This window comes from Coenobita brevimanus, chromosome 75 (genome assembly GCF_032717465.1).
Source record: "Coenobita brevimanus isolate Jiangsu-jjx chromosome 75, ASM3271746v2, whole genome shotgun sequence".
In the NCBI taxonomy this organism is placed as follows: Eukaryota; Metazoa; Arthropoda; class Malacostraca; order Decapoda; family Coenobitidae; genus Coenobita; species Coenobita brevimanus.
Window position 1 is genome coordinate 20854629 of NC_137028.1, and position 72089 is coordinate 20926717.

The following is a 72089-nucleotide window of genomic DNA, read 5'->3' on the forward strand; positions in this document are numbered from 1 at the left end:
GCGCTGTAGTCCACCAGAGATCGGATGGCGTGAATATAAAAAGTCCGGAGGACAGAAAATGATGCCCCCAGACTCCGCCTGGAGAGATATCTTAGAGCAGCCATGCTGGTGGAAGCACGTTCCCTCAGATACCGAAGGTGACACGCAAAAGTGAGACCCCCATCTAGCCAGACCCCCAGGTACTGGTGGACGGTGACCAGGGAGAGCTGATGACCTCCAAGCAGCAGTGGAAAGTCGGGGGGGCGGAGGCCAAAAGGCAGACACTTCGTCTTGGCGAAATTGATCTTTAGGCCTAGCTCGGTGCACTTAGCATGCAGCCAAGAAAGGGCCAAGTCCACCTGTGTGAAACAGTCTCTCCTCGTAAAGACGAGTGCCAGATCGTCAGCATAGCAGAGAAGAGTTATGCCAGGCCCATATTCCACAGCTAGGAGCTCCTCCATCAGGATGTTAAAGAGGAGAGGGCTCAAAACGCTTCCCTGGGGGGTGCCATTAGGATGAGGATGAAAAGGGGAGAGGTGCCCCTGAAAGCGGACCCCCGCAGTGCGGTCACTAAAAAAGTCCCGGACCCAGGATATGAGCCTGCCCCCTACTCCCCTGGCCGCAAGGGCCGCCAAGATAACAGTGGGGTTTGCCAGTTCGAAGGCCTTCTCGAGGTCGAGGAAGATGGCCATCCCCCGTCCGCCCCTCAGCTCCCCAAGGAATGATGCAAGGCAGTGGGTGGCACTCCTGCCTGGATGATAAGCATAAATCCTTGGGTGCAGCGGTCCCAGCCGCCAAGCAAGGTGAGCCCGCACAACCCTCTCAGCCGTCTTGGCAACACAGCTGAGGAGGGAGACGGGGCGCATGGCGGCGGGATCACGAGGTTTCGGAATCGGTTGGATAACGGCCGCCTTCCACGACCTCGGAAGACGCCCCTCAGACCACGATAGGTTGAGCAGGTCAAGTAGACGTGCTCTACCATAATCTCCGGCATTGGATAGGACAGAGTATGTGAGGTCGTCAAGCCCCGACGCAGTGTCCTCTCTGCGCTGCAGTGCTTTATGGAGCTCCCCACTGGTGATCAGACAGTCAGCAGGGTCAGGCCTATCACATGCTGCCTGAATTGCTGCAGTGCGAGAGGCGGACAGCTGTTCCTGTAGGGCTCTGACAGACTGCGGGAGATTAGACGTGGCAGAGCGGTCGGCAAAGTGCTGAGCAAGATGGCTGGCCTTAGCGGCAGGGTCAGGATGAGATGGAGGACGGGGGGGACGTGGATCGGAGATGGACTTGATTCTTCTCCACATCTCACGGAGAGTGGAGTGAGAATCCAACGTCCGACACCATCCGATCCACGTCTCCTCCTTAAGGCGGCGTTTCTCTGAAGCCACATGGCGTGTCACTGCAACCAAGTACCGACGGTGCGGAGATGTATGGCGCCGCCGGTACTGCCTGCGAGCCGCATTGAGTCTCCTGTTCAATTCCTCGACCCTGTCGCAGTAGATCCAGCCGTCTCCGTAGCACCTCGCCGAGCGTCGCTGCACGGGGATGGCAAGAGAGGCAGCTTGCGCAAAAATGCGTGCTACCTGATCTGCCTGGCTATCGAGATCCGAGGCATGAGGGGATGTCTCGAAGGCCGTTGTGAGAGCACGAGCGAAGGCAGTCCAGTTCGCCCTGCGTAGGTCCCACCGTGGTGGTGGAGGTTGGGGTGGCGGGAGGGGAGCGAGAGGCAGGTTAACCCTGAGAGCGAAGTGATCACTCGCAAGGTGGGGGTGGAGTGACCACGATGCCAGACCCGCAAGTGGTGTTGAGACAAGGGAGAGATCGAGGCGACCTCCCCCAATATGGGTGGGTTCTGTCACATCATTGAGTAGGGAGACACCACCCATCTCCTCCAGAACCAAAGAGATGTGCCGTCCTGCTTCATTGGACTGAAGAGGCGAAGATAGAAGGGCGTGGTGGGCATTGAAGTCGCCACCTATATACACGGCTCCCCTAGCAGCTTGGGAGAACAAATCTCCCCTCTGGCTCCGGTATATGTTATATACCGTCAGAGGCGACTCAGCCAGGTGGAGAACCACGCCCTGGACCTCCACATCAGGTCCACAGAAAGGAGGGGGCTCACAATCCGTGCACGCAATGCGGTCCTGAACCAGAATCAAGGGCAGGAGGCCCTTCAGTGAGCCACGAGGTGTCCCTACCTCTGCCACATCCAGGGCAAGAGGCCCTACAGTGTGCCACGAGGGAGCAATACCCTCTGCCACATCCAGGGCAGGAGGCCCTTTGGTGCACCACGAGGGGCCAGTACCATCTGCCACATCCCGGACACGAGGCCCTACAGTGTGCCATGAGGGCGCAATACCCTCTGCCACATCCCGGGCAGGAGGCCCTACAGTGTGCCACGAGGGGGCAGTACCCTCTGCCACATCCCCGGCAGGAGGCCCTACAGTGTGCCATGAGGGAGCAATACCCTCTGCCACATCCAGGGCAGGAGGACCTTTGGTGCACCACGAGGGAGCAATACCCTCTGCCACGTCCAGGGCAGGAGGTCCTACAGTGTGCCACGAGGGGCCAGTACCCTCTGCCACTCCAAGGGCAGGAGGCCCTAGTAGAAAGCGAAAAGTGGGTCCCAGGGTAAAGCAACCTGGAGCCACGGCTGTGACAGAGACAGGAGAGTCACCTCTGTGCTGCCCTCCCTGTATGTAGGAGAGGACACGGTCTCCGTGTGCACTCCACCTTCCGCGTTCCCCTGTGGGAATAGCTTGACACCACCCGGGAGAGTTGCACCGAAGGTGTCACCAGAGTGTAGGCAAAGTCCGAGACCGGACCTGCCTCTCCTGGGAGATTTTTGTCTTCCCCAGGCACCAGCAGGAGATGAGGCCGCAGCCCAACCCTGATGGCGCGTCCCCTGGCAGACCACCACAGCCCCAGGACCCCTAGGCGAGGCCAGCAAACTACAGGCGAGGGTAACACTGACTCCCCTCACCCCGCGGAGCCACCGACGCCAGATCCGCCTCCTCCAACTGTTTGGCCCCAGCCCCGAGGGCCACCTCTCAGGTCGAGGCCTCCAGACAGGAGGGCCTCGCTGCACCCCACCGACGAGACCCTGAGGTAAGGGTCTACCTTCAGGTCGAGGCCCCCAGACAGGAGGGCCTCACTGCAACTCACCGACGGACCGGACCCGGGCAGTGGCTCCCCTGTGGGTAGTGTGTTGCCCGCCACAGGCAGAGTCCCCCTGAGGTCCTCCCCCTCGAACAGAGTGACAGAGTGAATTAACCCAGGAAACACGGGCAAATCAGTGACGCCCCTTAGACCTAAGTAAACCCGAGAAAGAGGAACAGTGAACAGTGAGAGTGACAGAATGTGATCCATATGAAACCGGTGGCTAATGTTATTTAACCCAACAAACTCAAATGTCCCTTAAAGGAAAGTAATTCAGTAATAATAAGTAAAGTACTATCACCCTCCCAGAATAAATGAACTTCCCGCAAGTGTGAATGACAATCAGGGTGCGCGGGAGAACCAAAACCTGTGAACAGTGTCGCCGCGGCTAGTTAACTGAGTCGAGTGTCATGATCCGGATCCTGACTTCCTTATAGTAATATTCCTTCCCCAGACTCTTAATCTTGTGTATTCCCCTTGCTACTGTGATCATAGATATTTTGGGTTTAAATGAAAGACGGTCATCCACACTTATAGAACTAAAGCCATTGTTATATGTGATCATATCGTGTGTTGAGAACAGTTGTATCTCGTGTCATCCCAACTTAACTCTGTGTCCCTGTATCCTATATCCTAAATATCACTCTGTATCATATTGTAACGGATTTAGAATTAAGGCAATAGATGTGTTAAGGTATACTGCCTAGTTTTTATGTCCTGTTCCTTTGTTGGTGCTTTACTTACGGTCCGGAAAGAGGACCCTGCTCAGTCGCTAGAGTTTTTAGGACAAGGAGTCGACCTAAAAACACTCAGCATAACATTTTCAGTAAACACAGTTTTCATTATTCTTCCTCCCTCAGTGCCAGCCTCTTCCTCCTCCTCCTCGCACTCTCTTCCCTCAGTGTTATTATATATTTTCCATGTCCTCTTTTCTCTCAGTGCCAGGCTGCCAGCTCCTTTCTCCCCCCCCCCCAACACCACCACCACCCTCTGCCACAGAGCCTTCTCCTCCCCCCCCCACTCTCATTTGCAGCCTTCTCCTCCTCCTCCTCCTCCTATCCCAGAGCCCTTCTCTTACTCCTCCTTCCCTTGCTTTCTTATTTGTAGCCTCCTACTCCTCCTCCTTGTTTCTCGGTGCCTTCCCCTTTCTCTCTCTCTCTTTCTGCCAGCTCCTTATTCCTCCTTCTTTCCATCTCAGTTGTCAACCCCTTTCTTCTTCTCCTCTCCTCTCCATCTCAGTTTCAGCCTTTTTCTCCCCCATTCTGTGTGTGTGCCAGCTTCGTACTGCTTCTCCTTTCCTTCTGTCACATTGCCAGCCCCTTCCTCCTCCATTCTTCTGTCTCACTGCCAGCTCCCCCCCCCCTTTTCTCATAGTGCCAGCCTCTTCCATTCTCGTCATCTCTTCGCCTCCTCTTCATTCTCGTCATCTTCTCTCTCAGTTACAGCTTCTTCCTCCTCCCTTCACCCCCTCACTGCCAACACTTTCCTTTTTGAAGAAAGAGCAACTGGTCACTTGCCTCATAATCCAGCCTGGACTAAGTAGTGTAGACCCAGGCACCTGTGCTCCTGATGGGGCACTGAAGGTTTGTATAATGGATGGAAGAGCGATTTTTAACAATTTGAATATTCTTTTTTAACCAGTTTGTTCAAAAAGTTATCCAACCAGTCAAGAGTTATTCATTTGATCCCATTCACAACATAGGTGCTAGGACAAATGATCAGCTACTATTAATGGTGAGATAGACTGCCAGTCAGCACCTAGGTGTGCCTTCATAGTCACCATTCTTGATCTTCCTGCACCCATTGATACCCAAGATAATTAGTATATTGAGGTTCACAGTTGTTTTTCATTTTAAGTAAAGTACATTTAATGTCCACTTGATTAAAAATAATCTTATTCCGTCTTTATCATTTATCTTTTGTGAAAGTTGTAAAATTCACAGTAATGGTTGTTTTTATTATAATAAAAACAATACTTGTAATATAAGAGTCGAAGGTGGGGGAGCAATCATCCTCTCTCCTTTTTGTTTATCTCTTCCCCCACTCAGTGTAGTTCCCCCCACCCACCCCTACTCATAAGAATTATAATAATAGTGGAAGGAAGGGGAGCAGTCATCCTCTCTCCCTTTTGTCTCTTCCCTCACTCAGTATGGTCCTTTCCACTCACCCCCACCCATAATAATAATCCATCCATCATCCAATCCTACTTTGCTCCTTGAGGAGCTTAGGAGTCCGGGGCTAGGCATGTTGGTCCTGACATTTAAGATGAGGGTGTCAAGCCTCACTCATCCCTGAGTGGCATTACGTGAGCAATAAACCCCAACCATCCCTTGGATATAAACCTGCCCAGGCTTAGTCCGATTAGAGTGCCATAATTACCCACTAAACCACCAGGTACCACAATTTGGTTATATGGTTACCACCTAGCGTAGTACATTGTTTCCTGGTGTACGGGAAACCATTTGGCTTGTCACTCAGTGTAGTCACCCATAGGCAGAAGGAAGAGGAAAGAAAGACTAAAAGGGAGTGTAAAGTCACCCGTAGGCAGAAGGACGAGGAAAAAATGAAGGAAAGACGGAAGAGGAAGGAAAGAAAGGAGGAGGAAAGGAAAGGACAGACACCCGAGAGCAGCACTACATCGAGTGAGTGGATGGTAATAATAATAATAATAATAGTGAAAGGTGGGGTTTGTCATCCTCACTCCCTTCCCCCCTGTTCTCTATCCACTCCCTTCCCCCCCACACACTTGATAATGGCCCCCTCTCTTCCCCCACTCAGTGTCTCATCTCTGCCCTGTTTGATGTAGTCCCCCCTCCCCCCTTGATGTAGTCCCCAACCTCCGCCCCCCTCTCTCTACTTGATGTAGTCCCCATCCTTCCCCTCCCTCTCTCTCTGCTTGAAGTAGTCCCCCATCCCCCCCTCTCTATTTGATATAGTCTCCACCACCCCTCTCTACTTGCAGTCCCCATCCCCACCGCCCCTCTTTATTTGATGTAGTCCCCATCCCCCCTATCTCTGCTCTATGTCCCCATCCCCTACTGCCTCCTTGATGTAATCTCTCCGTCTCTCAGGTAGTCCTGAATGACAATATAGATGGTTTGCTATATGCCATGTTATTTGCTATGCCAGGTGGTGGTTTAGTGGGTTAAGGTGCTCCTGCTGGATGGAGACTGTAAGGGTTTCATCTGAGGGGTGGGCAAGTGCGACTGGTAACCGTTGCCTCGTTGGCACTGAGCAGCTCCAGCTGCCTATATAATAGGCCATGAAATTGCATAAATTGCCTCTGTATCAGCATAATTCCTACTTCTGTATTCTTATCAGTTAAGAAAGCTGCCAAGCATCTTCTCCTTAGCTAATTAGTTTTGGATAGGGCTGGTTAGTATCAATTTGTATGTCAATTATGCTGAGTACGGAGGTATTGTATTGATTTAAATGACACAAGAGGATAGTAAGGAGTAATAAGCAGAATAATCACTTAGGAATGATATTAGAGAATTTCTTTAACTGAGGAGAATATGGGCCTTAGTCACCCTCCCTCCCCCAATCGTACCGTTCACCCAAAGTCTTTCTTTCCTTAACTCTTTCCTCTTCCTTCTGCCTGTGGGTGAGTGACAAGCCAAATGGTTCCCTGTACACCAGGAAACCGTTTACTATGCTGGGTGGTAACCATAAAACCAAATTACGGCGCTTGGTGGTTTAGTGAGTAATTAAGGCGCTCCATTCAGATTCAGCCAGTGCAGGTTTATATCCAATGGGTGGTTGAGGTTTATTGCTCACGTAATGCCTCTCATAAATGAGTGAGTCCGGTCACTCTTATCTTAAATGTCAAGACCAACTTGCCTAGCCCTGGGCTTCTATGCTCCTCATGGAGCAACATAGGATTAGGTGATGTATTATTATTATTATTATTATTATTATTATTATTATTATTATTAATCATCCTTATTGTGGTAGGTGGGGGCGCTCACCATCCACTCACTTGATGTAGTGCTGGTCTCGGGTGTCTGCCCTTTCCTCTCCTCCATCCTTCTTTCCATCCATCCTCTTCTGTTTTTTTTTTTTCCTTCATTCTTTCCTCTTTCTTCTGCCTGCGGGTGACTTTACACCCTCTCTTGTGTCTTTCTTTCCTTCATTCTTTCCTCTTCCTTCTGCCTGTGGGTGACTCTACACTGAGTGACAAGCCAAATGGTTTCCTGTACACCAGGAAACCATTTACTACGCTGGGTGGTAACCATATAACCAAATTTTGGCTCCAGGTGGTTTAGTGGGTAATAAAGGTGCTCCAGTCGGATTGAGCCGGTGAAGGTTAATATCCAAGGGATGGTTGAAGTTTATTGCTCACGTAATGCCACTCAGGGATGAGTGAGGCTTGTCACTCTCATCTTAAATGCCAGGACCAACTTTCCTAGCCCCGGGCTCCTACGCTTCTCATGGGGCAACGTAGGATTAGATGATGGATGGATGGATGGATAATCATCCTTACTACCCTAACTTCACTACAAGATTGGGTAAGATAGGATACAGAAACAGAAAGAGAAAGCATATAAGTAGGATTTTGCTATTTTGTTGTATGGAGATGGTATAGACGGATGCCTTCATGGAGTGGCACTGATATAACCATGTATCCAGTCTTGTTATCCCCCGAAAGAAGGAGGATTGACTTGAAGATAAGAGTTTGTAGTTCACTGGTTCACCTTCAAAAGAGCCTGGGACTACGACAACATGAAAAACATCATACTTATACAGATGATGAGATGATGAATATCATGGTCATCATCATCTAACCCAGTGTCGCCCCATGAGGAACGTAGGAACCCGGGGCTACACAAGTTGGTCCTGACGTTTAAGATGAGAATGACCAGCCTCACTCATCCCTGAGTGGCATAACATGGGCAATAAGCCCCAACCATCCCTTGGATATAAACCTGCACAAGCCCAATCTGGCTGGAGTGCCTTAATTACTCACTAAACCACCAGGCGCCATAGCTTAATCTGGTTTTATGATTACCACCCGGCATAATAAAGAGTTTCCTGTACACCAGGAAATCATTTGGCTTGTCACTCAGTGCAGAGTCACTCATAGGCAGAAGGAAGAGGAAAGAATGAAGGAAAGAAAGACAGAAGAGGAAGGATGGAGAGAAGGAAGGAAGAGAGGAATGGGCAGTCACCTAGCTAAAGCAGCACCACATCGAGTGATTATGGCGTCTGGCTATGGATAGATAGATAGACAGTTTTCTTTTCATACTTTCCTCTTCGTAGCTCCGCCATTTTCTCTCTTTCCCTTTTTTCTTTTCCTCTTTGACCCTCTTCCTCTCCTATCATCCCTCGTACATCCTATGTCTGCTGGCCTGCCAAGTTTCGCTCAAATTTTCCCTCTTTCTTTCTTGATTCTTCCTTCAGTTTATCTCATTTCTATTCTCTCCCTTGCTTTATTTTTGCCCATCTCATTCTATTCTTGCTTGTCTCTCTTGCCTTCTCTGTCTACTCACTCCTGTCTAAATACCTACCTACCTACCCGTTCGCGTTCCTGTCACCCCACTGCCTAACTACTCCCTCTCTCCTTGCCTACTTACCTGAATACCTACCTACCTATCCACCTGCTTTCCTGCCTGCTTGCCTTTCCGTATACCTCTCTACCAATCTCTCTGTCTGCTACTCTGCCAGCCTGTCTCTGCATACCTGCCTACCAACGCATCTGCTTGCCTGTTTGTCCTCTTTAATGACACACCTACTCACCAACCTGCCTGCTTGAATACCTACTTACCCACCTGTCTGTCTCTTGCCTCAGTGCTTACCTACTTATTCACATACCAAGTTGTCTGCTTTCCTGTTTTGATACCTACTTACCCACGCAACCCCCTACCTGCCTGCCTACCTATCCACCTCCCTGCCTCTCTGCCTGCTAACCTGTCCAGCCAACCACCCCCTCTACCTGCCCGCCTGCCTGAAATACAACCTGCCTTCCTTCCTGTCTGCCTGCCTGCCTCTGAGCGCAGCAGTGTGTGGGTGAGGCACGACGTAGGAGGGGCGTGTTTGTGGCCAGAAAAATTTGATACCATTTGACAGGCCAGATTACCTCTCTACCTCAGCCCTCCATCTCTCTTTCTCTCTCTCTCTCTCTCTCTCTCACACACACACACACACACATAGAGCTGATCGTTGTTTAGTCTACAATCTGCCCCAGGGAATGTAAGTACTATATGCGCTTTTAGTACTGCAACATGACCACATACTTTAGTAAAGCAAATTTGGAAAAGAAAAGGGATAAAGGGAGAAAGCAGGACGATGATTTCTACCAAGAATTGGTTGAAATGGAGACTCACAATAAACTGGTGGAACGAGTACACAGATTAGAGACGGCTTTTCAAAATGAGTGATGAAATTAAGAAACAGATGCACTTGCAAAAGGAAGAAATAGAAACATTAGGATAGAAGTCACCAAGAAAGACACAACTATAGATGAGCTAACAGTTGAAGTGGGTACACTTAGGAGGAAAATGAGTGAAATGGCAAGTACAGTAGTCAACCACGAGAGTATTATGGAAGAGTTCCAAAATGATACAGAGACAATAAGGCAAGTAAGCAGTCTGATAGACCAGAGCAGTGATATTGAGAAGATAACACAGGTGACTGAATCTGTGCAAAGCTACAAAAATGATGTGGAAACCACTTATGCTGAAATGGTGAAAGTAAAGAAAGACTTGGAAACAAGGGTGGAAGAAAAAAGCATTAAAAAGGAAGTGAAAAGAATAATCCAAAACAATCCTAAGTTAGTTAGAGATTCAGTAGATATCAACAAATCTATAGTAATCACTGGTATAGAAGAGGAAAAAGTAAAAAAACAAGATTTCAAGAGACAAAAAGGAGATGGCAAATGTAATGGGCATATTGAAAGAAGTATCAGAGGAAATCTGTAGTAAAGACATAGAGGAACACAAAAGGTTAGGGAAATACGAGAAAACAAGTCAAGACCCCTAAAGGTAACCTTCCAGAGTGTAAACACCGTGGAGGAGATACCAAAAAAGAGGAGTTCAAAAATGTATGGATAAAAAGATGCCTAACACAAGAGGAACTGGAATTACTGAAAGAGAAGAGGAAGCAAAAAAAAAAAAAAAAAAAAAAAAAAAGATGGAAGATCAGAGGAGGAGAAGAATACATTTTTTTTTTTTTTACAAAGTAATTGGATTGCAGGTACGAAAGTGGTACATAAACAGGAGGGAATAAAAAGGAGGAAGGTAATAGCACCAAATCATGACAAGTATACAAACAAGATGATAAAGTTGATGTACTCAAATGTGGATGGAACGGTATCTAAATTATTAGAGATGAATGATTATAACAGAGAAAATGAACCACATATAATATGCCTAACTGAAACAAAATTAACACCAAGGATATCAAAAGACATCCTAAACTTAGAGGACTATAATATATGGAGAAGAGACTTAAAAAAAGGAGGAGGAATTATAATATTAACTAAGAAAAATCTAAAAGTCAAAGAAATAGAACTAGATATACCCTCACAAGTAGAACTGATTGCAGTAGAGATCAATACATCTGAAAGGAAAGTAATTGTAGCCAATTTGTATATGCCACCCAGATCAAACACATGGGAAAGAGACGAATATGAAGACCTGGCGGAGAGTACATTTCAGAGTTTAAGAGCATTACTACATAGAATGGAAGAGAAATCGGAAAGACTTATACAACTGGAGATTTTAATACAAATATAAATTGGAATACTCTAGATATAATAAGCCAAGAAAGCTGCTGGGACCAAAAGCTCCTGAATCTTGTGCAAGAGTTTTTCCTAACGGAACATGTAAGGGAAATCACCAGAAAAAGAGGACTCGATGTGCCCTCGGTGCTAGATCTCATATTTACTAGGCAAGAAAACGATATTGACAATTTAATATATCACCCTTCATTCGGCAAAAGCGACCATGCAGTACTAAATTGCAATTTCAGGATTGCATATGACATAGTTAACAACAATGAAAGTTACAAAAAGGGCCTAAACTATAAAAAGGGAAAGTATCATGACCTAAGGAAGTACTTCTTAGAAATTGCTTGGGAAAAGGAGCTTAGAGGACAAGATTTAAATACTATATATGAAAAATTCTGTGAACTTTATGAAATAGGAGTCCAGAAGTACATCCCACAGCACAAAGAAGCAGAAAAAAAAAAAAAAAGGTTCAATACAGAATGTAAAAAATCAAAAGAAAAAAGAGATTTGTTGCGGAATATATATAGAAGACACAATAGTGAAAGGGCATATAATAATTACAAACAGGCAAGAAACGATTAGACAAGAATAAGGAGGGAAGCCCAAAAACAGTTTGAGGAGGATATCATAAATAAAAGTAGTGATCAACCAAAGCTATTTTACAGCTACATCAGAAGCAAAACCAAAGTAAAAGATAAAATACAATCCATTACGGACGATGGAATTACCTTTACACAAGAGAAGGATATTTGTGAAGCACTAAACAAGATTTTCCAATCAGTTTTTACGGATGAAGAAAATTTTTGAGAGGGATTATGTGGAGCTTGCATGCCCACACATACTACCAGATATTCAAACATCAGAAAAAGAAATACAGGAGGAGCTAAGTAAATTAGACAAAGGAAAAGCAAATGGTCCTGATGAAATTCATGTTGGGTGCTACGTGAATGTGCAAAGGAGTTAAGTAAACCATTATTTTTAATTTTCAAGAAATCCTTGAGTCAGGGTAAACTACCTGATATTTGGAAGAAAGCAAACATTGTTCCCATATTCAAGAAAGGGAATAGATAAAATCCACTTAACTACCGACCAGTATCACTAACCAGTGTTGTAAGCCAGGTATGAGAAAAGCTTATAAGAAAAAGCTTGGGTAAATCACCTAGAAGAACACAGTATGATAACAGAAAGACAGTTTGGTTTCAAAAAAGGAAAATCATGTGTTACTAATCTGTTGAGCTACTATGACAGAGTAACAGACACATTACAGGAAAAAGAAGGATGGGTGGACAGTATCTATTTAGATTTCAAGAAAGAATTTGACAGCACCACACCAAAGACTTTTATGGAAACTATACCATCAAGGAGGAATTCGAGGCAATCTGTATTGTTGGATGCAAGATTTTCTCATGAAAAGAGAAATGAGAACAGTACTAAGGGGAAATTACTCATCATGGAAAGAAGTGATTAGTGGAGTACCACAGGGCTCAGTGCTGGCACCAATCATGTTTTTAGTGTATATAAATGATATGGACAGTAACACTGGAAATGAAAGCTACCTAAATATGTTTGCAGATGATGCAAAAATACAAAGAAGAATTACTAACACAGACTCTTGTAAAGAGCTACAAGAAGAATTAAATAAACTTCATGAATGGAGTAATACATGGCAAATGGAATTCAATGTAGACAAGTGTCAAGTAATCAAGTTTGGTAAAAGTGGAAAAAGACCTGATTGGGATTATACATTAGGAAATAAAACCCCACACACATGAGAAAGAGAGGACCTAGGTGTGATTATCAAGAACAGACCATCTCCGGCTGACCACATCAGTGAGAAGGTACGGAACATGTATACTGTACACTGCTGCTAATATGAGAATAGCGTTCACATACATAAATGAAGACATGCTAAGAAAGATAATAGCATCACTCATCAGACCAACCCTGGAGTATGCATTAGTAGTCTGGAGTCCTCATCTCAAAAAAGACATAGACAAGTTTGAAAAAGTTCAAAGGGCCGCTACAAGATGGATACCAAGCTTAAGGGACCTAAGCTATGAAGAAAGACTAAATAAACTGAATCTACCAACACTATAGGAGAGAGGGAAAAGTGGTGACATGATTATGCTATATAAATGCATATCAGGGAAGGAGAAAATAGACATAAATGTAAAATGCCCGCCGCCGGACCATCCACCCCGCCACCCCCCACCCCATCACTGGGCCATCACCACCCCAGGAAGAGACAGCGGGGGGGCTAATGACCCAGGGCAAGAGGGTCACCCACCCACCACTAACCTGTGCCCCTTTTCCCCGCAACTACCCCGACACCAGGTGAACCAGGATCGGAGACAACCTCACAGGCGGGCCAACCATCTACAGCAGTGGGGTGGGACTGAGCAAAAATCAGTCCCTAGTAACATTTTGGCGACGGCCATAGTTACACCCCTCAAGGGCAGGAGGCCCTTCAGTGAGCCACGAGTTGTCCCCACCTCTGCCACGTCCAGGGTAAGAGGCCCTAAAGTGAGCCACGAGGGAGTCATACCCTCTGCCACATACACAGTGAGCCAAGAGGGAGCAATACCCTCTGCACATACACAGTGAGCCACGAGGGAGCAATACCCTCTGCACATACACAGTGAGCCACGAGGGAGCAATACCCTCTGCCACATACAGGGCAGGAGGCCCTTTGGTGAGCCACGAGGGGCCAGTACCCTCTGCCACATACACAGTGAGCCACGAGGGAGCAATACCCTCTGCCACATACACAGTGAGACATGAGGGAGCAATACCCTCTGCCACATACAGGGCAGGAGGCCCTTTGGTGAGCCACGAGGGGCCAGTACCTGAGTACCCTCTGCCACATCTACAGTGAGCCACGAGGGAACAACACCCTCTGCCACGTCCACAGTGAGCCACGAGGGAGAAATACCCTCTGCCACACATAGGGCAGGAGGCCCTTTGGTGAGCCACGAGGGGCCAGTACCCTCTGCCACATCCACAGTGAGCCAAGAGGGAGAAATACCTTCTGCCACGTCCAGAGCAGGAGGCCCTATAGTATGCCACGAGGGGCCAGTACCCTCTGCCACTCCAAGGGCAAGAGGCCCTAGTAGAAAGCGAAAAGTGGGTCCCAGGGTAAAGCAACCTGGAGCCATGGCTGTGACAGAGACAGGAGAGAGAGTCACCTCTGTGCTGCCCTCTCTGTATGTAGGAGAGGACACGGTCTCCGTGTGCACTCCACCTTCCGCGTTCCCCTGTGGGAATAGCTTGACACCACCCGGGAGAGTTGCCCCGAAGGTGTCACCAGAGTGGAGGCAAAGTCCGAGCCCGGACCTGCCTCCCACTCCTGGGAGATTCTTGTCTTCTCCAGGCACCAGCAGGAGACGAGGCCGCACCACAGCCCCAGGACCCCCAGGCGAGCCCAGCAGCCTACAGGTGAGGGTAACACTGACCCCCTCACCCCGCAGAGCCACCGACGCCAGACCCACCTCCTCCAACTGTTTGGCCCCAGCCCCAAGGGCCACCTCCCAGGTCGAGGCCCCCAGACAGGCGGGCCTCCCTGCACCCCACCGACGAGACCCTGAGGTAAGGGTCTCCCTTCAGGTCGAGGCCCCCAGACAGGAGGGCCTCCCTGCAACTCACCAACGGACCGGACCCGGGCAGTGACTCCCCTGTGGGTAGTGTGTTGCCCGCCACAGGCAGAGTCCCCCTGAGGTCCTCCTCCTCGAACAGAGTGACAGAGTGAATTAACCCAGGAAACACGGGTAAATCAGTGACGCCCCTTAGACCTAAGTAAACCCGAGAAAGAGGAACAGTGAACAGTGACAGAGTGACATAGTGTGATCCATATGAAACCAGCAGCTAATGTTATTTAACCCAACAAACTCACATGTCCCTTGAAGGAAAGTAATTCAATAATAATAAGTAAAGTACTATTGCCCTCTCAGAAGAAGGGAATTTCCCGTAAGTGTGAATGACAGTCAGGTGTGCGGGAGAACCAAACCCTGAGAACAGTGTCGCCGCGGCTAGTTAACTGAGTTGAGTGTCATGATCCTCACCCTGTCTTTCTTATGGTAATATTCCTCCCCCAGACTCTTAATCTTGTGTATTCCTCTTGCTACTGTGAATATAGATATTTTGGGTTTTAATGAAAGACGATCATCCACACTTATCGAACCAAAAGCCATTGTTATATGTGATCATATTGTGTGTTGAGTACAGTTGTATCTCGTGTCATCCCAACCTAACTCTGTGTTCCTGTATCCTATATCCTAAATATCACTCTGTATCATATTGTAACGGTTTTAGAATTAAGGCAATAGATGTGTTAAGGTATACTGCCTAGTTTTTATGTCCTGTTCCTTTGTTGGTGCTTTACTTACGGTCCGGAAAGAGGACCCTGCTCAGTCGCTTGTGTTTTTAGGGCGAGGAGTCGACCTAAAAACGCTCAGCATAACAAAATGATTACTTAACCTATGGGGATGCATCAGCAAGAGGACACTGCAAAAAACTGGATAAGAAGAGAGGTGATAAAGACGTAAGGAAATTTAGTTTCCCAAATAGAGCAATTGATCAGTGGAATGCACTACCGAATGAAATAGTGTGTGCCAAAACAATTCACAAATTTAAGGATATGTACGATAAATATGGTTTAAGACACGGGACAGTACGAGCTTGACTCATTCCTGTAAAGATACAATTAGGTAAGAGCAATTAGGTAAGAACACACACATACACACACACACACACACACACACACACACAGAGGGAGTCATCAGAGGTAGACGTCCGACATCGGAGCTCCGTACCAAACACACATGGCCAGTGGAATTATGTAAATTAGTATCTTTGAATGAGTCAAGCTCTGTACCAGGTTAGACTAAATGATTTTTCATTATTAAAAGGGAAAAAAAATAAGTTTAAACAAGACTGGTTCAAATAGAACAAAGAACCACGAGGAAAAGAAAATGCGCTGAGTCACCTGGGTTTGTTTAGACTACAGCAACACGGGGAAAGTGTACATACTCTGTAAGTACATACTCTGTTCATTTAGTATTACAAAATGGATACATACTTTAGTAAAACCATCCATCCATCCATTGCCAGACGCCATGCATCCCAAATAGGGTGGCCAAGGGCTCAGAGTTAATTGTTTTACAGGGAGGGGCACTAATCCTCCACCAACCCCACTTGACACGTAGGGATGCCAACAGCATCTGGTGTTCCCAGGCGGTCACCCATCCAAGTACTAACCAGACCCAACGTTGCTTAACTTCGCTGATCGGATGGGAAGCGGTGTACTCAACGTGGCATGGCCGTTGGCTAGGAAAAGAAAAGGGATAAAAGTAAAAAGCAAAATGATGATTTCTACCAAGAACTGGTTGAAGTGGAGAGTCACAATAGACTGGTTGAACGTGTACACAAACGAGAAATGGCTTTCAAAAATGAAATTGATGAAATAAAGAAGCAAATGCACTTGCAAAAGGAAGAGATAGAAAAACTAGGAAGGGAGGCCAATAAGAAAGACACAACCATCAGTGAACTAACAATGGAATTGAGTACGCTTAGGAAGAAAGTGCGTGAAATGGCAAGAACAGTAGTCAATCACGAGAGTGTTATTGAAGAGTTCAAAAATGACACAGAGACAATAAGCCAAGCAAGCAGTCTTATGGACCAGAGCAGTGATATTGAGGAGAAGATAACACAGGTGAATGAAGCTGTGCAAAGCTACAAAAATGATGTAGAAACCACGTATGCTGAAATGGTGAAAGTAAAGAAAGACTTAGAAACAAGGGTGGAGGAAAAAAGCATTAAAAAGGAAGTGAAAAGAATAATCCAAAACAATCCAAAATTAGTCAGAGATTCAGTAGAGATAAACAAATCAATAGTAATCACTGGTATAGAAGAGGAGGAAGTTAAAAACAAGATCACAAGAGACAAAAAGGAGATGGCAAATGTAATGAGCTTACTGAAAGAAGTATCAGAGGAAATCTGTAGTAAAGACATAGAGGAACACAAAAGGTTAGGGAAATACGAGAAAAGCAAGACAAGACCTCTAAAGGTGACTTTCCAGAGTGTAAACACTGTGGAAGAGATATTAAAAAATGCAAAGAATCTTATGGAAAAAGAGGAGTTCAAAAGTGTATGGATAAAAAGATTCCTAACACAAGAGGAACTGGAATTACTGAAAGAGAAAAGGGAGGAAGCAAAACCAAAAAATGAGGGAAGATCAGAAGAGGAGAAGAAGAAATTTTTTTACAAAGTAATGGGATTGCAGGTACGAAAGTGGTACACAAACAGGATGGAAGAAAAAGGAGGAAGGTAGTAGAACCATGTCATGACAAGTACATAAACAAGATGATAAAGTTGATGTACTCAAATGTGGATGGAATGGTATCTAAATTACTTGAAATGAATGATTATGTCAGAGAAAATGAACCACAAATAATATGCCTAACTGAAACAAAATTAACACCAAGGATATCCAATGACATACTAGACTTAGAGGAATACAATATATGGAGAAGAGACAGAAATTTAAAAAAAGGAGGAGGAATTATAATATTAACTAAGAAAAATCTAAAAGTCAAGGAAATAAAACTAGATATACCATCACAAGTAGAACTGATTGCAGTAGAGATCGACACATCTGAAAGTAAAGTAATTGTAGCCAATTTGTACATGCCACCCAGATCAAACACATGGGAAAGAGACGAATATGAGGACCTGGCAGAGAGTACAATTCAGAATATAAGATCATTGCTACATAAAATGGAAGAGAAATCGGAGACAATTATACTAACTGGGGACTTCAATACAAATATAAATTGGAATACTTTAGATATAAATAGCCAAGAAAGCTGTTAGGACCAATAGCTCCTGGATCACGTACAAGAGTTTTTCTTAACGCAACATGTGAGGGAAACCACCAGAAAAAGAGGACTTGATGTACCTTCAGTGCTAGATCTAATATTTACTAGGCAAGAAAATGATATTGACAGTTTAATATGTCACCCTCCACTCGGCAAAAGCGATCATGCAGTACTAAATTATAACTTCAGGATAGCATATGACATAGTAAACAGCAATGATAGTTACAAAAAGAGCCTAAACTATAAAAAGGGAAATTATCAAGACCTAAAGAAGTATTTCTTAGAAGTTGATTGGGAAAATGAGCTTAGAGGACAAGATTTAAATGCTGTATATAAAAATTTTTGTGAATTTTATGAAATAGGAGTCCAGAAGTACATCCCACAGCACAAAGAAGCAGATAAGAAAATACAGAAATGGTTCAATACAGAATGTAAAAAATCAAAAGAAAGAAGAGATTTGTTGTGGAATAGATACAGAAGACACAATAGTGAAAGGGCGTATAATAATTACAAACAGGCAAGAAACGACTATACAAGAATAAGGAGGGAAGCCCAAAAACAGTTTGAGGAGGATATCATAAATAAAAGTAGTGATCAACCAAAGCTGTTTTACAGCTATATCAGAAGCAAAACCAAAGTAAAAGATATAATACAATCCATTACGGACGAGGGAATCACTTATACACAAGAGAAAGATATTTGTGAAGCACTAAATAAGAATTTCCAATTAGTTTTTACAGAAGAAAGAAATTTTGAGTGGGACTATGTGGAACACGCATGTCCACACATACTACCAGATATACAAATAGCAGAAAAAGTAATACAGGAGGAGTTAAGTAGATTAGACAGAGGAAAAGCAAGTGGTCCTGATGAAATTTCATGTTGGGTATTACGAGAATGTGCAAAGGAGTTAAGTAAACCATTACTTTTAATTATCAAGAAATCCTTGAGCCAAGGTAAACTACCTGATATTTGGAAAAAAGCAAATATTGTCCCCTTATTCAAGAAAGGAAATAGACAAAATCCACTCAACTACCGACCAGTATCACTGACCAGTGTTGTAAGCAAGGTATTAGAAAAACTTATAAGAAAAGCTTGTGTAAATCATCTAGAAGAACACAGTATGATAACAGAAAGACAGTTTGGTTTCAGAAGAGGAAAATCATGTGTTACTAATCTGTTGAGCTACTATGACAGAGTAACAAACACAATACAGGAAAGGGAAGGATGGGTGGACAGTATCTATTTAGATTTCAAGAAAGCTTTTGACACAGTACCACACCAAAGACTTTTATGGAAACTGTACCATCAAGGAGGAATTCGAGGCAAACTGTTTTGTTGGATGCAAGACTTTCTCATAAAAAGAGAAATGAGGACAGTACTAAGAGGAAACTACTCATCATGGAAAGAAGTGACTAGTGGAGTACCACAGGGTTCAGTGCTGGCACCAATCATGTTTTTAGTGTATATAAATGATATAAACAGTAACACTGGAAATGACAGCTATCTGAATATGTTTGTAGATGATGCAAAAATACGAAGGAGAATTACTAACACAGACTCATGTAAAGAGCTACAAGAAGAATGAAATAAACTTCATGAATGGAGTAGTACATGGCAAATGGAATTCAATGTGGACAAGTGTCATGTAATCAAGTTTGGTAAAAGTGGAAAAAGACCTGATTGGGATTATAAGTTAGGAAATAAAACCCTATACACATCAGAAAGAGAGAAAGACCTAGGTGTGATTATCAATAACAGACTATCTCCGGCTGACCACATCAGCGAGAAGGTACGGAACATGTATTCACTGCTTGCAAATATGAGAATAGCATTCAAACACATAAATGAAGACATGCTAAGAAGGATAACAACATCATTCATTAGACCAACCCTGGAATATGCATCAGTAGTCTGGAGTCCTCATCTCAAATAGCATATAGACAAGACTGAAAAAGTTCAAAGGGCCGCTACAAGATGGATACCAAGCTTAAGGGACCTAAGCTACGAAGAAAGACTAAATAAACTGAATCTACGAACACTACAGGAGAGAAGGAAAAGAGATTTGCATATCAGGAAAGGAGAAAATAGACATAAATGATTACTTAACATACGGAGAAGCATCAGCAAGAAGACTGCAAAAAACTGCATAAGAAGAGAGGTGATAAAGACGTAAGAAAATTTAGTTTCCCAAATAGAGCAATTGATCAGTGGAATGCACTACCGAATGAAATAGTGTGTGCCAAAACAATTCACAAATTTAAGGATATGTACGACAAATATGGTTTAAGACACGGGACAGTACGAGCTTGACTCATTCCTGTAAAGATACAATTAGGTAAGAGCAATTAGGTAAGAACACACACACACACACACACACACAGAGGGAGTCATCAGAGGTAGACGTCCGACATCGGAGCTCCGTACCAAAGCAACATGGCCAGTGGAATTATCTAAATTAGTATCTTTGAATGAGTCAAGCTCTGTACCAGGTTAGACTAAATGATTTTTCATTATTAAAAGGGGAAAAAAAAAAAAAGTTTAAACAAGACTGGTTCAAACAGAACAAAGAACCACGAGGAAAAAAAATGCGCTGAGTCACCTGGGTTTGTTTAGACTACAGCAACATGGGGAAAGTGTACATACTCTGTAAGTACATACTCTGTTCATTTAGTATTACAAAATGGATACATACTTCAGTAAAACAAATTAGGAAAAGAAAAGGGATAAAAGTAAAAAGCAAAATGATGATTTCTACCAAGAACTGGTTGAAGTGGAGACTCACAATAGACTGGTTGAACGTGTACACAAACTAGAAATGGCTTTCAAAAATGAAGTTGATGAAATAAAGAAGCAAATGCACTTGCAAAAGGAAGAGATAGAAAAACTAGGAAGGGAGGCCAATAAGAAAGACACAACCATCAGTGAACTAACAGTGGAATTGAGTACGCTTAGGAAGAAAGTGAGTGAAATGGCAAGAACAGTAGTCAATCACGAGAGTGTTATTGAAGAGTTCAAAAATGACACAGAGACAATTAGGCAAGCAAGCAGTCTTATGGACCAGAGCAGTGATATTGAGGAGAAGATAACACAGGTGAATGAAGCTGTGCAAAGCTACAAAAATGATGTAGAAACCACGTATGCTGAAATGGTGAAAGTAAAGAAAGACTTAGAAACAAGGGTGGAGGAAAAAAGCATTAAAAAGGAAGTGAAAAGAATAATCCAAAACAATCCAAAATTAGTCAGAGATTCAGTAGAGATAAACAAATCAATAGTAATCACTGGTATAGAAGAGGAGGAAGTTAAAAACAAGATCACAAGAGACAAAAAGGAGATGGCAAATGTAATGAGCTTACTGAAAGAAGTATCAGAGGAAATCTGTAGTAAAGACATAGAGGAACACAAAAGGTTAGGGAAATACGAGAAAAGCAAGACAAGACCTCTAAAGGTGACTTTCCAGAGTGTAAACACTGTGGAAAAGATATTAAAAAATGCAAAGAATCTTATGGAAAAAGAGGAGTTCAAAAATGTATGGATAAAAAGATTCCTAACACAAGAGGAACTGGAATTACTGAAAGAGAAAAGGGAGGAAGCAAAAACAAAAAATGAGGGAAGATCAGAGGAGGAGAAGAAGAAATTTTTTTACAAAGTAATAGGATTGCAGGTACGAAAGTGGTACACAAACAGGATGGAAGAAAAAGGAGGAAGGTAGTAGAACCATGTCATGACAAGTACATAAACAAGATGATAAAGTTGATGTACTCAAATGTGGATGGAATGGTATCTAAATTACTAGAGATGAATGATTATGTCAGAGAAAATGAACCACAAATAATATGCCTAACTGAAACAAAATTAACACCAAGGATATCCAATGACATACTAAACTTAGAGGAATACAATATATGGAGAAGAGACAGAAATTTAAAAAAAGGAGGAGGAATTATAATATTAACTAAGAAAAATCTAAATGTCAAGGAAATAAAACTAGATATACCATCACAAGTAGAACTGATTGCAGTAGAGATCGACACATCTGAAGGTAAAGTAATTGTAGCCAATTTGTACATGCCACCCAGATCAAACACATGGGAAAGAGACGAATATGAGGACCTGGCAGAGAGTACAATTCAGAGTATAAGATCATTGCTACATAAAATGGAAGAGAAATCGGAGAGAATTATACTAACTGGGGACTTCAATACAAATATAAATTGGAATACTTTAGATATAAATAGCCAAGAAAGCTGTTAGGACCAATAGCTCCTGGATCACGTACAAGAGTTTTTCTTAACGCAACATGTGAGGGAAACCACCAGAAAAAGAGGACTTGATGTACCTTCAGTGGTAGATCTAATATTTACTAGGCAAGAAAATGATATTGACAGTTTAATATATCACCCTCCACTCGGCAAAAGCGATCATGCAGTACTAAATTATAACTTCAGGATAGCATATGACATAGTAAACAGCAATGACAGTTACAAAAAGAGCCTAAACTATAAAAAGGAAATTATCAAGACCTAAAGAAGTATTTCTTAGAAGTTGATTGGGAAAATGAGCTTAGAGGACAAGATTTAAATGCTGTATATAAAAAATTTTGTGAATTTTATGAAATAGGAGTCCAGAAGTACATCCCACAGCACAAAGAAGCAGATAAGAAAATACAGAAATGGTTCAATACAGAATGTAAAAAATCAAAAGAAAGAAGAGATTTGTTGTGGAATAGATACAGAAGACACAATAGTGAAAGGGCGTATAATAATTACAAACAGGCAAGAAACGACTATACAAGAATAAGGAGCGAAGCCCAAAAACAGTTTGAGGAGGATATCATAAATAAAAGTAGTGATCAACCAAAGCTGTTTTACAGCTATATCAGAAGCAAAACCAAAGTAAAAGATATAATACAATCCATTACGGACGAGGGAATCACTTATACACAAGAGAAAGATATTTGTGAAGCACTAAATAAGAATTTCCAATTAGTTTTTACAGAAGAAAAAAATTTTGAGAGGGACTATGTGGAACACGCATGTCCACACATACTACCAGATATACAAATAGCAGAAAAAGTAATACAGGAGGAGTTAAGTAGATTAGACAGAGGAAAAGCAAGTGGTTCTGATGAAATTTCATGTTGGGTATTACGAGAATGTGCAAAGGAGTTAAGTAAACTATTATTTATAATTTTCAAGAAATCCTTGAGCCAAGGTAAACTACCTGATATTTGGAAAAAAGCAAATATTGTCCCCTTATTCAAGAAAGGCAATAGACAAAATCCACTCAACTACCGACCAGTATCACTGACCAGTGTTGTAAGCAAGGTATTAGAAAAACTTATAAGAAAAGCTTGTGTAAATCATCTAGAAGAACACAGTATGATAACAGAAAGCCAGTTTGGTTTTAGAAGAGGAAAATCATGTGTTACTAATCTGTTGAGCTACTATGACAGAGTAAGAAACACAATACAGGAAAGGGAAGGATGGGTGGACAGTATCTATTTAGATTTCAAGAAAGCTTTTGACACAGTACCACACCAAAGACTTTTATGGAAACTGTATCATCAAGGAGGAATTCGAGGCAAACTGTTTTGTTGGATGCAAGACTTTCTCATAAAAAGAGAAATGAGGACAGTACTAAGAGGAAACTACTCATCATGGAAAGAAGTGACTAGTGGAGTACCACAGGGTTCAGTGCTGGCACCAATCATGTTTTTAGTGTATATAAATGATATAAACAGTAACACTGGAAATGAGAGCTATCTGAATATGTTTGCAGATGATGCAAAAATACGAAGGAGAATTACTAACACAGACTCTTGTAAAGAGCTACAAGAAGAATTAAATAAACTTCATGAATGGAGTAGTACATGGCAAATGGAATTCAATGTGGACAAGTGTCATGTAATCAAGTTTGGTAAAAGTGGAAAAAGACCTGATTGGGATTATAAGTTAGGAAATAAAACCCTATACACATCAGAAAGAGAGAAAGACCTAGGTGTGATTATCAATAACAGACTATCTCCGGCTGACCACATCAACGAGAAGGTACGGAACATGTATTCACTGCTTGCAAATATGAGAATAGCATTCACACACATAAATGAAGACATGCTAAGAAGGATAACAACATCATTCATTAGACCAACCCTGGAATATGCATCAGTAGTCTGGAGTCCTCATCTCAACTAGCATATAGACAAGATTGAAAAAGTTCAAAGGGCCGCTACAAGATGGATACCAAGCTTAAGGGACCTAAGCTACGAAGAAAGACTAAATAAACTGAATCTACCAACACTACAGGAGAGAAGGAAAAGAGGTTTGCATATCAGGAAAGGAGAAAATAGACATAAATGATTACTTAACATATGGAGAAGCATCAGCAAGAAGACTGCAAAAAACTGCATAAGAAGAGAGGTGATAAAGACGTAAGAAAATTCAGTTTCCCAAACACAGCAATTGATCAATGGAATGCACTACCGAATGAAATAGTGTGTGCCAAAACAATTCACAAATTTAAGGATATGTACGATAAATATGGTTTAAGACATGGGACAGTACGAGCTTGACTCATTCCTGTAAAGATACAATTAGGTAAGAACAATTAGATAAGAACACACACATTTGAGACGCGGGGTTTCCTCCATTCACGCACATTCTTTTTTCGGCTTTTATTTTCTGTCTCTTCACTTCTCGACTGTATCGCCGGTTTAGGAGTCACTATTTTTGCTAACTCTTGTCTCTCTTTCAGCTCGTCTCCAGACACTCTTCTGATTATATTAGTCCCAACGCGGAACCTGGTCAGCTTAAAGAACACAATCGACAAGTACATTTTTGGCCCTTTTCAGGGCCCAAAAAATCTTAATTTTTTACCATTTTTTACCATTTTTTGCTTTAAAATTGCTCATTTACCATTTTTGTTTTTTGTATTTTTTTATTATTAAAACATTTAATAAGTTCATATTTGTTTCACAAGTTCTTCCGTAAATGTATTTTTCATTTCATTGTTTTGTAAGTTTTTATTCCATTGTTTTACATAAGTTACGCAAGAATCAAATTATCTTGTAAACCACACGTTTTAAATGCTCAAGTCAAAGCTCAGTATAGGAAAATCAGTTTTAAAACCACGAAAAGCTAAAAAGATAAGGAAACAAGGCAGAAAATTTAAGTTTTTATTATTAATACTTCAGCATAGAATACATTAATAGATACAACAATATAAAATATGCATTTAAAAGTAGCATTTGGCCACAGACCATCCTGGAAAGGAGCGACCCGACTTACAAGGCAGATCACACCATCACCACCAGGCTTCTCGAGGCAGAGGAGACCAACCACTGTCAGTCTTCTGACAGCAGGGGAGATCACGCCACCACTAGTCTTCTCAAGGCAGGGAAGATCACATTGCCACCACCACCAGTCTTAAAAGGTAGGGAGGTCAATCACCATCACACAATAACTACCAGTCTTCTCATGGCAGGGAGACGATCACCACACCACTACCAGCACACCACCATCTGACTTCTCAGTGCGAGGGAGACAAAACCACACCACCAATCTTCTCACGGCGGTGGAAACCACCACAGAGCCACCTCTTTTCGCGTCAGGTCGAGATCACACCAACAGTCTTATTACGACAAAGGAGATCACACCACCACCAGGTTTCTCACGGCAGTTGATGAGACCAAACCCACGGCACAACCAGTCTTGCAAGGCAGCAGGGTAAACACAGCAGACGAAAACAACCTGTGAAGCAGAAGTATACAAGGATTAGTTCAAACTGAAAGCCTTTATTACCTGATTTTTGTCCACAGTGAAACAAAACTGTCGTCATTTATCATCATTATTTCTGTAATGCTAGGTGTAAATAGGCTTGACTTCTCGTTCCTAAAACACCTAACGTGGAGGGGGGTCCTCTTTCGAGACCGGAGCTTAATGCAATAAAGAGAGGCAGGACGCAAAAACTCTAGGCAATAACCTTTACACGTATATTACCACAGACACAGGACAAATCAGCAGATATTACAGCATAATATATAGCAATATAAAACCTTATCTAGGACATGTGTATCTCGCAGGATACTTGCTTATCTGATATTAATGCCAATACAAGCAATCCTAGTGTATTCAGGGTACAGTGAATAAAATGCCCGCTGCCGGACCAACCACCCCGCCACCCCCGACCCCACTACAGGGCCACCACCACACCACCACCCCAGGAAGACACAACGGGGGGGCTAATGACCCAGGGCAAGAGGGTCACCCGCCCACTACTGACCTGCGCCCCTTTTCCCCGCAACTGCCCCGACACCAGGTGAACAAGGATCGGCAACGACCTTGCAGGCGGGACAACCATCGCCAGCAGTGGGATGGGACTGAACAGGTTCCAGTCCCAAGTAACGTTTTGGCGACGGCCATAGTTACCCCCTCAAGGGCAGGAGGCCCTTTAGTGCGCCACGAGGTGTCCGTGCCCTCAGCCACTTTCAGGGTAAGAGGCCCTTTAGTGTGCACAGAGGCGTCAGTACCCTCAGCCACGTCCAGGGCAGGAGGCCCTTTAGTGCGCCACGAGGTGTTAGTACACTCAGCCACGTCCAGGGCAGGAGGCCCTTTAGTGCGCCATGAGGTGTCCATGCCCTCAGCCACTTTCAGGGTAAGAGGCGCTTTAGTGTGCACAGAGGCGTCAGTACCCTCAGCCTCGTCCAGGGCAGGAGGCCCTTTAGTGCGCCACGAGGTGTTAGTACCCTCAGCCACTCCAAGGGCAGGAGGCCCTAGCAGACAGCTAAAAGTGGGTCCCAGGGTAAAAAGACCTAGAGCCACGGCTGTGACAGACCCAGAAGAGAGAGTCGCCTCTGTGCTTCCCTCCCTGTATGTAGGAGAGGACACGGTCTCCGTGTATACTCAACCTACCGCGTTCCCCTGTGGGAACTGCTCGACACCACCCGGGAGTGTTGCCCCGGAGGTGTCACCAGAGTGGAGGCAAAGTCCGAGACTGGACCTACCTCCCACTCCTGGGAAATCTCTGTCCTTCTCAGGCACCAGCAGGAGACGAGGCCACAGTCCAACCCTGACGGCGCGTCCCCTGGCAGACGACTGCACCCCCAGGACCCCCAGGCGAGCCCAGCAGACTACAGGCGAGGGCAACCCTGACTCTCTCACCCCGCGGAGCCGCCGACGTCAGGCCCGCCTCCTCCAGCTGTTTGGCCCCAGTCCTGAGGGCCACCTCTCAGGTTGAGGCCCCCAGACAGGAGGGGCTCCCTGCACCCCACCGACGAGACCCCGAGGTAAGGGTCTCCCTTCAGGTCGAGGCCCCCAGACAGGAGGGCCTCCCTGTAACTCACTGACGGACCGGACCCGGGCAGTGACTCCCCTGTGGGTAGTGTGTTGCCCGCCACAGGCAGAGTCCCCCTGAGGTCCTCCCCCTCGAACAGAGTGACAGAGTGAATTAACCCAGGAAACACGGGTAAATCAGTGACGCCCCTTAGACCTAAGTAAACCTGAGAAAGAGGAACAGTGAACAGTGACAGAGTCACATAGTGTGATCCATATGAAACCAGCAGCTAATGTTATTTAACCCAACAAACTCACATGTCCCGTGAAGGAAAGTAATTCAATAATAATAAGTAAAGTACTATCGCCCTCTCAGAAGAAGGGAATTTCCCGTAAGTGTGAATGACAGTCAGGAGTGCGGGAGAACCAAACCCTGAGAACAGTGTCGCCGCGGCTAGTTAACTGAGTTGAGTGTCATGATCCGCACCCTGTCTTTCTTATGGTAATATTCCTCCTCCAGACTCTTAATCTTGTGTATTCCTCTTGCTACTGTGAATATAGATATTTTGGGTTTTAATGAAAGACGATCATCCACACTTATCGAACCAAAAGCCATTGTCATATGTGATCATATTGTGTGTTGAGTACAGTTGTATCTCGTGTCATCCCAACCTAACTCTGTGTTCCTGTATCCTATATCCTAAATATCACTCTGTATCATATTGTAACGGTTTTAGAATTAAGGCAATAGATGTGTTAAGGTATACTGCCTAGTTTTTATGTCCTGTTCCTTTGTTGGTGCTTTACTTACGGTCCGGAAAGAGGACCCTGCTCAGTCGCTTGTGTTTTTAGGGCGAGGAGTCGACCTAAAAACACTCAGCATAACAAAATGATTACTTAACCTATGGGGAATCATCAGCAAGAGGACACTGCAAAAAACTGGATAAGAAGAGAGGTGATAAAGACGTAAGGAAATTTAGTTTCCCAAATAGAGCAATTGATCAGTGGAATGCACTACCGAATGAAATAGTGTGTGCTAAAACAATTCACAAGTTTAAGGATATGTACGATAAATATGGTTTAAGACACGGGACAGTACGAGCTTGACTCATTCCTGTAAAGATACAATTAGGTAAGAGCAATTAGGTAAGAACACACACACACACACACACACACACACACACAGAGGGAGTCATCAGAGGTAGACGTCCGACATCGGAGCTCCGTACCAAACCAACATGGCCAGTGGAATTATCTAAATTAGTATCTTTGAATGAGTCAAGCTCTGTACCAGGTTAGACTAAATGATTTTTCATTATTAAAAGGGGAAAAAAAAAAAATGTTTAAACAAGACTGGTTCAAACAGAACAAAGAACCACGAGGAAAAAAAATGCGCTGAGTCACCTGGGTTTGTTTAGACTACAGCAACACGGGGAAAGTGTACATACTCTGTAAGTACATACTCTGTTCATTTAGTATTACAAAATGGATACATACTTCAGTAAAACAAATTAGGAAAAGAAAAGGGATAAAAGTAAAAAGCAAAATGATGGTTTCTACCAAGAACTGGTTGAAGTGGAGACTCACAATAGACTGGTTGAACGTGTACACAAACTAGAAATGGCTTTCAAAAATGACTGACGGACCGGACCCGGGCAGTGACTCCCCTGTGGGTAGTGTGTTGCCCGCCACAGGCAGAGTCCCCCTGAGGTCCTCCCCCTCGAACAGAGTGACAGAGTGAATTAACCCAGGAAACACGGGTAAATCAGTGACGCCCCTTAGACCTAAGTAAACCTGAGAAAGAGGAACAGTGAACAGTGACAGAGTCACATAGTGTGATGCATATGAAACCAGCAGCTAATGTTATTTAACCCAACAAACTCACATGTCCCTTGAAGGAAAGTAATTCAATAATAATAAGTAAAGTACTATCACCCTCTCAGAAGAAGGGAATTTCCCGTAAGTGTGAATGACAGTCAGGAGTGTGGGAGAACCAAACCCTGAGAACAGGGTTCTTTATTGATGAAATAAAGAAGCAAATGCACTTGCAAAAGGAAGAGATAGAAAAACTAGGAAGGGAGGCCAATAAGAAAGACACAACCATCAGTGAACTAACAGTGGAATTGAGTACGCTTAGGAAGAAAGTGAGTGAAATGGCAAGTACAGTAGTCAATCATGAGAGTGTTATTGAAGAGTTCAAAAATGACACAGAGACAATTAGGCAAGCAAGCAGTCTTATGGACCAGAGCAGTGATATTGAGGAGAAGATAACACAGGTGAATGAAGCTGTGCAAAGCTACAAAAATGATGTAGAAACCACGTATGCTGAAATGGTGAAAGTAAAGAAAGACTTAGAAACAAGGGTGGAGGAAACAAGCATTAAAAAGGAAGTGAAAAGAATTATCCAAAACAATCCAAAATTAGTCAGAGATTCAGTAGAGATAAACAAATCAATAGTAATCACTGGTATAGAAGAGGAGGAAGTTAAAAACAAGATCACAAGAGACAAAAAGGAGATGGCAAATGTAATGAGCTTACTGAAAGAAGTATCAGAGGAAATCTGTAGTAAAGACATAGAGGAACACAAAAGGTTAGGGAAATACGAGAAAAGCAAGACAAGACCTCTAAAGGTGACTTTCCAGAGTGTAAACACTGTGGAAGAGATATTAAAAAAATGCAAAGAATCTTATGGAAAAAGAGGAGTTCAAAAATGTATGGATAAAAAGATTCCTAACACAAGAGGAACTGGAATTACTGAAAGAGAAAAGGGAGGAAGCAAAACCAAAAAATGAGGGAAGATCAGAAGAGGAGAAGAAGAAATTTTTTTACAAAGTAATAGGATTGCAGGTACGAAAGTGGTACACAAACAGGATGGAAGAAAAAGGAGGAAGGTAGTAGAACCATGTCATGACAAGTACATAAAGAAGATGATAAAGTTGATGTACTCAAATGTGGATGGAATGGTATCTAAATTACTAGAGATGAATGATTATGTCAGAGAAAATGAACCACAAATAATATGCCTAACTGAAACAAAATTAACACCAAGGATATCCAATGACATACTAAACTTAGAGGAATACAATATATGGAGAAGAGACAGAAATTTAAAAAAAGGAGGAGGAATTGTAATATTAACTAAGAAAAATCTAAAAGTCAAGGAAATAAAACTAGATATACCATCACAAGTAGAACTGATTGCAGTAGAGATCGACACATCTGAAGGTAAAGTAATTGTAGTCAATCTGTACATGCCACCCAGATCAAACACATGGGAAAGAGACGAATATGAGGACCTGGCAGAGAGTACAATTCAGAGTATAAGATCATTGCTACATAAAATGGAAGAGAAATCGGAAAGAATTATACTAACTGGGGACTTCAATACATATATAAATTGGAATACTTTAGATATAAATAGCCAAGAAAGCTGTTAGGATCAATAGCTCCTGGATCACGTACAAGAGTTTTTCTTAATGCAACATGTGAGGGAAACCACTAGAAAAAGAGGACTTGATGCACCTTCAGTGCTAGATCTAATAATTACTAGGCAAGAAAATGATATTGACAGTTTAATATATCACCCTCCACTCGGCAAAAGCGATCATGCAGTACTAAATTATAACTTCAGGATAGCATATGACATAGTAAACAGCAATGATAGTTACAAAAAGAGCCTAAACTATAAAAAGGGAAATTATCAAGACCTAAAGAAGTATTTCTTAGAAGTTGATTGGGAAAATGAGCTTAGAGGACAAGACTTAAATGCTGTATATAAAAAATTTTGTGAATTTTATGAAATAGGAGTCCAGAAGTACATCCCACAGCACAAAGAAGCAGATAAGAAAATACAGAAATGGTTCAATACAGAATGTAAAAAATCAAAAGAAAGAAGAGATTTGTTGTGGAATAGATACAGAAGACACAATAGTGAAAGGGCGTATAATAATTACAAACAGGCAAGAAACGACTATACAAGAATAAGGAGGGAAGCCCAAAAACAGTTTGAGGAGGATATCATAAATAAAAGTAGTGATCAACCAAAGCTGTTTTACAGCTATATCAGAAGCAAAACCAAAGTAAAAGATATAATACAATCCATTACGGACGAGGGAATCACTTATACACAAGAGAAAGATATTTGTGAAGCACTAAATAAGAATTTCCAATTAGTTTTTACAGAAGAAAGAAATTTTGAGTGGGACTATGTGGAACACGCATGTCCACACATACTACCAGATATACAAATAGCAGAAAAAGTAATACAGGAGGAGTTAAGTAGATTAGACAGAGGAAAAGCAAGTGGTCCTGATGAAATTTCATGTTGGGTATTACGAGAATGTGCAAAGGAGTTAAGTAAACCATTACTTTTAATTATCAAGAAATCCTTGAGCCAAGGTAAACTACCTGATATTTGGAAAAAAGCAAATATTGTCCCCTTATTCAAGAAAGGAAATAGACAAAATCCACTCAACTACCGACCAGTATCACTGACCAGTGTTGTAAGCAAGGTATTAGAAAAACTTATAAGAAAAGCTTGTGTAAATCATCTAGAAGAACACAGTATGATAACAGAAAGACAGTTTGGTTTCAGAAGAGGAAAATCGTGTGTTACTAATCTGTTGAGCTACTATGACAGGGTAACAAACACAATACAGGAAAGGGAAGGATGGGTGGACAGTATCTATTTAGATTTCAAGAAAGCTTTTGACACAGTACCACACCAAAGACTTTTATGGAAACTGTACCATCAAGGAGGAATTCGAGGCAAACTGTTTTGTTGGATGCAAGACTTTCTCATAAAAAGAGAAATGAGGACAGTACTAAGAGGAAACTACTCATCATGGAAAGAAGTGACTAGTGGAGTACCACAGGGTTCAGTGCTGGCACCAATCATGTTTTTAGTGTATATAAATGATATAAACAGTAACACTGGAAATGAGAGCTATCTGAATATGTTTGCAGATGATGCAAAAATACAAAGGAGAATTACTAACACAGACTCTTGTAAAGAGCTACAAGAAGAATTAAATAAACTTCATGAATGGAGTAGTACATGGCAAATGGAATTCAATGTGGACAAGTGTCATGTAATCAAGTTTGGTAAAAGTGGAAAAAGACCTGATTGGGATTATAAGTTAGGAAATAAAACCCTATACACATCAGAAAGAGAGAAAGACCTAGGTGTGATAATCAATAACAGACTATCTCCGGCTGACCACATCAGCGAGAAGGTACGGAACATGTATTCACTGCTTGCAAATATGAGAATAGCATTCACACACATACATGAAGACATGCTAAGAAGGATAATAGCATCATTCATTAGACCAACCCTGGAATATACATCAGTAGTCTGGAGTCCTCATCTCAAATAGCATATAGACAAGACTGAAAAAGTTCAAAGGGCCGCTACAAGATGGATACCAAGCTTAAGGGACCTAAGCTACGAAGAAAGACTAAATAAACTGAATCTACCAACACTACAGGAGAGAAGGAAAAGAGGTGACATGATAATGCTATATAAGTGCATATCAGGAAAGGAGAAAATAGACATAAATGATTACTTAACATATGGAGAAGCATCAGCAAGAGGACACTGCAAAAAACTGCATAAGAAGAGAGGTGATAAAGACGTAAGGAAATTCAGTTTCCCAAACACAGCAATTGATCAATGGAATGCACTACCGAATGAAATAGTGTGTGCCAAAACAATTCACAAATTTAAGAATATGTACGATAAATATGGTTTAAGACACGGGACAGTACGAGCTTGACTCATTTCTGTAAAGATACAATTAGGTAAGAACAATTAGATAAGAACACACACATTTGAGACGCGGGGTTTCCTCCATTCACGTACATTCTTTTTTCGACTTTTATTTTCTGTCTCTTCACTTCTCGACTGTATCGCTGGTTTAGGAGTCACTATTTTTGCTAACTCTTGTCTCTCTTTCAGCTCGTCTCCAGACACTCTTCTGATTATATTAGTCCCAACGCGGAACCTGCTCAGCTTAAAGAACACAATCGACAAGTACATTTTTGGTCCTTTTCAGGGCCCAAAAAATCTTAATTTTTTACCATTTTTTACCATTTTTTGCTTTAAAATTGCTCATTTACCATTTTTGTTTTTTGTATTTTTTTATTATTAAAACATTTAATAAGTTCATATTTGTTTCACAAGTTCTTCCGTAAATGTATTTTTCATTTCATTGTTTTGTAAGTTTTTATTCCATTGTTTTACATAAGTTACGCAAGAATCAAATTATCTTGTAAACCACACGTTTTAAATGCTCAAGTCAAAGCTCAGTATAGGAAAATCAGTTTTAAAACCACGAAAAGCTAAAAAGATAAGGAAACAAGGCAGAAAATTTAAGTTTTTATTATTAATACTTCAGCATAGAATACATTAATAGATACAACAATATAAAATATGCATTTAAAAGTAGCATTTGGCCACAGACCATCCTGGAAAGGAGCGACCCGACTTACAAGGCAGATCACACCATCACCACCAGGCTTCTCGAGGCAGAGGAGACCAACCACTGTCAGTCTTCTGACAGCAGGGGAGATCACGCCACCACTAGTCTTCTCAAGGCAGGGAAGATCACATTGCCACCACCACCAGTCTTAAAAGGCAGGGAGGTCAATCACCATCACACAATAACTACCAGTCTTCTTTTGGCAGGGAGACGATCACCACACCACTACCAGCACACCACCATCTAACTTCTCAGTGCGAGGGAGACAATACCACACCACCAATCTTCTCACGGCGGTGGAAACCACCACAGAGCCACCTCTTCTCGCGTCAGGTCGAGATCACACCAACAGTCTTATTACGGCAAAGGAGATCACACCACCACCAGGCTTCTCACGGCAGTTGATGAGACCAAACCCACGGCACAACCAGTCTTGCAAGGCAGCAGGGTAAACACAGCAGACGAAAACAACCTGTGAAGCAGAAGTATACAAGGATTAGTTCAAACTGAAAGCCTTTATTACCTGATTTTTGTCCACAGTGAAACTAAACTGTCGTCGTTTATCATCATTATTTCTGTAATGCTAGGTGTAAATAGGCTTGACTTCTCGTTCCTAAAACACCTAGCATGAAGCGGGGTCATCTTTCGAGACCGGAGCTTAGTGCAATAAAGAGAGGCAGGACGCAAAAACTCTAGGCAATAACCTTTACACGTATATTACCACAGACACAGGACAAATCAGCAGATATTACAGCATAATATATAGCAATATAAAACCTTATCTAGGACATGTGTATCTCGCAGGATACTTGCTTATCTGATATTAATGCCAATACAAGCAATCCTAGTGTATTCAGGGTACAGTGAATAAAATGCCCGCTGCCGGACCAACCACCCCGCAACCCCCCACCCCACTACAGGGCCACCACCACACCACCACCCCAGGAAGACACAACGGGGGGGCTAATGACCCAGGGCAAGAGGGTCACCCGCCCACTACTGACCTGCGCCCCTTTTCCCCGCAACTGCCCCGACACCAGGTGAACAAGGATCGGCAACGACCTTGCAGGCGGGACAACCATCGCCAGCAGTGGGGTGGGACTGAACAGGTTTCAGTCCCAAGTAACGTTTTGGCGACGGCCATAGTTACCCCTCAAGGGCAGGAGGCCCTTTAGTGCGCCACGAGGTGTCCGTGCCCTCAGCCACTTTCAGGGTAAGAGGCCCTTTAGTGTGCACAGAGGCGTCAGTACCCTCAGCCACGTCCAGGGCAGGAGGCCCTTTAGTGCGCCACGAGGTGTTAGTACACTCAGCCACGTCCAGGGCAGGAGGCCCTTTAGTGCGCCATGAGGTGTCCATGCCCTCAGCCACTTTCAGGGTAAGAGGCGCTTTAGTGTGCACAGAGGCGTCAGTACCCTCAGCCTCGTCCAGGGCAGGAGGCCCTTTAGTGCGCCACGAGGTGTTAGTACCCTCAGCCACTCCAAGGGCAGGAGGCCCTAGCAGACAGCTAAAAGTGGGTCCCAGGGTAAAAAGACCTGGAGCCACGGCTGTGACAGACCCAGAAGAGAGAGTCGCCTCTGTGCTTCCCTCCCTGTATGTAGGAGAGGACACGGTCTCCGTGTATACTCAACCTACCGCGTTCCCCTGTGGGAACTGCTCGACACCACCCGGGAGTGTTGCCCCGGAGGTGTCACCAGAGTGGAGGCAAAGTCCGAGACTGGACCTACCTCCCACTCCTGGGAAATCTCTGTCCTTCTCAGGCACCAGCAGGAGACGAGGCCACAGTCCAACCCTGACGGCGCGTCCCCTGGCAGACGACCGCACCCCCAGGACCCCCAGTCGAGCCCAGCAGACTACAGGCGAGGGCAACCCTGACTCTCTCACCCCGCGGAGCCGCCGACGTCAGGCCCGCCTCCTCCAGCTGTTTGGCCCCAGTCCCGAGGGCCACCTCTCAGGTTGAGGCCCCCAGACAGGGGGGCCTCCCTGCACCCCACCGACGAGACCCCAAGGTAAGGGTCTCCCTTCAGGTCGAGGCCCCCAGACAGGAGGGCCTTCCTGCAACTCACCGACGGCCCGGACCCGGGCAGTGACTCCCCTGTGGGTAGTGTGTTGCCAGTTACAGGCAGAGTCCCCCTGAGGTCCTCCCCCTCGAACAGTGACAGAGTGAAACAACCCAGGAAACATGGGTAAATAAGTGACGCCCCTTATACCGAAAATAAGCCAGGGAAAGAGGAACAGTGAACAGTGACAGAGTGTGATCCATATAAAACCAGTGACTGTTGTTATTAACCCAACAGAATTACATACCCAATAGAGTAGAAAATATTTAATAATAAGAAGTAGAGTAATATCACATGCCCAGAATAAAAGAACTTCCCGTAATTGTGAATGACGATCAGGGTGCGTGGGAGAACCAAAAGCCTGTGTAAAGTGTCACCGCGACTTGGTAACTGTGTCGAGTGTCGTGATCCACACCCTGTCTTCATTATAGTAATATTCCTCCCACAGACTCTTAACCTTGTGTATTCCCCTTGTTATCGAGTGTATATATATTTTGGGTTTAAATGAAAGACGGGTATCTACATATATATAACTAAAGACATTGGTATACATGCATCATATCGTGTGTTAAGTACAACTGCATTTTGTGCTATAAAGCCTAACTCTGTGTCCCTGTATCCTGTATCTCAAATATCACTCTGTATCATATTGTAACGGTTTTAGAATTAAGGCAATAGATGTGTTAAGGTATACTGCCTAGTTTTTATGTCCTGTTCCTTTGTTGGTGTTTTACTTCCAGTCCGGAAAGAGGACCCCGCTCAGTCGCTAGTGTTTTTAGGACGAGGAGTCGACCTAAAAACACTCAGCATAACACTGGTGGCAAGCGGTGGTTCTGGATCCGAGTAAAAGCACGGAGGAACGAAAAAGGAAACTTGCACAATGGCAGCCAAACCGCACATTCAATTGCCGAAATTCAACCCGGACCAATGTGACGTTGATGTGTATTTAGATATGATTAAACCCCTCTTAGACATAGGGTTTGACTCGGACAAGGAAAAAATTGCGGTCACACTACCTAACCTGGGAAAAATAATCGCCACTGTCGCACCAAAAGTCGTCCCAGAACTGACATGGGACCAGTTCACGCAAATTGTGAAACAGCCTTTTATGCCTTCCATGGGCAGAGTTGTCGCTGTCTCGCAGCTCGACGCCCTCACCTACGATGGTAACCTAGACAACACTTTCGTCCAGGCTCGGCGCCTCGTCAGCGCCGCTTATCCCGAGGCAGCAATGAATACTTGGGATACTCACACATTTAATGCTCTGCTGAGGATTCTCCCTAGCACAGTCAGGGAGCACTTCTCTATCTATGATCCCTCAGGGGACATGGATCAGGACCTGCAACTTGTCAGACGTCTCCTCGCCGCCCGTCCCACACCACAACCCCCTAATGCAGTAACAAGATTCCCCACAAGGCACAACCCTCCACCAAAACCTAAGCCGCCGCCTCACCAGCCGCCTACAGAGACGCCTCCTACAGTGCCCAGGGCTTACCCACAAAAGAAGCTCCCAAACCCCAGGAAACAAGGCAACTTAATTACCATAAACCCTTGGGAATTCACGGCCTGCAGTCGCTTCTGCCCCCTGCACGACATAAGAGAGCAATTCAAGGCAAGCAGGCGCAGAAATTTCCACCAGGGGCATAAGAAAGTCTCCTCCTTAGATGCCGCGGCCCAGGAAGATGACGTGCCACCACTACTCTACCCAGGACCAGATGACGACGAACATGACGATCATACCCAACCTCAGCTGATGGATTTTTAGGCCCACCCCCGCACCTCCCCACGGTGGTGGGGGCCACCTCACACAACTACAGACCCCCAGTCTACAACAAGATTTGGCTAAACGGGGTCAAAGCAAGACTACTGGTGGATACGGGAGCAGCCAGGTCATGCCTCTACTCCCATTTCTACTCCCACCACACCTCAGCATTCGGCTCACTCCTCCCCACTTCAGCCAACCTCGTAGACGCGGGGGATGGCCCCCTACCCATCCGTGGGGAAACCCGGGCCCTACAAACCAGCACTCACCAACGAGTCTCTGCCAACCACCCATTCATCATATTTGATTCTACATGTAATCAATATGATGGATACCTTGAGCTGGACCTCCTTCAGAAACTCCACACGACCATTGATTGTCATCAGCGTCGCCTCCACTTCAGTCCAGCCCGCCCCAACCAAGCATCCATCAACAAGGAAAAAAAACAACAATGAAGGACAACGAAAAACACCCCCCCCACAACACTCACCCGCCCCAACCCACCTGTACATGTAACCCCACCCCAGCCTCACTCAATGCCTCACTTCATCCCCCTCCACCCCCATCTCCCATTCCACCCTTACTACCCCCCTCTCCATCCTTCCCTGCCCTGCCACTATTGCTTCCACTATTACCATTCCACCTCACCACGAAGCTTGGGTGACACTCACCAGACCCTCAGGTACATCAGTCCTTTTCTCACCAACCATACCCACCGGACCCCTATCATCCTGTCTAGTTTCCCCCACTTTCCTTCCCCCCCACGCCCACCAAATCCGTATCGCAAACTTCGCCACAACACCTTTAACTCTGCCACGAGGAGTCATCATTGGCGATACAGAAGAAGCAGAACCGTGCTCAGCACCACCCCCCAATCACCCCACCCTCCCCAACCTACCATCACATCTATCCCCTTCCCAAACAAACAGTCTTCATCAACTACTCCAGGACTTTCAGGACCTATTCTCCGCCGGCCCAACTGATCTTGGCCACACCACCTATCTCAGCCACGAGATTCATACTACAGGACCTCCCATTCGCCGACCATCATGCCGAAAAAAAAAAAAACAACGGGCAGAAGAAGACCGGCAGGTCCAGGATATGCTCGATGCCGGTGTCATCTCAAACTCCACTAGCCCATGGTCCTTACCTGTGGTACTCGTGCGAAAGAAGGACGGAACCATGCGTTTCTGCGTTGATTACCGCAGAGTGAATGACATTACAATCAAAGACACTACACCACTACCCAGGATCGACGACTCTCTAGACTCCCTCCACGGATCGACATGGTTCTTTACCCTAGACCTGCAATCAGGCTATTGGCAAGTCCCAGTCCACCCCGATGACAAACACAAAACCGCCTTCTCAACATCAAACGGGAAGCACTATGAATTTAACGTCCTTCCCTTCAGACTCTGCAACGCCCCCGCCACATTTTCCCGCCTCTTGGAATCTGTTCTGAGCGGACTCACCTGGGAAACCTGTTTGGCTTACCTAGACGACGTCATCGTCTTCAGCCACACCTGGGCCGACCATCTCCACCGCCTCAAACAGGTATTCCAGCGTATATGCCAGGCCGGGCTCAAACTAAAACCCACAAAATGTGTTTTAGCAGAACGCTCAGTCTCCTTCCTCGGACACCTGATCAATGCAGAGGGCATCTCTCCCGACCCCGACAAGCTGCGTGCAATTGCCGACATCCCCCTACCCCGCGATGTGCATGAAACCAGAGCCTTCCTAGGTTTAAACTCCTATTACCGGCGTTTCGTGAAAGGTTTTGCAGACATTGCCAAACCTTTGCATGACCTCACCAAGAAAGGAGAACCTTTCGTCTGGACAGAACCCAGAAAGAATGCATTCACCACCCTCAAATCCAAACTGACCTCCGCCCCAGTCGTCGCCTTCCCAGACTACAACCTGCCTTTCCATCTATATACCAACATCTCACTCCTTGCCATAGGGGCTGTCCTTGCCCAAGTCCAAGATTGCCGTGAGCATATCATCGCCTGTGCCAGCCACACCTTAAACCCTGCGGAGAGAAATTACGCGGCCACCAAACGTGAATGCCTGGGAATTATCTGGTCACTCGATTATATACTTCCGCTCGTACATCTCAGGCACCCATGTGATTATTGCCAATCACCAATCCCTACAGTGGTTACGCCAGTCCAACACCACCAACGCACAACTCATACGATGGTGAGAAGCTCTTGAGGAATACGACTTTGAGATATCATACCGTCCAGGCAAGCTCCACACAAACGCCGACGCCCTTTCCCGATTACTCATCAACGCCATCTCAGCAGAACCTGACCTTATCCAAATGTGGCACAATAAGCAACGCCTACCTGGATCCCGCCAAACACTTTCAACAAACTCCAACTGCACGGTGAACATCTGTTCGACCCCAACGGCCACATCGTCCTAAGCCCCACCACCGCCCACGACACCATGCTACACCTTCACGCCAAAAATGGCATTCACCTGGGCACTAAGAAACTCGTCCAAGTTTTCAATGACATGTACTGGACACCAAACCCCTCCACCATCGCCAAGAACATTATACAATCCTGCCGCGCTTGTGCTTTAGGGAAAGACATCACCCGCACACCCGGCCCCTCAGGAAAATAACAGCAACAAAACCCTGGCAACTACTTTCCCTCGACGTCATCGGCCCCCTCACGCCCAAAACAGGGTATAAATACATAATCACCTTCGTGGACGTCTATTCCAAATTCATCATCGCATGCCCCGCAAAAGATCACAGTGCAGTATCCGTCGCTGATGCTTTAACTCGCCACGTATTCCCATATTTTGGCATTCCCCAGGCCTTGCACTCGGACAATGCACCAGAGTTCACAGGAAAAGTCTGACAAGAGTTAGCAAAAATATTCGGGTTCCACATCTCCCACTCATCCCCCTACTGGCCCCAAGGCAACAGCATCCGTGAAAGAAGTCATCACTCCCTCCTCAATCAGGTCTGCACTCGCATCATGCAAACAGGGAATGAAGATTGGCCTGCCTATGTCAAGATAGTACAATGGGGTCTAAACACATGCCCACGAGATGACGGCATAACACCACACGAACGAGTCTTCGGGGAAACCCTGCATCTCCTACCCCTCCGCCACCACCTCCAGCCACTCACTCTGCCCTCCACTACTGACCTTCTCCACCACCTCAAACGCTGCCTCCACCACCTACAAACACAACAGGACCTTATGCCCGACACCAACCACACCAACCCATACAAACCTGGCCAATCCATTGTCGTGGCGCCCCTCCCTACCCCCAGTAAGATCTCACCCCGATTCATTGGCCCCTTCACCATAACCCGAGTCCCCAACCCCAATCAAGTAATCATAAATCAACAAGGCCAACAACGCACGTATCGCAATTGCCACGTGCGACCCTTCCACCCACCCAACAGTGACCACCCCCACACCCGTGCACCCCGCACCTCTTCCCGCACACCTGGCCACACAGACATTTCTGAGAATTACCCCCCAGACTCCTACTCCTACTCCTTCTCACCCCCACCCAGCACCTCACCAACAACCACACCACCCCCCATAACACCTGGTCCCGACTCACCACCTCCACCGCCCACATCACCACCCCCGCCCAGCACCACCACCCACTCACCGCCTCCCACACCCCTCTCTACCACCCATCCTCCTACCACCTCCCACACCACGTCGCCCCCACCACCTACCTCACCACCGCCGTCTCAAGCTGCCACCTCCTCACACCTCACTCCTCACCCCCCTGCCACCTGCACCTGCACCGCTCCCCTACCTACCCCATCAAACACCCTCAACCTCCCCCGCGACCATGCCCATTATACACGCCACACCGCACTCCCACCCGCCTCACCCCCCAACAGCCGCACGCCCTCACCACCACCACGTGCACAACCACCCTCACCACCCACACCCACACTCACCACCACCACTACCAGATCAGGCCGCCTCTCATGCCCACCATCCAGATACACTCCAACACCACCCCCCAGTGCACGCCCGGCCTGCCTCCCACCACCACAAACCCCCCCTCCCCCAAACACCTCCCTCATCACCCTCTCTCTCCACCAAGCACAATGGAATCCTCCCAAATCCCAATTCCCCAAAGTGAAATGCTCCTCCCACAGACCCATTCCCATAAAAGCACCAACCCCCCATCACTCTCCAGCATACAGCTACTGTCTCCTCACCAGGCATCAACCACCACGATGAGGGTTACCAGAGTCCACTGGCTCCCTTGCGACCAGCCACCCATCAGGATCCGGGGGACACCCCACCTTCTCCGCCTCCTACGCCAGACAGAACATCCATCCTCCATCCGTCTCTCTCTCAACCCCCATCGGGAGCCGAACAACATATCCCATCACTGGGTAAACCTCCTACAACACCTCACCCCGGCCCACAAGACGTCCACCTCCACCACCTACCACCTGCAGTCACGAGGTCGTGACTTTTTCGACAAAGACGGTGGTAAAATGCCCGCCACCAGACCACCGACCCTGCCACCCCCCACCCCACCACTGGGCCACCACCACACCACCATCCCAGGAAGACACAACGGGGGGGCTAATGACCCAGGGCAAGAGGGTCACCCGCCCACTACTGACCTGCGCCCCTTTTTCCGCGCAACTGCCCTGACACCAGGTGAACAAGGATCGGCAACGACCTTGCAGGCGGGACAACCATCGCCAGCAGTGGGGTGGGACTGAATAGGTTTCAGTCCCAAGTAACGTTTTGGTGACAGCCATAGTTACCCCCTCAAGGGCAGGAGGCCCTTTAGTGCGCCACGAGGTGTCCGTGCCCTCAGCCACTTTCAGGGTAAGAGCCCCTTTAGTGTGCACAGAGGCGTCAGTACCCTCAACCACGTCCAGGGCAGGAGGCCCTTTAGTGCGCCACAAGGTGTTAGTACACTCAGCCACGTCCAGGGCAGGAGGCCCTTTAGTGCCCCACGAGGTGTTAGTACCCTCAGCCACTCCAAGAGCAGGAGGCCCTAGCAGACAACTAAAAGTGGGTCCCAGGGTAAAAAGACCTGGAGCCACGGCTGTAACAGACTCAGGAGAGAGAGTTGCCTCTGTGCTTCCCTCCCTGTATGTAGGAGAGGACACGGTCTCCGTGTATACTCAACCTTCCGCGTTCCCCTGTGGGAACTGCTCGACACCACCCGGGAATGTTGTCCTGGAGGTGTCACCAGAGTGGAGGCAAAGTCCGAGACTGGACCTGCCTCCCACTCCTGGGAAATCTCTGTCCTTCACAGGCACCAGCAGGAGACGAGGCCACAGTCCAACCCTGACGGCGCGTCCCCTGGCAGACGACCGCACCCCCAGGACCCCCAGGCGAACCCAGCAGACTACAGGTGAAGGCAACCCCGACTCACCCCGCGGAGCCGCCGACGTCAGGCCCGCCTCCTCCAGCTGTTTGGCCCCAATCCTGAGGGCCACCTCTCAGGTCGAGGGCCCCAGACAGGAGGGCCTCCCTGCACCCCACCGACGAGACCCCGAGGTAAGCATCTCCCTTCAGGTCGAGGCCCCCAGACAGGAGGGCCTTCCTGCAACTCACCGACGGCCCGGACCCGGGCAGTGACTCCCCTGCGGGTAGTGTGTTGCCAGTTACAGGCAGAGTCCCCCTGAGGTCCTCCCCCTCGAACGGTGACAGAGTGAAACAACCCAGGAAACATGGGTAAATAAGTGACGCCCCTTATACCGAAAATAAGCCAGGGGAAGAGGAACAGTGAACAGTGACAGAGTGTGATCCATAAAAAAACAGGGACTATTGTTATTAACCCAACAGTATTACATACCCAATAGAGTAGAAAATATTTAATAATAAGTAGAGTAATATCACCTGCCCAGAATAAAAGAACTTCCCGTAATTGTGAATGACGATCAGGGTGCGCGGGAGAACCAAAAACCTGTGTAAAGTGTCGCCGCGACTTGGTAACTGTGTCAAGTGTCGTGATCCGCACCCTGTCTTCGTTATAGTAATATTCCTCCCACAGACTCTTGACCTTGTGTATTCCCCTTGTTATCGAGTGTATATATATTTTGGGTTTAAATGAAAGACGGGTATCTACATATATATAACTAAAGACATTGGTATACATGAATCATATCGTGTGTTAAGTGCAACTGTATTTTGTGCTATCAAAGCCTAACTCTGTGTCCCTGTATCCTGTATCTCAAATATCACTCTGTATCATATTGTAACGGTTTTAGAATTAAGGCAATAGATGTGTTAAGGTATACTGCCTTGTTTTTGTCCTGTTCCTTTGTTGGTGGTTTACTTCCGGTCCGGAAAGAGGACCCCGCTCAGTCGCTAGTGTTTTTAGGACGAGGAGTCGACCTAAAAACAATCAGCATAACAGAGAATATAGGCGCGCGCGTGAGGCGCGGGGAGTGAGTCTCACAAGGGGGGGGAAGAAAAGGAAAGGGGTGCGGGGAGTGATTTGTGATGGCTAGGAGGGAGTTATGGTAATACTGGAGAGAGGCAAGTCTTAACAATGAGGATTACACGTTTTCCAATAGCAAAGGGACTTTGGTAAATGATTTTATTCTTGGTTTACACCTACACTAGATACTGGGACGAGAGTGTCGTACAGGATTTACAGGTAGCATGAGTGGGGGAATATCATTAACACTTTCTCGTATTACTTCTTTAGAGCTCACAGTAGTAGGGGTATATTACTACAGAGGAATTTCCAGGCGTCACAGTCTTACTAATTGTATATAAGGGACGTCACTCATAAATATAGTTCATCAGAACTTGGTTCGCACACTCGTCCTTATTCTCTCACTGTGATCTTACTTGCCCCGATATTCACTATATTAAGTCACTGCACGATACTACACTAGGCAAAGTCACACTTAACCTAAATCACTTGCACTGTTTCTGGGCAGCATCACATGTATTCATCGTGGGGGTAGGGGCGGGAACACACCGTCGGCAATCCTGCCGGGCTAGGGGCACCGCCAAGGGGAGACATGCCAAGAGGGCATGGGACAACTCGTAGGGGCGTCCTCTCGCGTCCTGGGCTACCCGTGGCTTCCGGGCTGGGCTCAAGAGTATGGCCCTCGGGACTGGGGCCGAATAGCTCCAGGAACCTCTGGTGTAAGTCTCGGCCGGAGGTGGGAGCCTTACGTCATCATAGGGGCATATGGCGATCGCGCCCGGGTGTCCTGGGGAGGATCGGGAGAGACTGCGGACTGCGGTCTCCAGCGTCTAGGGGCGCCGACAGGGGATGGCTGCGGCATCGGCTTATGCTGGGGCCCGTCAGGTGCTTCTGTTCCAGAGCCAGATGTAGGGAGCGGAGGCCAGGGGAGGCTGTGAGGCCTGTCTGGGCCACTCTGGTATGGAAGGCCTGGGCTCTGGTCTCCTGCCGGGGTGACGTCTCGCTCCTTGCCTCCTTCTGTGCACCTTCGGAGCTACAGTGGGCCGTCTCACGAGGGCAGGAGCGACAATAGGCCATCTCTACCAGGGCACCTTCGGAGTGACAATAGGCCGTCTCATGAGGAGGGGAGCGACAATAGGCCGTCTCACGAGGAGGGGAGCGACAATATGCCGTCTCACGAGGAGGGGAGCAACAATAGGCCATCTCTACCGGGACACTTTCGGAGCGACAATAGGCCGTCTCACGAGGGTGGGAGCGACAATAGGTCGTCTCTACCGGGACACTATCAGAGCGACAATAGGCCGTCTCTAATGGGACACTTTCGGAGCGACAATAGGCCGTCTCACGAGGAGGGGAGCGACAATAGGCCGTCTCACGAGGAGGGGAGCGACAATAGGCCGTCTCTACCGGGACACTTTCGGAGCGACATTAGGCCGTCTCACGAGGAGGGGCGCTGTCTGTAGTGTCTAGAACAACTCCACCCCTAGCTGGTTCAAGAATCCCACTCCGTGAAGGTAGTGTCCTTCTCCTACGACGGCAACGGCGTGGTAGCTGTGTGACATAGGGGTGCACGGCCTGGGCTGACATATGTCGTTGTTGCCAGGGATTGTTCCAACTGGTGGCGGCTACCCCGTGGGGTCCGTGTTGGGGTGTCGGCACGTTCTCAGGCATACTTGGCTGTATCTTGCTTGCCCCGTTGTCGGGGGCACTATGGTATTCTTCTGTTTCCATTTCGGGGGCACTGCTTTGTAAGTCACGCATTTTACCACGAGGGTAAGGGCCGGGTTTTGTGCCGTGGTAATGCGGTGTTGAGTCTCTGGGGAGTACAGGTAGAGGGGATTTGGGACTGATGTAGCTTGATGGTGTGAAGTCGTGGGGAGGTGGGTGGTGTAGGATTGTGTGTGTATCGGGCGGGCGGGCGTGAGAGGCGGCCCGAGTGGGTGGTGGTGGTCTTGAGGGTCGGGGTGGGAGGGGAAGTGGGCGTATGGGGTGGGCGGGTTGTTTCGCGTGTTGTGGGCACGGTGGGGCGTGGTGTTGATGGAGTGGGTGTACGCATGGTGGGTGGGGGAGGGGTGGTGGTAGTGGGTTGTGGTGAGGGTGTGGTGGCGTGAGCGGAAGAGGTGGGAGTGGGCGTTGAGGGGGGGACAATGGAGGGAAGGGGTGAGGGTGAGCGATGGGTGGCGGGGGAGGCGTCAGGCGAGGTGCTGGGGGCGGTGGCAGCTGGGGAGGTGGAGGTGATAGGGGGGGTGGAGTGGGAGGGTGAGGTGGAAACGTAGCACTCATATGTGAATGTAAAGGGTGGTGCAGGGGCTGGAGGGGGCTGGGGGTGTGGGGCCGGGGCTGGGGAGGTGGCCGTGCGGAAAGGCCGCATGTGGCGATTGCGGAGGGTACAGGGAGTGCCGTGGTAGTCTATGACCACCTGGTATGGATTGGGAACGCGGGTGGTTGTGTGGGGCCCCGTGAAGCGGGGGGCGAGCTTGTGGGGAGTGGGGAGTTGGGCAATGACGACTGTGTCACCCAGGTTGAAGGGGTTGGAGGCTGTGTCGGGTTCAAGGTCCAGATTGTTTTGTAGGTGGTGTATCCGCCCTTTTAGCAGGTGTAGCTGGTCTGTAGTGGGAGCGGAAGCTGGCGACTGCAAGTGGTGGCATAGGGGTAGTAGGAGGGGAGTTTCCCCAAAGATTCCCTCAAGGGGGGAAACCCTGCCTTCTCGGGGGCATGAGTTCATGCCCCACTGGACAATTTTCACATGCGCCGGCCAGTCGTCGTTCTTTGTAGCCTCGATTCGGGTGCGTAGCTGATTGATAAGGGTACGATGGCTACGTTCACATACGGCGTTCCCTTGAGGCCAGTATGGTGAGGAGTGGGAGATCTTATATCCGAAAATTCTGGCTAGCTCCTCCCAGACTTTTCTGGAGAACTCGGGGGCATTATCGGAATGGATGGCTTGTGGGATGCCAAAGTAAGGGAACACGTGTCGGAGAAGGGCATCGGCGACAGCGACGGCATGATGCTTCTTAGCCGGGCAGGCTACTACAAATTTTGAATACATGTCTACAAAAGTGATCACGTATTTATATCCAGATTTTGGGGGAAGAGGGCCTGATACGTCGATTGCCAGGAGTTGCCAGGGCTTGTGGGTGGTGATATGGCCCGATGGTCCGGCGGTCCGGGTGATATCTTTCCCAAGCATGCAGGCGCGGCAAGTCTGGATAATTTCCTTGGCGAGGGTGGAGGGATTTGGGCCCAGTAAATGTCGTTGAAAACCTGTAATAATTTTTTGGTGCCCAAGTGGATGCCGTTGTGGGCATGGAGGTGGCGCAGGGTGTCGCGTGCCACATCGGGGTTCAAGAGGATATGCCCGGACGGGGTTGGGAGGTGGTCGCCCTGTCGGCATAGCTTAGGGAATAGGTGGGCAGGGATCCAGGGGGGCCGTTCATTGTGGTGCCTGAGTTGTAGGAGGTCCGGGTCTGGCTGTACCGCGTGGATGGGGAGGCAGGAGAGGGCATTTGCATTCGTGTGGAGCTTTCCGGGCCTGTATGAAATTTCGTACTGTAACTCCTCTAGGGTGTCGCACCACCTGACGAGTTCGGCGTTATGGGAGTCCAACTGGCGTAACCACTGGAGTGATTGGTGGTCAGTGATTATCGTGACTTGGGTCCTGGAAAGATAAGCCCTAAAATATTGGAGGGCCCAGATTATGACGAGGCATTCTTGCTTGGTGGCGGCATAATTCTTTTCAGCCGGATTCAGAGTGCGACTGGTGCAGGCAATGATGTGTTCTTTGCCGGCCTGTACCTGGGCTAGGACGGCGCCTATCGCGGTAAGGGACACATCGGTGTAGAGGCGAAAAGGGAGGGCATAGTCGGGGAAGGCTATGATGGGGGCAGAGACGAGCTTGTCTTTTAGCTGTTGAAAAGCAGCTCGCCGGTCCTCGGTCCAGAGAAAAGGTTCCCCTTTCCGTGTCAAATCGTGAAGAGGCTTGGCAATCTGCGCGAATCCCTTCACGAAGTGACGGTAATAGGACGTGAGTCCCAGGTAGGCGCGGGTGCCGTGGACATCCTGCAGCGGTGGTATGTCTGGTATGGCACGGAGCTTGTCGGGATCTGGGGAAATTCCTGCTTGGGAAATAGTATGTCCCAGCAACGAGACGGTTCTAGCGGCTAGGACACATTTAGAAGGACGTAGCTTGAGGCCTGCCTGGCGAATTCTGGTGAAAACTCGACGGAGGCACTGCAAGTGGTTGGCCCAGGTCTGGCTAAAAACAATGACGTCGTCAAGATAAGCTAAACATATTTCCCAAGTGAGGCCGCTCAAGACAGATTCCATTAGTCTAGAGAAAGTGGCAGGGGCGTTGCAGAGGCCGAATGGCAGAACATTAAATTCGTGATGTTTGCCATTACTGGTGGAAAAGGCCGTCTTGCCTCGATGGTCCGGATGGATGGGGACCTGCCAGTATCCAGACTGGAGATCGAGGGTAGAAAACCAAGAGGCCCCATAGAGGGAGTCTAGGGAATCATCAATGCGTGGTAGGGGGGTGGTATCTTTAATGGTGACGTAGTTCACGCGGCGGTAGTCGATGCAAAATCGCATCGTGCCGTCTTTCTTTTTTACTAGAACGACGGGGGAGGACCATGGGCTGGTGGAGGGGGAAATAACACCTGCCTCTACCATTTCGCGCACCTGGCGGTCTTCCTCTTCTCTCTGTCGGGGGTCCTTACGTCGGGATGGTTGTCATATAGGTGGGCCTGTTGTATGAATTTCATGCGACAGGTACGTGGTATGCCCTATATCTGCCGGCCCTGTCGCAAACAAATCCTGGAAATCCAGGACAAGGCGGCGTAGGGTGACTGACTGCTGGTCGGAGAGATGGTCGGGGATGGGGGGTAGAGGGGTGGGGAGGTGGGAGGAGGATGGGGCACAGGGCTCAGCTTCCTCCATCTCTCCGATGATAAGCCCCTTGGGGAGGGTGAGAGGGAACGGGGCGAGATTGGCGATGCGGATGGCGGCGTGGTGGGGTGGGAGGAAGGTGGGGGACACAAGGCAGGCAGAAAGGGCTCCGGAGGGGAGGAGGGGGGAGAACAAAATGGAGGGACCTGAGGGCCTGTTAAGGGGCACCCAAGCCTCATGGTGGGAGGGGATGGTAACAGCGGCGGAGACGGTGGCGGGGAAAGAAGGAGCAGGAGTGGGGCGAAAAAGCACGGGAGGGGGAGGAGAGGGGGGTGGGGGAAGGGGGGGAGGGGGGCACTGGGGGGAGGAAGGGGGCGAATCCTCTGGCTGGGGCCGCGGCAAGCATGTGCAAACAGCTGGGGTGGAACGGGGTGAGGGGCAGAACTGAAGTTGTCGGTGGCGACAGTCGATTGTAGCTCCGAGTTTTTGGAGCAAGTCCAGTCCTAAATATCCGTCATAACTCCGGCAGGAGGAATAAAAAATGATGAATGGATGTTGGGTGGACATCGGCTAGTGAGTGTCGACCCGTAGGGCCCGAGTTTCCCCACGGATGGGCAGGGGGCCATCCCCCGCATCCACAAGGTGAGTGGTAGTGGGGCGGAGTGGGCCAAACCGCGATCTGTAGCGGGAGAAATAGTGGCTGTAAAGGCAGGACCTGGCTGCTCCTGTATCGACTAGCAGTCTGGCCTTCACGCCGTTTATTTTCATCTTGTGGTATACTGGGGGGTGATACTTAGGGGTAATGGCCCCTGCCACCATGGGTTGGTGCGGGGGTGGGCCTAAAAATCCAGCTGGCTGAGGCTTACATTCTTCTGTTCCTGCTCCAGTTCTCCTGAATGGGGCTCGTCCATGGGCATCAGCTCGTCCCCTGGGGCCTTGCCTTCTAAGGCGGACACTTTACGCGAACCCGGGGCTGTGAATCTGCGGCAAGCAGCTTTAAGCTGGTCCCGTATGTCATAAAGGGGGCAGCGGGAGTTGCAGGCTGTGAATTCCCATGGGTTGACAAGAATTAGGTTCGGGTTTTCTCGCGGGGCAGGGCGTCGACGGGAGAGGTGTGCCCTGGGCGGGCTAGGCGCCGGGGTCGGGCTGGTGTGAGGCAGAGGTGGACGTGGTGTGGCTGGGGGAGCCGGGGGTCGGGTGGGGAATTTCTTAACAATATTGATTTGCTGTGGAGAAGGGCAGCCGGTCAGGAGGCGCCGTATCAGCTGTATATCTCTATCCATGTCTCCTGTTGGGTCATGGATAGTGAAGTGTTGCTTAACAACACTCGGGATCACTCTGAGCAGAGTGTTAAATGTATGCTGATCCCGGGTTTCCTCATCTGCCTCCGGGTAGGCAGCAGTAACCAGGCGTCTTGCCTGTATCAGGGTATTATCTAAATCCCTGTCGAATGAAAAACTATCCAATTGGGATAGAGCCACCACTTTCCCTAATGATGGGGTGATGGCTTGTACAATGAACTTTGTAAAGTTCTGCCAGGTGAGTTCTGGGACGATTTTCGGTGCTATGTTCGCCGCCGCTTTACCCAATAGTGGTGGTGTGACTGCAATTTTCTGCTGGTCATTTTCAAAGCCAATATCGATTAAGGGTTTAATTATTGCCAGATATGTGTGTATATCATACTGGTCGGGGTCAAATTTGGGTAAATGAACGTGCGGTTTAGTTGCCATTTTGCCAAATATTCCTGATTACCTCTCTTTTACGCCCGGGTCAAGAACCACCGCTGGCCACCAGTGTAATGCTAGGTGTAAATAGGCTCGACTTCTCGTTCCTAAAACACCTAACGTGGAGCGGGGTCCTCTTTCGAGATCGGAGCTTAGTGCAATAAAGATAGGCAGGACACAAAAACTCTAGGCAATAACCTTTACACGTATATTACCACAATCAGACAGGACAAATCAGCAGATATTAAAACATAATATATAACAATATAAAACCTTATCTAGGACATGTGTATCTCGCAGGATACTTGCTTATCTGATATTAATGCCAACACAATCAATCCTAGTGTATTCAGGGTACAGTGAATATTGCTATTGGAGGCGCGGGGAGTGAGTCTCACAAGAGGGGGGGAGAAAAGGATGGGGGTGCGGGGAGTGACTTGTGACGGCTAGGAGGAAGTTATGGTAATACTGGAGAGAGGCAAGTATTAACAATGAGGATTACACGTTTTCCAATAGCAAAGCGACTTTGGTAATTGATTTTATTCTTGGTTTACACCTACGTTCGTACACTAGACACTGGGACGAGAGAGTGTCGTACAGGATTTACGGGTAGCGTGAATGGGGGAATATCACTAACACTTTCTCGTGTTACTTCTTTAGAGCTCACAGCAGTAGGGGTATATTACTACGGAGGAATTTCCAGGCGTCACAGTCTTACTAATTGTATATAAGGGACGTCACTCATAAATATAGTTCATCAGATCTTGGTTCGCACACTCATCCTTATTCTCTCACTGTGATCTTACTTGCCCCGATATTCACGATATTAAGTCACTGCACGATACTACACTAGGCAAAGTCACACTTAACCTAAATCACTTGCATTGTTTCTGGGCAGCATCACACGTATTCATCGTGGGGGTAGGGGCGGGAACACCTCATCGGCAATCCTGCTGGGCTAGGGGCACTGCCAAGGGGAGACATGCCAAGAGGGCACGGAACAACTCGTAGGGGCGTCCTCTCGCGTCCTGGGCTACCCGTGGCTTCCGGGCTGGGCTCAGGAGTATGGCCCTCGGGACTGGGGCCGAACAGCTCCAGGAACCTCTGGTGTAAGTCTCAGCCAGAGGTGGGAGCCTTACGTCGTCATAGGGGCGTATGGAGATCGCGCCCGGGTGTCCTGGGGAGGATCGGGAGAGACTGCGGACTGTGGTTTCCAGCGTCTAGGGGCGCTGACAGGGGAGGGCTGCAGCATCGGCTTACGCTGGGGCCCATCAGGTGCGTCTGTTCCAGAGCCAGACATAGGGAGCGGAGGCCAGGGGAGGCTGTGAGGCCTGGCTGGGCCACTGTGGTATGGGAGGCCTGGGCTCTGGTCTCCTGTCGGGGTGACGTCTTGCTCCTTGCCTCCTGTGCACCTTCGGAGCGACAGTGGGCCGTCCCACGAGGGCGGGAGCGACAATAGGCCGTCTCTACCAGGACACTTTTGGAGCGACAATAGGCCGTCTCTACCGGGGCACCTTCGGAGCGACAATAGGCCGTCTCACAAGGAGGGGAGCGACAATAGGCCGTCTCTACGAGGACACTTTCGGAGTGGCAATAGGCTGTCTCATGAGGAGGGGAGCGACAATAGGCCGTCTCTACCGGGACACTTTCAGAGCGACAATAGGCCGTCTCACGAGGGCGGGAGCGACAATAGGCCGTCTCTACCGGGACACTTTCGGAGCGACAATAGGCCGTCTCATGAGGAGGGGCGCCGTCTGGAGTGTCTAGAACAACTCCACCCCTAGCTGGTTCAACAATCCCACTCCGTGAAGGTAGTGTCCTTCTCCTATGACGGCGACGGTGTGGTGGCTTCATGACATAGGGGCGCACGGCCCGGGCTGACATATGTCGTTGTTGCCGGGGGTTGTTCCGACTGGTGGCGGTTACCCCGTGGGGTCCGTGTGGGGGTGTCGGGACGTTCCCGGGCATACTGGGCTGTATCTTGCTTGCCCCGTTGTCGGGGGCACTATGGTATTCTTTTGTTTCCATTTCGGGGGCACTGCTTTGTAAGTCACGCATTTTAATTTCTGTCACCAGTTTCATAATATATTTGTATATGGCTATTACCGTCTAACACCAGGCTTCTCTCGGCAGGTCAGGGCTGACCACCAGCACCAGCACCAGCAAGTCATCTCACGGCAGGAGAGGATATCATATCCTGGCACCACCACCACCACCACCAGGCATCTCAGGGTAGGGGAGGACACCATACCACCACCGGGCTTCTCATGGTAGGGCAGACCAAACTTCAGCAGGGTATGATCAGTGAGGCAAGGAAGCAGCGTCAAGGCAGCAGGCTCCAGCACGACCTGTGGAGCAGATGTTTTTTAGTTCAAATCAGTGTTAGCTTTAGTTATTTAATCTTACATTGCAGAAACTTCATCTTGGCACTAGTCCTTCTAGCACCTTTTTCTTAGGATTATTTCAAATTATGTTATTACTGTATCTTAAACTAATGTGTAATATGCAAAACAGGCAAGAAACTAGTGCTAGGGAGTCTCAGACAACGGGAATATGTTCCTTATATCCACACTAAACCAGGTGAAAATGTCAGACTAATTTTTAGGGACCCAAGGCTAGAAGAGTTTAGTTATAGTGATGTATTTTATATCGGCAAAGAGGTAAATTATACTAATTTTCACTCAGTTCAAGTCTCTGAAGCCTATGTCAGCCTCAGTTGTTAGGTATACGAGTAGATCTGAGTGTATCAGTTACTTAGCGAAAACGTGAGCCGTAATTCAACATGTAATTATGAAGTCATTACATTCAGATGTACGAGTAACTAACCAATAAAATAATGTTATGAGTGTGCGGGAAAAATTAGAAAAATTTAGAATATACCCCCGGTAGTGTCGTAAATATTTAACTGGCTAATCACTTGCACTAAACAAGACAAAGATAGGCCTACAACACTACATAATTTGTCCGGATATATATGTCTTACTCCCAGGACTCACCTGGATCGTAATGACGTGTAGGTTGTGTTCCCTACTAAGCAACTAAACGATCTATTTAAGGATCCTCAAATAAAAGCTGGAAACCCTGGTGAAATATTATTCGCCCAGTCTTTCACCACTAAGGGTCATTTAGTTACTTAGCTTAAGAGTAGCAATGAAGAGGCTTGTAGGTTGTTGCCATGTGGTCGGAGTTGTTGAAGATGTTGCTTGTTGCTAGTGCTTGGCGGATTACTGGAGGTTACGGCCTGGACCAAATACGTACTTTTTACGTAAGCATTACTATTTACACTATTTATAAATTAAAGTGAATTGATAATGTTCATTCCCATCTAGGAGGAAGCACTGTCGTAAATTAATTAATCAGTCCAGTCTGTCCCAACCAAATTCTCTCTCAATACCACGAGAGTGGTTAGACTGCTTCCAAGCGTGACTAAGGCATGACTGGGACTGCCTCTGACACGACTCGAGATCATCTGAGACTAAGACTCAATGAATTAGGACTGAGAGCGTGGGCGAGAGCCCGAGCAACTGAGGTCTCGAGACTCGTAATTGACCGAGGCCTAGCCGAGACTAAAACTTAGACCTCTGGAGAGAAGAACAGAGGCGATCCACCAATCAAATAACTAAAAATGCATATGTGCACATTCCATCCATGGCTGGGAAAAAGACTAAATTATGAACCATAATATAAATATACGTAATCCTATATACCCATCACCCTGGGTTACGTATAATACATTATACTTCCAAAATACGACTGCCCATCACCAACTAAAATAGAAAATGGGAGGAATTATTCCTAAATTTCCGACATCCTGGGGGCCAAGAAATCTAAACATCACCCCGTTTAATTAACTCCCCTAGGTGAGCTCGGAACCGTTGTGCGGCTCCCCGCTGTGGTCTATCTGAGCTTCCCGCATCTGTATCCCTACGGCCATGAGTAACGTCCCCGAGTGCTGTATTAAGCGCCTCCGGACGGGAACTCACGGCTGTTTCTAATGGATATAATTTATTGATAGTCCTGAGTACAAGGCCTTGGGCCGTCTTTAACTTCACTGTACGAACTATCCCTTGCTTATCCGGATAGCATTCAATAACTTTCCCCAATGGCCAACTATTCCTTGACTTATCAGTGTGAATTAACACTACATCCCCCTCCTTAATATCAACATCCGTTTTATTAGCCGACTTTTGGCGTACATGTCTATCGAGAAGGGATGACAAATATTGAGTTTTCCATGAATCCTGCCATTTGTTAATCAATTTGGATAACTGATGGTATTTAGTGTTCAATTTATCAGCTTCAACGTAAGAGGGATCCAAATGATAGGGTGCCATAGTTATTGCAGGCAAGGAGTCCAATCGATATCCACAAATAAGATGAGAAGGAGTGAGGGCTTCTGGCTCATCGAGGCTGTTAAGGACATACGTTAAGGGGCGGTTGTTAACACGGCATTCCACTTCCGTAATTATAGTGTGTAAATCATCCATGTTTATTGGTTTTCTGAATAATACCTTTTTAAGACACCCTTTTACTATGCCTATTAGTCTCTCATAGAAACCACCGAACCATGGAGCTCTCGGCGGTATGAATTTCCACTCACATTCTCTGCTGGTGAATTCATCTTGGACTTCCGCACTCTGCAGGACCTGATGTAGAAGTTCGGATCCTAATTTAAAATTAGAAGCGTTGTCACTGATAATTAATATCGGGCAAGATCTTCTCGACACAAATCTCCTAAAAGCATTCAAAAAAGTTTCGGCAGTTAAATCTGTGACCAACTCCAAGTGAACTGCCCTGGTGACAGCGCAAGTAAACAGTACCACATACACTTTTGCTCTTGTAGGGTGTCTGGTTTCAAGACTTCCATATAGTCTGTATAATCTAAACCGATTATTTCAAAGGATCTAGCAACTTCCACCCGCTCTTTAGGTAAGGATGGTGGTGAAGCATAATGATACGGTCGTCCTTCTAACCTCTTACGTGTATAGCAGGATTTAATTGTAGATTTCACAACTTGTCGGCCTTTAGGGATTCAGAAGTTTTCTCGCAATTTGCACAATGTATCAGAAACACCACCATGCTAAGTGGTTTCATGAGCATATAGGACCAATAATTTCGTCAAATGTTGCTGTCTAGGCAACAACAGTGGAAATTTAGTGTGAAAGGGGAGACCAGCTTGGTTCAGCCTACCACTACATCTGATCAAATCATTGTGCTCAAATAAGTTTAAACTCTTAACGAAATCTGGCATCCTTGTTACAAGTGGTTTCTGAAAATATTGGTAAAATTCGGGGAAGCTACTCTTCTGTAAGTATAGCAACCAATATTGTTGGGGTTTCATTAGGTTTAGAGTTTTGTTCCCCCTAATCTTCTGCAAAAATTGGAAAACCAAACTGGTGATCTTTATTAACTTCTTCCAACTACCAACTCTTTCCGGATCAAACAAGGGTTCAAGTTCTTTTTCCTGAACTTCTAGGACAGTCAGCGCATTAGGCTCCATCTTCGTCTTAAATTTCTGTTCTGGCCAAAGATCTTTATTATTCAACCATTCCGGACCATGAAACCAGGAGTCACTATTTATAAATTTATCATAAGTTAGGCCTCTAGTTAACAAATCAGCTGGGTTATCTTTAGTTGTGAGATGGAGATAATAACAGTCAGGATCAGCATCTCTCATATCTTGTACTCGATTTTTGACATACAAGATGTTACTTTTATTGTTCACTACCCATTGAAGGGCTACTTCACTGTCTGACCATATATAGGTGGTATTAATCTTTATATTACTTAAGGTCTTCCTGATATACACCCCCAAATGGACTGCTACATACATGGCTGTTAGTTCTAACTGAGGTAAAGTTTTACCTTTTAGAGGAGCTACTCTTGCCTTAGAAGATAAAATTATAGGAACATCCTCATAATTACTGATGTAAGCAACTACTCCATAAGCCTTGGGTGAAGCACCACAAAACAGATGTAAATTATAGGAAGAACCTTCTTTTCCCACCATTCTCGGAAATTTAACACTTGCTAGGTTGTTGCATTCTTTTGAGAGGGTTTCCCAACTCTCCAGCAAGTCTGTAGGTAAAGGGTCATCCCAGCCTAATTTTCTGGTCCATGTTTGTTGAATTAGAATTTTTAAAGGAATAGTTAGGGGAGAAATTAGTCTTAGGGGATCAAAAATTTTACTAATGTTACTTAATAAAGATCTTTTGCTATCAACTGTATCCCAATCTACATTTTTTACATTAAGGACATCAATGTCTGGATCCCACCACAATCCTAATATTTTATTACAGACTTCAGAATCAGAATTTATTTTAGTGGAGTTAGATGTCCACTCCTGCAATGGCATGTTAGCCTCTTGCATAATCTTGTTGGCTATCAGATGAAATTTCTTTAGATCCTTCTCAGTATTCACAGTCCCCTGAAGATTGTCCATATATAGCGAATCTTTAATTTGGTTAGCCACTTCTATATTTTCTTTTTGCTGCTCTAAGTGATAATTTAGCGTCATTTGCAACAAGAAGGGTGAGCTAGTGGCTCCAAAAAGGACTGATTTAAATCTGTAAGTTACCAGAGAACTGTTATCATCATGAGGATTACTTGACCACAAAAATCTGGTGAAATCCCTGTCTTCTTCTTGAAGTCCTATCCGTAAAAAAGCTTTGCTGATGTCTGCTGTAAAGGCATATTCATTAGTTCTGAATTTTAGCAGCACATCTAATAGATTTTTGGTTAGAGTTGGACCAGTGTACAAACAATCGTTCAAGCTGTTAGTGTGGGAGCCTAATTTGGCACTACAATCAAATACTATTCGCACAGGTGTAGTCTTACTGTCTCTCATTACTGCCAAATGAGGAATATAATGAGTATTTTGTCCAACCTGTGCCTGCTTAACTTCCTCGATAAACCCCTTTTCTAAATGACTCTTGATTAACTGATCATATTTATCTAGTAAATCTCCTTCACCTTTAAGTCTCTTTAAATTTGAATTTAGCGATTAAGAGCTAATTTATAATTTGTGGGCAAACTAGGTCGATTGACTTTCCAAGGAAGTTTTACCCAATATTGGTCATCATAGTACTGAACAGTCTTTTTATAATTTTCAAGCACAAAAGCTTCTTCGTGAGTTACCTGTTCAGGTTTAATGCCAATGCTATCCATTTTCCACAAATTGGAAATGTCAGGCTCTTCTGAATTTAGTGAGGGCTGCAAGCATATATTCGTTACCATAGCAACCTGAATTGCTTTCCTTGTACTTACAAACTTGTCAGGAATATTGCCATATACAATTAATCCTCCTTGTACTTTTAGGAAATTTATGCCCTTGAATTTAATGAGACCATAAACTAATTTAGGATAGAAATCAGCACCAATAAGGAGATCTATTTTATCTATGTGATCAGTCAAACCAGGATCAGATACTTTAATTTGTTGATCTTTCAAATAGGTCAAACACTTCTCTAGACCATCTGTTCTTATGTTGTTAGGTAAGGTGTCTCTAACCACAGCCTCTAGTCTAGTGTACTTCCTGCCAGCTTTAACAGTAATCTTAACTAGCTGATATTCTCTTCTCTGATCTTCACTAATGAAGCCGGACAGCTGTAAATTAATCGTACCACTAGGCTTTAATTTAAGCTTGTTTACTAGGTCCTGAGAAATGAATGTCCTCTGTGATCCTTGGTCATAAAGAACTTTTGCTTTAATTTGAGATTTATTCTTAATAATATGAACAGCTCCAACCGGTAAAGCAGTTGAGATGGTATGTTGATTTGTTGGAGTGACTGAGCAAATTTGTGAATTAAGTGTATTCAGCTAATCACACAAGACATTGTGATGAAACCCCTTTTTACAAAGGTCACATCTTTTCAAACTGAAGCTACATTGATCAGTCTTGTGCCTACAAGTACATCTACCACACGTCCTATCTGTTCGAGTCTTTCTACACGAGTAGAACGACCTGAATACGCCTCACATCTCTTGGACAGATGTGCTCCATCACACAAAATACACTTCAGCTGCTGAGCTGGCTGCTGACTAGCCGATGCAGAGGTTTGTGACTGAGCATTCTTGGGAGATGTGGGTGAAGATACTTGTTCTGAAGTGTGATAAATCTTAGGAATTGATTTAGGAGGTAATTTGACTTTATCAGGCTTCTCTTTAGTTAAAGCACCATTAGTACTGGAATCTGATTTAGCTTCAGGCCCTTTGGACTCTAAATGATGAATAACTTTTAATAATGAGTCCCTAATTTCCTGTAGCTGGGGATAATCTTCATTTGTTACATGCTGGATTCTCTCTATAGTTTTACTGGGTAACTTTTTCATTACTAGTGGAGAGATAAGCCAACTGGAACTACTTAAATCACGCCCCATTTTTTCCAATTTCCTAAGGGTGCATTCTAGATTAGCCCTAAATTCGGCCAAGGAATTACAAGTATGAATAGGAGTTTTAAGGTGTAGCAGTCGCATTGCAAGTTCGTGCTGATTTCTCTTAGGATTATCAAAAGTTGCCTTAAGTAGCTGCACTGCACTGCTATATCCATCACTTTCTATACTGAAACCATCGATGAGTTTCTTCACGTCACCTTTTAACACTCCTCTTAAATAATTTAATTTGTCTACTGGACTAAGATCTTTTCTGGAATCAATACTGGCAACAAATTGATCCCAGAAGGAATTCCAATTAGCCGAAGTGCCATCAAACTCGGGTAGTTCAAGTGTGGGCAGCTTCGACTCAGCCCTTGGACATGTTAAATGGGTAGACTCACTTTTCAGAGAGGAATTAATTTGAGCTATTAGTAGGCAAATTCTCTCTTCTTCGTTAGTCTTAGCTATAAAAATTTCATTAAATTCATCATCGTCCTTTGTGGCTTCCAATAAAGAATCATAAAGTGTTCCCATGACAGTCAGCTGGTTCTTTAATTGCTGGCTCCAGGCCTTAAGTTTAGTGTAGTCTTTGTCAGAGGATTGGAATTCATCATTTACTTTACCACTGAGAGTGGTGACATAGGCCTTATGGCCTGCAATCCTCCTTGACAAGGACATATTGAACCAAGTCTGAAAATCAAAATTAATAGAATCACTAAATGTAGCCTACAACAATGAAACCACTAGAATTAATGTAACTAAATGTCTATCTATCTATCTATTGCCAGACGCCTCAATCCCGTTTGGGGTGGCCACAAACAAATCGCCTCCAAGTCGCCCTGTCCCCCGCCATTTCACTGCCCTGCTCCCAACTCACACCCCCCTCTCTCATATACCTCTCCACCCCATCCCTCCATCTCATCCTCGGCCTCCCCCTCCCTCTTCCCCCCTCCACCTCACTCATATACACTCTCTTCGTCAGTCTTTCACCCTCCATCCTCTCCACATGGCCAAACTAAATGTACATAGAAGAATTCAGCATCAAAAACAGCAATACTAAGAATGATACATAAATCTGAACAACTAAATTAATAGTACAATTAAATTTAGATTACAAATTAAAGCCTTCTAGGGGTTACTAGAAAATTAATCCATATTTAGTTTGTGTTAGCAACCCACTGATCATAACGAAATTTAATAGCTCCTCGCACCTTGGCCCAAATTCTACGTCTTCCTTCCCAAGTAGGGTGAATTTGGTCCATGACTCGTACCTCCAGAGGATAGGTCTTACCACCAAGCAAAATAATTTTCCCTTTTAGTTCCTTGGTTATTTTCTTATTAACCGCGTTCATGATCTTATTGTAAACAATGGGATCCACATATCGAGGATGATTATGTGGATATTCCCTCTTTTCTACAGTGCACATCACACATTTAGCACCTGCATCTTCTATAGCCTCATTAATTTGTAGTAGTGTAGCCACTAAGTCCTGCACGTCAGTTGACTCATTAATATCGTTTCCCCCCAACATGACTATAACCAAATTATAGCCAGGTCTAAGTACTTCTGCAAATTCCTCGTACTCAAAAAACTTGTCTGCTCTGGCACCCCCTACTCTGATCATCTTCATGGTCACCAAGGGCCATGGTGAAGGCACAGACATCAAGGTGTCACAGGTGACCAGAGAGTGGCCTATATAAGCCACCCGATAATAATTTAATTCCAGAGCAGTCGCCATGTTGGAGTGTTAACAATCCGGTTCGAAGGACCACTTTGTGGGGGAAAAATTAGAAAAATTTAGAATATACCCCCGGTAGTGTCGTAAATATTTAACTGGCTAATCACTTGCACTAAACAAGACAAAGATAGGCCTACAACACTACATAATTTGTCCGGATATATATGTCTTACTCCCAGGACTCGCCTGGATCGTAATGACGTGTAGGTTGTGTTCCCTACTAAGCAACTAAACGATCTATTTAAGGATCCTCAAATAAAAGCTGGAAACCCTGGTGAAATATTATTTGCCCAGTCTTTCACCACTAAGGGTCATTTAGTTACTTAGCTTAAGAGTAGCAATGGAGAGGCTTGTAGGTTGTTGCCATGTGGTCGGAGTTGTTGAAGATGTTGCTTGTTGCTAGTGCTTGGCGGATTACTGGAGGTTACGGCCTGGACCAAATACGTACTTTTTACGTAAGCATTACTATTTACACTATTTATAAATTAAAGTGAATTGATAATGTTCATTCCCATCTAGGAGGAAGCACTGTCGTAAATTAATTAATCAGTTCAGTCTGTCCCAACCGAATTCTCTCTCAATACCACGAGAGTGGTTAGACTGCTTCCAAGCGTGACTAAGGCATGACTGGGACTGCTTCTGACTCGACTCGAGATCATCTGAGACTAAGACTCAATGAATTAGGACTGAGAGCGTGGGCGAGAACCCGAGCAACTGAGGTCTCGAGACTCGTAATTGACCGAGACCTAGCCGAGACTAAAACTTAGATCTCTGGAGAGAAGAACAGAGGCGATCCACCAATCAAATAACTAAAAATGCATATGTGCACATTCCATCCATGGCTGGGAAAAAGACTAAATTATGAACCATAATATAAATATACGTAATCCTATATACCCATCACCCTGGGTTAAGTATAATACATTATACTTTCAAAATACGACTGCCCATCACCAACTAAAATAGAAAATGGGAGGAATTATTCCTAAATTTCCGACAACGAGTTGAAAGTATGTTATTGATTCCCATATATGACAAATTGTGTCTTTGAATACCTGACTTTATGCGTTTATCAAAAAAAAAAGGGGAGGGGGGCAGATTGGCTAGATTTTACGAAAACGTGAATAAAAAGTATTAGATATAAAATACCCGCCGCCGCCGGACCACCCACCCCGCCACTCCCCACCCCACCAGCAAGCCACTACCACACCGCCACCCCAGGAGGACACCATGATGGGGCTATTGACCCGGTACAAGAGGGTCACCGGGACACCCCTGTCCTGAGTCCCTCTTCCCCGCAACTGTCCCAACACCAAGTAAGCGGGAAGATGCAACGACCCTGCGAGTGGGGCAGCCTTCACCAGGTTTGGGGCGGGACTGATCCAGAGTCAGTCCCAGGCAACACCGTGGTACAGCCACCATACGTACTGGGGAAGGAGCGGTCACTGTTCGCCCTTCAGTTGTTTTCCCCCTGTGACACTGCCATCACGGCCACCATACGTGAGGGGGAGGGAGCGGCCACCATACGCCCTTCAGTCACAGCCACCTCTGGGGACGGCCTCGGGGCGTTAGTTATTGAACACGCCCCAACTGGCAGAGAAAGGAGTAGTGGAACCGCGTTCACGGCCACCGTACATGACAGGGAGGGAGTGGCCACCGTATGCCCCTCATCCACTATTTCCTCCTACCACGGGAGTAACACCGCATTCAAGGCCACGGTACGTGACGAGGAAGGAGCGGCCACCGTACGTCCTTCAGTTACTTCCCAAAGGGCAGGCAGGCCCACAGTTATGGCCACTGTACGTACCAGAGTAAGTAGACCCTCGGCTATGGCCTCTGTACGTACCAGAGAGGGCGCTGCCCCTGTGCACCCCTCTCCTGCCTTTTCCTCCAACGGGAGTAACACCACGTTCACGGCCACCGTACGTGACGGGGAAGGAGCAGCCACCGTACGCCCTTCAGTTACTTCCCGGCAGACAGGCAGGCCCACGGCTACGGCCACTGTGCGTGCAAGGGTAAGTAGACCCTCGGCTACGGTCTCAGCCTGCACCAGAGAGGGTGCTGCCCCTGTGCAACCCTCTCCTGCCTTTTGCTCCTTCGGGAGCAGCACCACCAGCACTGTCTCAGTACGTGCAGGGGAAGGAGCTGCCACCGTACGCCCATCAGCTGCGAGCCCTAGGAGTCACGAAACCACATTCACGGCCACCGTACGTGACGGAGAAGGAGTGGCCACCGTACGCCCCTCATTCGTGATTCCGAAGGCACTCCTGAAGCAAGAGGTCCCTTGCCTGGCCGACCCCTCTCCTCTTGGCTGCCTGGGACACCCTTTGTCTCCCTACAGGAGCAATTCCCCAGAGGTGCTGTTGGAGTGGTGACGGGGCCCAGTCCAAGCCCTACCATCTACCCCTGGGAGGTCCCTGTCCCTGACAGACACCCGATGGAGGCAGTGCCGCAGGTCACCCCTGACGGCACTCTCTCCTGTAGGCAGCCGCAGCCCCTGGACTCCCAGGCCTGGCCAGCAGCCCCCAGGCCCAGACAACCCGGGCTCTCCCTCTCCTCGGAGCCAGAGGCGCCAGGCCTGCCTCCTGCAGTTGTTTGGCCCTAGTCCCGAGGGCCACCTCTCAGGTTGAGGCCCCCAGACCGGAGGGCCTCCCTGCACCCCATTGACGAGGCTCCAGTGCGAGGGCCTCCTCTCAGGTCAAGGCCCCCAGACAGGAGGGCCTCCCTGCACCCCAACGACGACTACGACCCGGGCAGTGACGCCCCTGCGGGCAGTGCGTTGTCCCCTGCAGGAGGGCTCCCCGTAGGGCCCCTCTCTCACGCCCCGGACACACAGCAGGTGATACCCAGGAAAATACGGGTATACAGTGACCCTAATAACGCTAGTGTCGTGAACAGTCAAGACAGAAGTGCACAGCGATAAGTGACAGAGTGAAGGCCCAAGTAATATATAAGTGGCTAAAGTTACCCATAGTGTATGGAGACCCGATACTTGGCAGAGTAGAAAAGACCAATAACTGTATACGGGAGAACTTATAGAAATCGTGGGTTAAGATCAGCGGCGTGCGGGAATCATCAGAAACCTGTGAACGAGTGCTATTGTGACTAAGTGACTTCCACGAGTGTCGCGACCTGCACCCTACCCACTTATGGTAATATTCATTCCCCCAACTCTTGGTCACGTCCTCTCCTAGTGTATCGAACTTAATATATAAAACGCCATCTCTGCCTAGAAACAGTATACAGGTATTGTAATATTAAAACCCAATATTCATGTATACGTGAAGAGTGACATATTGTGAGTGTAACTATAATCATTTGTATTAAAGGTTAACTCTGGTTTCCTGTCTCCAAACATATCCAATATCTCTCTGTGTGTCCCCTCTGTGGCGGGGGGGACACAACCTGGCCGCACTATGGGGTGGTACTACTACTCTGCGGCCAGGTTGTGTTAGGAAGAATACTGCCACCGTATTCCCTGCGTGTCGTAAAAGGCGACTAAAAGGGGCGGGGTGAGGGGACTAGGGACCCCCTCCTCTGTTTTGTAGTTCCTAAAAAGAGACAGGCCAGAGAAAGGGATGGGGGATGGAGTTATCCCCGTACCCTGAAGATTGGGTCTATGAATGTGCGTGGATGTAGTACGATTGAGGCTAAAAGGGAGGAGATTGGGAGAATGTTTGTGAGAAGAAAGTTGGATGTGTTAGCTTTGAGTGAAACGAAGATGAAAGGGAAGGGGGAATCTATGTTTGGAAGTGTGAATGGAAGATTGTCAGGTGTTGATAGAGGAAGGGCAAGAGAAGGTGTGGCCTTGTTAGTGAGTCCGGAAGTTCAGCAATGTGTGATTGAATGGAAGGAGGTGTCATCGAGACTGATGTGGGTGAAAGCGAAATTTGAACGTGAGTTGTGGGTGTTTGTGAGTGCATATGGGCCTGGTAGTGAAAGGGATGAACAAGAGAGGGAGTCTTTCTGGAATGATGTTGATGAGTGTCTGCAGAGTTTTGAAGCGAATGTGAATGTGATAATGATGGGAGATCTGAATGCTAGAGTGGGAAATGTAGCAGTTGAAGGTGTAGTTGGTATGCATGGTGTGCCTGGAAGAAATGAAAATGGGGAACGAATGATAGCGATGTGTGTTGAGCGAGAGATGGTGATTGGGAATACGCTGTTTGAGAAGAAAGATATTTATAAGTATACATGGGTGAGACAGGAGGGTGGAAGGGTTGTTGATAGAGCCTTGATGGACTATGTGGTTGTGTCTAGGAATGTAATAGGAAGATTGTTGGATGTGAGAGTTCTGAGAGGGGAGGGTGGAGGTATGTCTGACCACTACCTGGTGGAGGGAAAGTTAAGAGTAGGAAAGAGATGGATGAGAGCTAGGAGGGTTAGGTGTGGCAGGGAGGTTTTGAAAGTGAGTGAGTTGGATAAAAGAGAGAAAAAGATAGAGTATCAGGAGAAATTGAAAGATGAGTGGAACGCAGTGAAAGATCGGGAAAATGGCAGCGTGGAGGAGGAATGGCAGTTGTTTAAGAGTGCTGTGGTGGGGCATGCAGAAGAGGTGTGTGGTGTGAGACTTGTGGGTGGTGGTGTAAGAAAAGGAAGTGAATGGTGGTGCGAGGAAGTAAGTATGGCTGTGGCAGAGAAGAGACGTGCATATGAAGTGTGGCTGCAGAGGAAGGATGAGATGTCATATGAAAGGTATAAGGAGAAGAGGAATAGAGCGAGAAGGGCTGTGCGTGATGCTAAAGTGGCAGCAGATGAGAGGTGGGGTAGGCGGCTGACAGAGAATTTTCAGCAGAATAAGAAAATGTTTTGGAAGGAGGTGAAAAGGGTGCGAAAGGGAGAGTCTGGGAAGGAAGAACGAGTAAAAGCAGAGGATGGAAGGATGTTAATTGAGATGGATGCAGTAAGGAAGAGATGGGCAGAGTATTTTGAAAGATTGTTAAATGTAGAGGAGGAAAGGGTGGCTGAGATTGTGGCGGATGGAAGGGTGCAAGGAATAAATGTGTTGGGAGAGTTGAATGATTCTTTGATCACGAAGGAAGAAGTGGAGAAGGCAGTAAAGGAGATGAAAACAGGGAAAGCTGCAGGTATGGATGGGTGTGCTGTGGAATGCCTGAAGGGTGGTGGAGTGACTATTGTTGACTGGTTAGTAAGATTGTTGAATGTGTGCTTTGAGAAAGGTATGGTGCCAATTGACTGGGCAAGTGCTTGTGTGGTCCCGTTGTATAAAGGCAAGGGTGATAAGTATGAATGTACTAGCTTTAGGGGTATAAGTCTGTTGAGTGTTGTAGGTAAGGTGTATGGTAGAGTGTTAATTATTAGAGTTAGAGAGGGTACAGAGGGAGTGATTAGTGATGAGCAGTGTGGCTTTAGGAGAGGGAGGGGATGCGTTGATCAGGTGTTTGCTGTGAGACAAGTGTGTGAAAAGTATTTAGCGAAAGGCAAGGATGTGTTTTGGGCATTTATGGATTTAGAGAAAGCGTATGATAGAATTGATAGGGAGGCTTTGTGGACTGTTTTAAGATTGTATGGACTTGATGGTAGGTTACTAAAAGGGGTGAAAAGTTTTTATGTAAATAGTAGAGCGTGTGTAAGAGTGGGAAATGCTGTGAGTGATTGGTTTCCCGTGAGAGTGGGGCTGCGACAGGGATGTGTGATGTCGCCTTGGTTGTTTAATATTTACATGGATGGTGTTGTAAGGGAGGTGAATGCAAGAGTTTTAGGTGGTCTGAGTCTGGTAAATGTTGATGGAGGAGAGTGGAATCTGAAGCAGCTGCTGTTTGCAGATGATACTGCACTGGTGACTGATTCAGAGGAGAGATTGAGACAGTTGGTAGAGGAGTTTGGAAGGGTGTGTGAAAGGAGGAAATTGAAAGTAAATGAGAATAAGAGTAAAGTGATGAAGTGTACGAGGTTGATAGATGGTAGGGGGATGAATATAGTTTTGAATGGTGAGTTGCTTGAGGAGGTAGATTGTTTTAAATATCTAGGGTCACATGTTGCTGTGGATGGAAGAATAGATGCAGAAGTGAAGTTTAGAATAAATGAAGTAGGAAAGGTGCTGGGAGGAATGAAAAAAGTGTTTAAATGTCGTTCGCTTAGAATGGATGTAAAGAGAAGGCTGTATGAGGGTGTTGTGGTACCGACTGCATTATATGGGGCTGAAACATGGAATATGGGTGTAGCAGAGAGGAAAAGTTTGAATGTAATGGAGATGAGATGTCTGAGGAGTATGTGTGGAGTGACGCATATGGATCGGGTGCGAAATGATGAAGTGCGAAGGAGAACTGGAGTTGTTCGGGAGATGGCTGGTAGAGTTGAGCAGAGGGTGTTGCAATGGTTTGGACATATGGAGAGAATGGATAATGAGCGATTGGTGAAAAAGATAACTAGATCTGATGTGAGAGGTGTAAGGCTGAGAGGAAGACCACGAATAGGATGGATGGACAGTGTGAAGAGAGCACTGGATGCGAGAGGGATGTCTGTTGAGCAAGGAAGAGTGGCTGTGCGTGACAGAAATAAATGGAGAGAAATTGTGAATGAATAAGTGATGACGCAGCCCTGAGGGGATATTCTCCCGCATTTGGTCTGATCAGCTAGTCAGGTCAGGTGCGGGTAAGGGGATGGGTCTGTTATGATGTGGCAGGGGTAAACCAGTTCTGCTGTCGGGCCCTGCTGCGGATGTCACTGATTGCATTGCCCAGTTGACCCTTGTGCGGTGTGGTGCGGTGAGGATCTGTCCGTTCTCCCCTTTGGGGCTAAGATGCAAATGAATGTGTTTGAATGGATGAGTAAATGGAGAGTGAGTCATCCTGTCTCGGCTACCTCCCTTTCCTTGGGGGAAGCAGCCTAGGTATATAGATAGATAGATAGTATATTGTAACAGTGTAAGAATTAAGACAATAGATGTGTTAAGGTGTACTGCCTGGTTTTTATGTCTTGTTCCTTTGTGGGTGCTTTACTTCCGGTCCGGAAAGAGGACCCCGCTCAGTTGCTGGTGTTTTTAGGACGAGAGGTCGGACTAAAAACACCCAGCATAACAAGATATATGAAAAATAATAATAAAAAGGGCAGTGTACTCAAATCAAGACAAAGTTGGATTGACTGAATATTCATAGCAAACATGATTGGTCTTGGAAAAATAAAACACCCCAAAATAAATCCTGGGACACTGCATAATACCATAAGAACACTACTTATCTCGATAAAGAGGAGCCAGACCAGAGTGACAGGCCAAGTAATCTGCTCTACGACAGACAAGGAACTAAGGTGCCAGGCCAGCTGTCTCACCGTCATAACCTCTGAACAACCATGTCATCGCCACACACACACACATACACACAAATGTATCGTTGACTATGGTCGACACTGCGTCGGGTGTCACGGGTCGTATGATGATGATGGGTGACTGAAATATTTTAGTTTCCCCTAAAATTTCCGGTTTAGCGTTTTCTATGATTAATAAAGGGGCAACTAGGTTAAATTTATTGTTTTTAAAAGCCTATCCTCGGGTCCCTACGCTCCTGAGGGTGTACTGAATGTTTCTCTGTGGTGTATTCCATTTAATAAATTGCAATAAAATCAATTACACACTCGTTGACTTTGTTTTACTCACCCCCTTGTTACTGTTGCCCCTACTGTTCTTGTGGTTGTAGGTTGGTCTATACACTCGCTCCAGAAAGTATCGGTGCTGAATATGTGTTAAATATTATGACATGCACATATTCATGCACGCACGCACTCATGCACGCACACACCGCTCGCTGGTGCAGTGGTAACGTTCTCGCTTGCCAACTGGTGGACGGGAGTTCGCGCCTCGTTCAGGTTGCGAAAAGTTTCACTGACGAAGTGGGTGGTTACTGTCCTCCTTGAGCAAGGTGACGGGTGTGTGCGTGTGTGAAGGTCACAGCCTTGCCCTTAGATCGGACCATATGCGCTCTCAGCTCCCTTCCGGGAGGGTAAAAGCTGACGATCACGACCATCAAGTGATTCTGACTGACCCGGTGAATTACAGTCATGCACGCACACTACACGCGCACACTGCATGCACACGGAACTAAAAACTGATCATGCAGACTGAATATGCACACACTGAACACGCACACACTGAACACGCACACACTGAACATGCACACATTGAACATGCACACACTAAACACACAAACACTGAACACACACACTGAACGTGCACACACTGAACACGCACACACTGAACACGCAAACAATGAACACGCAAACACTGCACCCCCTCCCACACACACACAATCACCATCACCACCACCATTACACCACCACAACTTCCCCTACACCTCCACATCACCATCATCTCCGCACCACCACCACCTCCAAACCACCACCTTCTCCACAGCACAACCACCTCCACAGCACCACTTCCACAACGCACGCCACTAAACCACCTCCACTCTACCACCACCACCACCACCGCCATTACACAACCACCACTACACCACCACCACTACACCACCACAACCACCACCACCACTACACCAAAACCACCACCACTGCACCACATCCACAAAAACACCACCACCACAACACCACCACCACCATCTCCACTAAACCACCACCACCATCACTACACCACCACAACCACCACCACCACCAGCACCACCACCACCACCTCCATTACACCACCACCATCTCCATTACACCATCACCATCATCTCCACCATCACCACCACCACCTCAACTACACCACCACCACCTCCACTACACCACCATCACCACCACCACCACCACTACTACACCACCACCATCACACCACCACAACCACCTCCACTACACTACTACCATCACACCACCTTCACCACTACCACCACTACACCACCACCACCACAACCACCACCACCACCACTACACCACCACCACCACCATCACAACCACCACTACGCCACCACCACCACTACACCACCACCACAACACCACCACCACCAACAACACTACACCACCATCACCTCCACTATACCAACACCACCACTACACCACCACCCTCTACTACACCACCACCACCACTACACCACCATCACCACTACACCACCACCACCACCACTACACAACCACCACCACTACCACCACCACTACACAACCACCACCACTACCACCACCACCACCATCTCCACAACACTACCACCACCATCTCCACTACACCACCACCACCACCACTACACCACCATCACCTCCACCACACCACCACCACCACTACACCATCACCACCACCATCACTACACCACCACCACCACCACCACCACCACCATCACTACACCACCACCACCACCGCTACACCACCACCACCACCACCACTAAACCACCACCACCACTACACCACCACCACTACACCACCACCATCACCACCACTACACCATCACCACATTACACCATCACCACATTACACCACCACTACACCACCACCACCATTACACCACCACTACACCACAACCACCACCACCACTACACCACCACCACCACTGCACCACCACCACCACTACACCACCACCACTATCTCCACTACACCACCACCACTATCTCCACTACACCACCACCACCTTCACTACACCACCGCCACCAACATCACTACACCACCACCACCACCATCTCCACTACACGACCACCACCAACACTACACCACCACCACCTCCACTACACCACCACCACCACACAACCACACTACACCACCACCACCATCTCCACTACACCACCACTACACCACCACCACCACTACACCACCAGCACCATCTCCACTACACCACCACTACCTCCACTACACCACCACCACCACCACTACACAACCACCACTACTTCACCACCACCATCTCCTCCACTACACCACCACCACCAGCACAACTACACCACCACCACCATCACGTCCACTACACCACCACCTCCACTACACCATCACCTCCACCACCACCACCACCACCACCACCACTACACCACCACCACCTCCACCACCATCACTACACCACCACCACCACCACCACCACCGCCACCACCACTACACCATCACCGTCACTACACCACCACCACCACTACACCACCACTACCACCACCACCATCACTACACCACCATCACCACTACACCACCACCACCACTACACCACCACCACCAATACACCACCACATCACCATCACCTCCACTAAACCACCACCACCTCCACTACACAACCACCACCGCTACACCACCACCACCACCACCACCACTACACCACCACCCCACTACATCACCACGACCATCTCCACTACACCACCACCACCACCACTACCACCACCACACCATCACCTGCACTACACCACCACCACACCACCACCACTAAACCACCACCACCATGACACCACCACCACCACCACTTCACCACCACCACTACCACTACACCACCATCAGTACGCCACCACCACCACTACACCACCACCACCACTACACCACCACCACCACTACACCACCATCAGTACGCCACCACCACCACTACACCACCACCACCACTACACCACCATCAGTACGCCACCACCACCACTACACCACCACCACCACTACACCACCATCACCACTACACCACCATCACCACTACACCACCACCACCACCATCACCACCACTACACACCACCACCACTACACCATAACCACTACTACACCACCACCACCACCACAACCACTACACCATCATCTCCACTACACCACCACCGCCATCACCACTACACCACCACCACCACTACACCACCACGACCATCTCCACTATACCACCACGACCATCTCCACAAAACCACCACCATCATCTCCACTACACCAGCACCACCACCTCCACTACACCACCACCACCTCCACTACACCATCACTACCTCCACTACACCATCACCACCTCCACTACACCATCACCACGTCCACTACACCACCACCACCACCACCATCTCCACTACACCATCACCACCAGCTCCACTACACCACCACCACCACCACCACCACCATCACCTGCAGTGGACCACCACCATCACCTCCACTACACCACCACCACCACCACCACCTTCACTACAACATCACTCCATTACACCACCACCACCACCACCTCCACTACAACATCACTCCATTACACCACCACCACCACCATCACTACATCACCACAACCATCACTACACCACCACCACCAGCACTACACCACCACTGCAACCACTACACCATCACCACCACTACACCACCATCACCATCACCTCCACTACACCATCACCACTTCACCACCACCACCACTACACCACTACCACCACCATCACCACCACCACTACACCACCACCACCACTACCATAACCTTCACTACACAACCACCATCTCCACTACACCACCACCACCACCACACCATCACCACCACCACTACACCACCACAACCACCACCACTACACCACCACCACCACTACACCACCATCACCACTACACCACCATCACCACTACATCATCACCACCACCACAACCACCACCACCACTACACCACCACCAACACCACCACTTCACCACCACCACCATCATCACTACACCACCACCATCATTTTCCACTACACCATCACCACCATCACCACTACATCAGCACCACCACCACCACTACAGCAGCACCACCATCTCCACTACAGCAGCACCACCATCTCCACTACAGCA

At 46.8% G+C, this 72089-nt stretch overlaps 1 non-coding gene across 1 annotated transcript; it reads right to left on the reverse strand.

Moving 5' to 3' along the window:
- Positions 1 to 16068: 16068 nt before the first annotated feature.
- LOC145408160 (5S ribosomal RNA) lies at positions 16069 to 16187 on the reverse strand. The gene has a single exon (XR_013898885.1). It is a non-coding gene; the product is annotated as a 5S ribosomal RNA (ribosomal RNA).
- Positions 16188 to 72089: the final 55902 nt, after the last annotated feature.